Raw genomic sequence first — 61,345 nt, forward strand, 5'->3', positions numbered from 1 at the left:
TATATTTTATTTTTAGATTATAAAAACATTAGATTTAAATAGTTATGTATTATATTTAAAACATTATATATCGTGTTTAAAATATGATGGAAAATAATTTTCTTTATTAAGATCATCCTCTCTATATAGTTTATTAAATTATCTAAAGTAAATATATTCCAGTGAGAAAGAATATTTAAAATTGAAATGATTATATAATTTCATTATTAATTTTTCATGATTTGTACCCAAATTTTATGTTTAAATGATATATTAACAAAATTAACAAATAGATGAGTAACTTTTTATTTGTAGATGTATATTAATTATATCTCAAATTTAATAACAAATTAATATTTAAAAGGGGTGATTATTGCAAATAAAAGATAGTTTATATAAATATTTTAGTACAATAAAGGACGTCTCAACAAAATAATTATATGTATTATATTTTAATAATAAATATATAATTATAATCTAAATATAAAATATATTAATATTTAAAAATAAAACTTAATTACAAGGAATTAACGAGTATTTTAATAATTAAATTTAAATAGAGTGACTGCACTTAGTATATTAAGTAAATTTAAGAGATTTCAGATTCTATTCTTTTAATTTTTTTTTATTTTATAAAATAAAAAATTTAAATAGAGTGACTAATTTATTAACAAATAAAAATAATTATGAGTTTTCGAGCCTAACTTATAATTTATCCTTTTTGATAGTGCACGAGCTTCAGTACTGTAAGTGTATCCTCCATAGTCACATGGCTTTTCCTCTCTGATGAGCCTCTCACCTCTCACCTCTCACCTCAGGCAGCCAAATTCCAGCGTGAAAATTGCAATCTCTTGATAAAATCTTAGGTATTTCCCATTGGGATGTTATATATTATATTATATCATCACGATTTCATGTGTATTTCTCTATATAGAATAAAAAACCTGTAATAAAATGATAAATAAATAATACTGTGTTTCATAAAATTCAGTTATGTCTATTTTTCGATTAGTCATTCTATATAATTGTCTTACGTAGTTACTAACCGTTTCATTATAAAATTACTCAGAGGAAGATGAACGTTTCCATTGTTTGGGGTGAAGAATCTAAAAGATGCAAAGGTAGGAGAGAAAGCAAGTACACAGTTGGAAACTGATGTAGTTGCTTGGTGGGTAATGTACTTGCACAACCTGCAAGATTCCAAAATGGTAGTTGCCATGATTCTTTATTACAAGCGCATGCAAATATGCAAATGCAACCACATGAAGTGTCAGACATACAAGAGAAGTTTGAAGGAGTCAAAGACATGAGTCCATACAGTGATTTCTGATTTTGGATTTTTCTATTTTCCTGTAGGAAAGCATCTCTTGCTTGTCTAAACTAAATGGGGATAGGGATCCATCAATATAATTGCTGCCCTTACGTACATCTCAGCCATGCCCATAATAAAATATGTATATTACAGTCAATAATGTAGCAAGCACTCGTCTTGATGATTTGGTTTTGGTGTACAACACACCAAAACGACAGAGTAAGGAAGTTTCAGTGATAATACGTATACAGAGATACAGCTCATCTCTAAGATGTGCTGCTAATGAAGATGCTTCTGACTTGGCAGTTAATCATATGATCTTCTTGTTTCTTTCATAATCATCAAACACATGAAAATTCTGAGAAACCTAATTGTCTTACGTCTATCATTTGGAGACTCTTGGACATATGTCTGTTCTACTGTAAAATTTTTCCTTGTTGAATGTGCTTTAGTTAACAGATTATTTCACATGACCACTAACCTCCTTTTTGACTTGTGCAGAGCTGTTTGTAACCTCGTGGCATTTTCAGTTTCTTTTTATTCATACACATTTCTACTCTACCTTATGTTGGAGTGCCTTGTTATTTTTTATTTAAAGTGAAATTTAATTAAACTTTATTTTAAACGGAAAAGATGTGGAGGTATGGGTTTACATGGTTTATTTTGTTTTAACTTAGCAAAGAGTTAGAAAATTCTTTCTAATCTCAGTACTTTTCTTTATTGGGTTCTCAAAGCTAAATATTTTCTTATAGAGAATTTTTTCATTCAAAATTAGGATTTGATTCCCATTTTACTTGAAAAAAGTCTATTGCAGGCATAAGAGTTTTACGGTTAGGAGTTAGATGGCGAATGGAATGGATAGAAAGGTATGGAGAGATTCATGCTTAGACAGAGATTGAGTTAGGAGTTAGATGGCGAATGGGATGGATAGAAAGGCATGGAGAGATTCATGTTTAGACAGAGATGATAACTTTTTTGTGCAAACCCTCTGTGGTAGATTGTTTAAAGGATTTAAGTGTTTTTGGTTTATTTTAGAATGTGAGCCTTATTAATGAATTACTATTGTCCAATAATGCTGAGGTGATTGTTAGGACACCTTTTTCTGTATTCCACTGTGAAGATAAGAAAATCTACACTTTAATAGATATGGGAGGTATAAGATGAAATCATGATATCATGTTATTTTTTGCCATATTTGCAGGTCACCATTGAGTCCTATTTCACCTATATGAAAAAGTACATGGAAATTATAAGTTTCTCTAAAGTTAAAAGCTTTTTTTGTAGCATGGTCTATAGGTATTTTGCCTTGCAAAATAAATATGAGATACAAGAGGGTTCTCATGGATGTGACATGCAGCGTGTAGTGGAGAGGAGGATGAGTTTCATATTCTTTATGTATTTTATGGGTTTTATGGTTTTTTTGATAATATTCAATTTTTTCGATCTCAAAATCATACAACATTTAGTTTAATTAGGCATGCCAATTCTTTTTTAAGTAATGGGGAGAAAGCTCAAAAAGTCCCCTGAACAATTATGATTCAAGAGGTTAGACAGTTAAAAAAACCAAAGGGTGGCCGTTTAAAGTGTAATATGGATACTCTTATATTGCATAATGTGGGTAAAACTCCATATGAAACAGTTGTTCGAAATTTTCAAGGAGCTTTTGTGACAGGCCTAACTAATTATTTTGAGTACACGATAGATTCCACCTTCGCAAAAACCCTATGATTGCAGAAATATTAGGCTGAAAGATCAAGATTAAACTCTTGTTGATATTGAGATGGACTCTGAAATTTATATTTCTACATTGCAAAATTTGGATAAGTAATATGTGATTGCACACATGTTATTTTATTAAAATCATGTTGGAATCTGGGTTGAATTTGACGACAAACTAATATGGCTGCAGTTTTGTTAAGACAGCTGTATTATATGTTAGTCATTGGTTTTAGTATGAATTTTCAAGCTCTATATTTAATATAATTCAGTCTGAGGTTGTTTCAAGTTTTTTAACTTAACATTTTGGATTTAGAGTTTTGTGTTATGGAGACTGATTAGTTCGGAATGTAGTTTATTTGATGTGATAAATTTTTTATGGATATTTTAATAAAATATTATTTTAAAAAATATAATAAATTGAATGAGGTATAATATTGAAACTAAGCATCAAATGATTTAATGAGCATATCATAGATGACATCTAATCCTAATAGGATTTGAGTTGATTATTTTTGCACCACATTTTGAATAAAAAAAAAAATCTTCTAGGGAAAAAAGAAAAAAGGGAAGATAAGTCCTAAAATACATTTTTGTATTGAAATAAAATTGGGTCGATAAAATTATTTGACAGAAATAGCAACGCAATTTTATTACTATAAAGATGAAAGTAAAAAAGAAAAATAATAATAAAGAAAACATGTAGATGATGATTAGGCTTGTTGAAAGAAAAGAACACAAATTGATAATAGCGAAAACGATTGTTTCAATTGTTTGTTGAAAGGGATGCATCATTCAGAATATCAAATGTACGAATCTCATCATAAGAAACATCATAATTGATTACACTTTGTTCATATCTGGATGGATCCATTTCTGTTCTACATTTTGATTAATGTCAGATAGTTTTTTTTTTTTTTTTAAATTCCTGTTAAAGCTAGGTTACTATAGGGACCACTGATTTTGAAGTTGGGTATGAGAAATTCTTTTCAGAAAATAAAGAAAAAAAAAAACCAGTCTCGTGAAGATAGTACTCTCTCTTTTAAAGGGACAATCATAAAGAAATTCTTCTGGTTTATTTACTGTTACGATGTTGATTTTTCATTAAAGCTTTTTTGTTTTTCTGGCAGTAGTGGCTTATATTTTTAGTGCCATGTCCTTCTCCTTACAATTCCTACACTGCGCCAATTTCTGAAAAGAAAACTGATTTTTTCTTGTGATTCATAGCTGTTTCTTCCTTGGCTAAGAATTTTTCAAACCCCATTTTCTAAAATTAATCCTCTGTAAAACTCCGGTGAATAAAAAGAAAAGATTTTAATTTAGTGATCCCACTCATACTCTTCTAGGTTTTCCATTTCTAGGGTTGATGCATAATGGTAACAAACTTGGTGGTTAGGGATTTAGCAACATGAAAACATTAGTTGCATGGATGGGTCGACCATAGGTGGTGAATCGAACCCCACCATGTGGTTGCTGTGGCCATCCATGGTTGGTTGGTTTGTTGGTTGGACCATCCTTGTTGCTTGCCTGACCTGAATACTGCTCATCTTTCTCCAAATCTCTTGACTTGCTTCAGAAGATTTCTTAATCCTGAAAATTTAGCAACAACACTCTTAATTAGTTAAATAATTAGTGCTTATCAAGTTAATTAAGGAATAGCATTCAAGTCTATATATATATTTATTCATGCATACAATGTTTTATTTAAAAAATATTTTTCGTCCAATGAATTTAAAAATTTTATATTTATATATTAAAAGATATTCTGAATTATTTCAATTTCTAATAGATTTAATTTAATTTGACAACATGCATTGTGAGGTGGTGAGTTTCGACGAGTACAGATTTAAGTTGAAAGAATTGACTACTAAAGTTTATTGATTTTTCTTTCGAATGGTCAATTTCAATTCTGAAAGTTCATTGGCAAATGGCAATACAACAAATTTGACGTCCAATTTCACTTCTTTGAAAGTGTAAAAATGCTTAAATTGGTTGATATTGAATAAAATTATTTTATATAATTTGGTCATTAAGATTTGCTCTTCAGAAAAATAATGAAGAAATTACAATAGTTTAGTGGGCTTTAATGATAAAATAAATAAGAAAACAGTGAATGTACATGCACAAAACCACAAAAATGCCTTTGTAGAAAATCCCATCCCTAACACTCTCAGTGTTGCATGTGCAGCTTTCTCAAAACCCAAACATGAGGTTCTTACGCGCTCGCACCAACGTGGCTAACAAAAACATTCTTCCAGTCACAGATTTCAGCGGCTTTGAAATACTGACCATTAGATGACGGGAGTGTGAAGCACAAGTATTGAAGTCGAGAGTGAAACTGACATGCAAGATGACTATATATGGTCCAGCAATACAGTCTTTTACGGTCTGTGTAGTCGCCATTGAACCTTAAGAGATACGGACACTGAGCAAGCAGCCCATCATACTTCATGGACCTCTCTCTGAAACCACCCAAATAAATACTCCTCCACCTACATCTTCCTTTTCGTTTCTTTCGCTTTGATTGCTGCAGTCTTTTCCTTTGCTTTCTCGGCTGAAGAAAGGAAATCAAAATCATGGCAGGAACACTGGGGAGAAATCTTCATCTCTGCTTTACAAAGAGCAAGCGTCCGCTAGATCCCCAATCATCTTCTCCTCTCTTAGATTCACACGACCACAGTAATCCACTTGTCATAAAAAATTTTAACTCTCTCTTTGACTACACCTTTGACTCCGCCTCTAAATCACCGGCTCCATCCTCCTCCTCCTCCTCCACTGAACCTGACTTCGCCACCATATTCGCCTCCCAACGTTTCTTCTTCTCCTCCCCAGGCCGCTCCAACTCCATCGTTGAATCTACACCCTCCATCGCTACCCCTACAGATTCATCTGGCTCGTTGTTAGGACTAAAGTGTAATAATGCTGCGCCGCTTTCGGAAACCGGTACGATGAATAATGATCAATCCGATGAGTCGTCCTTAGAAGCGTTGAACTCTGACGCCGTTAAAGACAGTGTAGCGGTCCCTACGTACTCGCCGGACCCTTATTTGGACTTCAGGCGATCCATGCAGGAGATGGTTGAGGCACGCGATTTGGTGGACGTGAAGGCCAATTGGGATTACTTGCATGAGCTTCTGTTGTGTTATCTTGCGCTGAATCCTAAGAGTACCCACAAGTTTATTATTCGAGCTTTTGCTGACCTCCTTGTTAGTCTCTTGGCGTCGCAGCCAACAGTGGCAGCGGAGGGAGAGTAATCTGGACGCCGGAGTTGTAAGATTTTTGCGGCAATACATGTAAAATGTAACGTGGGTTGTCGGATAATGATTGGGTAATCTTCTTACATTTGATTTGGCAATATTATTTTTATGTGGGGAGCTAAAGTTGGCCCTTCTCTTTTTGTCTTCTATCTAACACCTCATCCCTTTAGTACACGCTCCTTGCTTTTCATCCTTGTATCTAAGTTGCTTCTAATTTTCTTTCTCAAATTTCTCATTGGGGAAGCACTCCTGAATCGCTATTGACTGACTTTTTGTTACTATGCAAATTGACATTTACATCATTTATAATAAAATAACACATGTTTTTCCGCCACAATAGAGGAACACTGTAGTCACATAGTACTATTATGCATAATCCTGTCCATATTATCTCTAACTATTAGCAGCGAGTGAAAATTGATTCAATCCTATCACATCATTATTAAATTTGATAAGAACACAAAACAGGTGATTAAGAGGGAGAATTAGCAAAAATATCTCACATAACCGTCTTGCTATTTTATAAAGCTTAATTGACTGCATTGAAGGAATCAATGCACCCTGGGGATAAGTTTCCAAATCAACTAAAACTGGAAATTACATGTTATGTGAGAAAGCCATATAAAAAAAAAAAGGAGGGTATGTGCTTATGAAATTATTTTTAATCAATTGACCAGAAGAGGACAATTAATTTAATCTAATTTAAATGCCAAGCCACATCGTCTTCTGCAGGAGCAATATAAAAATGAGGCCAAAGTTTGCATGTACAAAAACTTAACTGTTCTATCCTATCTTTGAATTGAGAAGAATCTGAGCATGAAGACAACTAATGGAAAAACAAGTGGCCAATTTGAACCAATATAAAAGTAGACAGGAAAAAAGAATCTCGGATTTGTCCTACTTAGTTTTTGGTCGTCAGTAGTTATTTTAAGGACAATGAGATAAGCCAGAAAAGATTCAGTGAAATGTGTAAAGATGCCACTGCTGAATGCTGATCATGGAGACTTGTTAATTTCCTTATAATCATTATAATTATTAAGTTAAACTTGAGAAACGCCAAGAAAAATCAATATGTTGATACAGAGCAGCTGCAAAAACACAAATGTATTGTGCATGTGGCTGTGTCTCCATTTAATGGCAAATTGAAATATCCATGATTCAATTTGTGGGTCTTACGGCCAGAACCTATGCCTACTCTGTTGTCATAGTTTCGTTCCTTTGTTTAGGGCATGGACTTTCTGTTTTCTACCCTCTGCTTTTGACGGCAGTGCTACCATGATTATGATTATGTAAGCTAAATACATAATCCAGATTTACTTCGATTTTGAAATTCACATTTCATTTTTTAATAGTAATCGTTTTAAATAATAATAATTAAAAGGTTTCCTTTTTATGCAAAGTGCAGTTCAGAGAAAAAGTTTTATCCTATTTTTTAAAAATTTTCCTAGCGATAATGCTTTATCCTCTCCAGAAAAGCCGGTGTGTGTGGAGGCGGCGGCGGCGTTATAAGGAGCCAGTTTCCTGTGGAACACCTACCCAATTAACTGAAAGCCCGTCCTGAACTCATTGCCGATAAGCAATACATATCTTAAATAGCCCATTGAAATGCCCAGGGCCCATGAAAATTTTGACACCGCCAGTGTCGTAGAATTTTTTGAATACATGAGTAATAAAGGTTCCAATATTTTAGATAACAAAAATGATAAAAATTAGATTGGGAAGATAAATAACTAAAATAAAATTAATATATTGTTCATTTGCTTTTTTCCCCACGAAATAGTATGGGCGTTGCTTGCCTTCGGCGGTCGAGGGTGTTTTTACTTTTTATCAATAATCCCACAAAAAATTTCCCAAGAAATTAACAGCCAACAGTCCTAAATAATTATTTCCCAAACTTATCGTTGGAGGATGGCAAAGAATCCGTAGTCCAAAGCTCCAGAGAAATTACCGTCGTAGGAAACCACACAATGTAAAGAAACTAAAAAACCACGATAAAATTTATCATTTTGACAGTTAATAAAATAAATTAACCGACGGTTTAGATATAACCGACCAAAGCTTGTACATTACAGACAGCAACGATATACGAAGCTAGGAAAGAGTTCCTAGCTTTCTAATCATTCATATAGACTCGAGTGCTAAACTACTACTCCACGCACATATATTGATATGACATTATGTGTTCTGATTAAGTCTAGCCGCCGAAGCCATGGATGCTGCAACCCCACCAGGCGTTGTTTTCATGTCAGGTTTGTTCCTTATCTCCGCTCCAGTCACACGTGCAGCATCATCAGGTGTAACCGGTTTGTCCCGAGGCAACTTGGTGGTCGCGTCCTGCCAAACCCACAACCCCAGTCAATATCAATGACTTGATTAAATTGTAAGAGGTTTAAATAAATATTAGTTACCGCAAGAACATCGGAGAGTGTGGTTTTATTTCCACCACGCATAAGCCTCGCATTATGATCAGCAGCTGACTGTGCATATGCGCCAATTCCAGAGGAAGGCGTGTCGTTACTCCCAAGAGCTCTAACCTCCGCTACGTTGATAGCGGCAGCATCGCTCTGATCGACCGGCTTTTCTCCTGCAGCAGTATAAGCAGTTGCCTCCAAAGCCTCCCCAATTGTAATATCGGTGGGGGAACCCCGATCAGCCGCTCGTACTGCAGGATCAACGTACTGTCCCACGACCTGTAACGCTTTTTGCTAATTAACACTGCGAATGATATATATATAAAATATACAGGAATCAAGGAAGACGGTGAAATTTTACAATTGGATTATCTAACCTGTCCACCAACGCTTTCAGTCACAAGGCGAGTGCCGTCGATGTTTTCTTCAGTTACTGTGACACCCTCTTCTCTAACCGCCTCACTCGATTCGTCAGGGTCGACAAGTCCACCTCTCACATTCGCGCTTGCCGCTGATTGCATGACTGCAGCTGGGCCACCTTTCTGGGTCTGGCCAAGTACTTGGCTCTCAGCAGACTGCATACTGGCTGCATCTACTGGTGCAACGGGCTCGGAGGCCAGATTGCCTCGGACATCAAACACGTCTCCGTATTTGACAGGGTCCTGGTCATATTGAGGTCTCCGTGGCTGCTCTAGGGTCATTTTCTATCTTGGGTGATTGATATACCTACTGGCCGTTCAATTCTGAGAGAAGAAACTAAAGTAGAATTTCTGAACAAACGGGACGTGCAGGGATCCATATAAATAGGTAGCTGTATAGAAGGGATCTCGACAGTAAAATTGCTAAGTTCTATACGTGTTAGCGAAGTAAGCCAATTTGTTCCACGTGGCGGCTTGCTTCACATATCTGAGCTATTAAGAGAAACTCCTTGTAACATCTGGCACAGAGCGCTGCGCGGTTGATTTCATAATCTGGGCACCTGTAACTGGGCGGAAGAAACAGATGGCTAGACCGACTCCTAATTCCAAGGCCAATCATCTGTGAACCTTAGAACGGATGTGGAAGGAACAAACACGAAACCTCAAACGGGAAGATAAGAAGATAAACATTTTTCTCTTACGCTGTCGGTTCAATAGAAGGCAATTGTCTTCCGCCACTCGCCAAGGGGTGATGTGGGACGAATTTCTGGCATATACAGCATAATCGCTTTAGTGCATTTATTTCATCATTAATCATAAAAATACAACTGTGACTCATGCATTGGACTGAACTCTCGTACTGGGTTTTTGCAATTTAATTATGAATCGGTTTGATGAGACATTAAATCACAGAAAAATGAGAAACTGACCATATTAATATCTGATCAATCACCGATTCACTGCGTTGGAATTAATCTGATAACAGTTTATCATGAGTCGAATTCATTAAACTCCTGCATGGGAAATATTCACGAGGAAGACACATCTCCATCGGTTCTAAAAGTGGTTTATTTTATTCAGAATCAACTCCTAACTGAAGTATCGATTAAATTACTTTAATCTTTAGTCAGTGATCTGGGTACTTAATTATTTATCTAATTGATTGGAATCTACTATGACCATCCTCAGTATATATATAATTATTATTATTTAAAAATTTTATATATTACTTTTTATTTTTTAAAATATTATTTAATATTTAAATATGTTATTTTAATAATTTTATGCTATAAATTTAATTTTTTTAAAAAAATATATTTAAATTTTTATTATTGATATATAACTCAAGATTTAAATTTTTTTTATTAATGTTAAATTAGTTTAAATAATAAAATAATATCTACTTAATTTATAATTCACTATAAATTGAAATTCCATTATAAAATTATCATCCACTTATAAATTTAAATATATACAAATTTCAAATTTTATTACCTTTAAATTAATTTAAATAACAAAATTATTATCTACTTAAATTTTAATTATATACTTAGATAAATATAAATTTTACATATTATATATTTCTAATTACAATTTGTGAATGTTAAAATTTATATTAAATTTAATAAACTTTTTATTATGATAAATAATTTAATACTCTTAAATTTAAAACTAATAACATTAAAAAGTAAGTTATATTTATATTATTTTAATTTATTCATAAAAAATAACTTTTAATTTTTATTATAAATTATAAGAAATCAGTCATTGTAATATGTATAAAAAATAACTTATAAATAACCACAACAACAATAAAGAATCATTGTTATAAAATCTTAATTATAAAGAATTGCCTCAATTTTTCTCAAATTGAGGCTGTCCTTGTTATTCTTTCTGTTCTTGTTATTCTTTCAATATATTATAGTTCAAAAATTAAAAAAAAAACATAAAAAAATAATAAATTTTAATAATTTTTTAAAGAACGTAAAGGACAAATCCTACTGCATTTAAATTATAATTTAAATAGTTACAACTTATTTTATTATTTTTTAAATTACTCATTATTATAATAAATTTTAATATTTTATTTAAATATTTTCAATTAGATCGTCGGATCATGACAATGCCATGCACCTGCTACTCGATCCTTCATTAGTTTTATTGCAAGCATACATCTTTTGGGACAATAGAAGTCTGATACTGTCCCACTTTGAAACTCCTATTTACATCCATCTCCTCATAACTACATATCATTATCATTTATTCCCATAAAACCTAGTTGCTGCTGCAAGAGACGCCGCCACCCCTCCAGGCGTTGCCTGCCTGTCTGGCTTGTTTCTGACCTCCGCTGCAATTACCCCTTCAGCATCTTCTCGCGTTACTGCCTTGTCTGCTGGCAACTTCGATGTGGCGTCCTGCCAAATATCAACAATTTTTTTGCCATAATCTGTATTTAATGTTTTAAACAGAAAACGTACGAGAAGTTAATTTTACTGTTACCCCTAGAACATCAGACAGCGTTATCTTATCTTCGTCGCGGATAGCCCTTAAATTGAGATTCGCTGCAGACTGAGCTTCTGCACCTATTCCTCCGGGTAATACCTCGTTAATTCCGGTTGCTCTCACCTCAGCAGCTTGTATAGCGGCTGCATCACTCTGGTCAACTGGTTTTTCACCCGCCGAAATAGCTGCTGCCTCTAGAGCCTCGCCGATTGTGACTACCTCAGGGTCAAGAGTTGACCCTGGAGTCGTCCTTTCCACCCTTGGTTCAATATCTTGCGCCACCACCTGTATCACAAATCCAAAAACTCTGAAGACATGAAGTAGACTAAACACAGAATCCTCGAAAGCTCTATATGATGTTAAACCTGTCCAGCTATTTTTTCAGTGATAATACGGTCATCACCAATATTTCTTTCTGCAACTTTCGTGCCAGGGTCTCTGGCGACGTCAGTAGCATCATCACCACCAATGAAACCTTCTCTCATGTTCACTCTTGCTGCGGATTGCACGGTGGAGGCAGGTCCACCCTTCCGAGTCTCTCCCAGGACGCGGCTTTCAGCAGCCTGCATGGTGGCTGCGTCTCTTGGTGCAATGGTTTTGGAGGCCAAATCTCCTTTCACATTGAAAACGTCACCGTATTTGATTGGATCTCTGTCGGATTGAGGAGGTCGTGCTTGTTCCTGGCTCATTTTCTTTGGTTGCTTCTGGAATCTAGGCTTAAGAATTGAAGGGTGCGCAACTGATTAAAAAGCTCTTTGGAATGTTGGTGAGACGAGTAATGGGAGGATGAGTGAATTTAAATATCCTGAGACAGAAACTGAAACGTGTTGGTGACGAGGAAGATAGTTTGACAAGTGGTGGCTGATTTCATGCGTCTATGCTTCTGGTGAGGCAGTTTCTGTGACATTTGGCAAGGAAGTAAGTGTATAATTTGGCACCTGTACCGGGGAAATGTTTAAAGTTTACTGCTTAGTACTTGTGTCACGAATAAACTCGCTGATTGCTTTATCAGTTTTAAAATAATTTTTTAAAAAGTCTTCTAAAAAAATGAGATGACGTACGCTAATTGCTTATTTTTTTAATTAAATATTTTGAATTTAAATTTTCAATATATAATATTTTTAAAATTTATGAGATAATATTTTTCATTTCACATCTATAATAGCAGTACTTGTAGCACTTGGCTTTCTTAGACGGGTCTCGTACAGAACTGTAAAATCTATTTTTCATTTTTTGACCTGATAACTTACCGCCAGTGCTAATTGAATTCCTGCAAGCAGGGCACGAGATTTGCCAGTGAATAGGGATGAACACCATTTTTGTTAACCTTACTGCAAGCGCTCCCCTGGTCAACTATGATGATGCGGCTATTATTAATGGATTAAATTTCTAAAAAAAATACTTAAATTTATCCACAAAATGTAAATATATAATTTTTTTTAAAAACTCTTATCATATATTTAGACTATAAATCTAGCAGAACTTGGGTCAGAAGCCCATTCTCAGTCCAACCAATCATTATAAGTTAAGAGGACACGTATTCTGGCGTAATTGCCAATAGATGAGATAACGCAAAAGGAACATTTTCCCAGGTAAGCACCACATCAACGATCATATCCCTATCCACTCATCATAAAGTAAAACTCCTCTTAACCAATTGTCATTGTCCACATCATAACGCTATTCTTTCATTCTTCCAAAACTAGCCTTCACCCATGATTCGAGATTACCAAAAGACCACCATATCCTTGTTTCTTTTTAACGTGAATTAATGATATTCCTTCCGAACAAAAAAAAAGAATTAATGATATTCGCTAAAGTCTGGCTCAGACCTCAATCAACTCAAAACCATGGCGTCGATGGCTTCAGTCCTCCGTCGAAAACTCAACCTCAAGCCCTTCCTCATCCAAGTAAGATTCCTCTCCGTATCTTCTCATGCCTTTGAAACGACACAGCGCATAGAGAAAATATTGGTTGCGAACCGGGGTGAAATTGCTTGTAGGATCATGAGGACAGCCAACCGGCTAGGGATTCGAACTGTTGCCGTTTACAGCGACGCTGACAGAGACTCTCTTCATGTTAAATCAGCTGACGAGGCGGTTCATATAGGTCCACCTCCGGCAAGGCTGAGTTATTTGAGTGGTCCTTCAATTGTTGAGGCTGCCATTCGTACTGGTGCTCAGGTGAGTATTACTACGCTATTTTGGGGGACCTAAGGAAATATTTTAAGTCAAATTTCTTGAAAGTCCGGACTATAAACAAGTTATGCTACTTTATTTTCTATTTCCCAGTAAGCAATGAGTTTCTTATTGATTGAATCGTTTTTTCTGTTGCTTACACAAGGTTATCGAATTCACCAATTACGTGTTAATTGCAGTTAGAATCCTAATGCACCAGAGAGATTATTCAACTTTTTATTTCCAGTGTCGATGATCACGTGTTTGATTGCATTTATATATGACATAGTAGGTTAAATGTTTCTCCTCTTCCCCGCCACAGCCATAGTGTGTTGGTGACATCCTTATTACGTTTAGTTATTCGCTTTATTTTTTTGCGTAACTGAATATGTAGTAAATTATTAACGGTAAACTTAATAAGAACTGCTACATGTGTTCTTTTTGTCTGCTCTGTTCTTCTATTTGTTAATATGATACAGGAATTCAAGTTCTTTTGTTATTCTATTGACATTTGATGTTTGATTGACATTCGGGCATAAGTTTCTAGAGGTAAGATATGAGTAGGAACGACAAATTTTATGCACGCGCTGTGGACATGAATATGAGACTTGAGATGGGCTTATTTCTTTTTCCCTCCTTTTGGCATGAATCATCTTGCAAGAAAAGAATTCAAATGAGTTCTTGCAAAATGTTAAAAGACTCAAATGAATTCTTGCAAAATCTGGCCAGATTTTAATTTCTTTTAAATGGAACAACTTTTAATTAAAAAAGAATTGAATTGTTTCATTCGAAACAATATAATTGTTATAAAACAAATTAATTCAATTAAATTCTTGCGAAATTCTTGATTTCAAATAGAGGGTTTGTGTTGACCCACTTATAACATGCCAATAATTGTATCATGTTGTGTTAACTCAGTTACCTGATTTGACACATTTGTGATACTCTTTATCATTTAGCTCACAAATTGATCCCAGACCCTCTCCCCATTTTGACTAACTAATCCACAAATGATACTGTTATAAAATGATAAACTAGTAAATATGCGCTTAATTATTTATTATATTAGAGAGTTGTTACTTTACAATTTTTTTAATTATTGATAAGCAAAATGTTGAAATCACTTGTTTGGTTAATATAAATTTTTTACTTTTAAATTATAAAATTTTTATAATGAAAATTAATATATAGACTTCATATAATATCATTTTATAAATAAATGTTAGTGTAAAGCATGTCAAATAGCCAAGCTTAGCATTGGCTATGTGAATGCCTGAATTGTCATTTTGGGCTAACATGAGGGTTTGATCATTTGAATGAGGGAATTAGACTTGTTTAAATTGACATGAGAATTGCATTTAGCGATATTTGAACTAGATTTCAATCTTCTATTGATTATAGAGCTACTTCCGATTGTTCATGGTCTTTGCTTGTCAAAAACATTGGAGGATCTATACTTTGAGTGGATTCATCAGCCTCAAGCCTCAATCCCGTCCTTAGATAATGTGCTTGATTATATACAAAAACTTAATCCTAGAAGAGATTATGGTATGCTGCAAAAGGAGCTCCTTATGATTTGAGAGGCATATTTGGGGGTCTTGGTTCTTTGTAAAAGTGGAAATAAATCCAATTAAGCCTCTTGTATTTTTGCTCAAGGGTCAACTCTGGAGATCCTAGAGCAATTCACTCTAAATATTTTTACCCGTACCTTCTAGTACCCTATTTTACTTTAAAAAACCTTACCTTTTATTAATCTTATTGGCTTGAAATATTTCCTTTCATGTAAGTACATATCTACGGTGCATGGTTGATTGCTTATTATTTTTCTCACATTAAAGGGGTATCCTTTTCAGCATGGCTATCTTATTTTGAATATAGGCTATCCATCCAGGATATGGTTTCTTATCTGAGAGTGCAGATTTTGCTAAACTTTGTGAAGATACGGGTCTTACATTTATTGGTCCTCCTGCTTCAGCAATTCGGGACATGGGAGATAAAAGGTACAAACTACTTTATTAATTGACTTCATCCTTTTTCCCCTTTGACATGTTTGTATATCCTGGTCTGCACTACATTGATATTGTCCTTGAGTTTTTTTTTTCCTCTAGGTCTGTGTGCAACCAGAGTTTTCTTCAATTGTTTTGATGTTGGTTATATATCTCTGGCAGTGCATCCAAGAGGATAATGGGTGCTGCAGGGGTGCCACTTGTCCCAGGATATCATGGCGATGAGCAAGATATTGAACTCATGAAGTCAGAAGCAGATAAAATTGGATACCCGATCTTGATAAAGCCAACTCATGGAGGTGGAGGAAAGGTACACCTACGATTTTTAAATTGTTGTTATACCATCAGTAGAAGGTATAGACTAAGCATGTATCATGGGATATCAATAAGTTTGCATATATGGCAATAAAATAATAAATGCATTTTATAGTTAGATCATACATCTATAGTTGAGCACATTTGGATGAAATATTCCTAGAATCAAGACTTTTGAGACCTTTTCTTTGTGTGTGTGTGTGTTTTATTCTTTTCAAATAAAGTTCTCACTCCATGCAGATTTTTAGGGTATGAGGATTGTACAAAGCCCAAATCAATTCGTTGACTCTTTCTTGGGAGCACAACGTGAGGCTGCAGCCTCTTTTGGTGTAAACACAATTTTGCTAGAGAAATACATCACACATCCAAGACATATAGAAGTCCAGGTAGGCATATTTCATTCTCTACTCTAGATCTGTTACCATTTACTTTCCGATCAATAAATATTGTTTTGCATTACTGGATAGTTGATGTTATACATTCACTGAATTGACTCATGGTCTTTCTCATTATTTTTGTGAACATTTATGGTTCAAATTCAAATAATTTGTGTGGTGTATGTTCATTTGATGGACTTGATTGTCAATTTGGTTTATGTATTAATCTTTAGATTCTCTTTTGGACTTTATAGATTTTTGGAGACAAATATGGAAATGTACTACATTTATATGAAAGGGATTGCAGCATACAGAGAAGACATCAGAAGATAATTGAAGAAGCTCCAGCTGTAATGTTTGTTCACTAGTTTCAGTTCAGGATTTTCACTGTATAAGATATCTACAAGAGTTGTAATTTGAGCTTCTATTGATGCAGCCAAATGTTATGAATGACTTCCGCTCCCACTTGGGTCAGGCTGCAGTATCTGCAGCAAAGGTAATGCTTTTGTAATTAAATTTTCTGAATAAAAATGGTATCGTAGCTGATTTACTAATTCAATATTCTTACATATGGAAAACAGGGACAAAGAAGGGCTCCCTTTGAAGCCTAGTATTTGTATAGAATATCTTTTTACATTTTATTTTGATGGAGCTATAGCATGCACCTAAAACTTATCTGTGACCCTTTCAAGTCAAGGGATTGAGGACAAGTGTAAATGACATGATTATCAGGGCAAATTATTAGGTAGACCTGGAGTACCATCTCATTATGCTGTGGTCGTACACCAATCCAATGACATTACTGCACATTGGTAAAAAAATAAAAACTTAATAAATTTTATTTTAACTAGTAGTGATGTGGGTTTAGGTTTTTTTTTAAAATAAATTTTTTTACTATCGTATTGTAATGTGATTGGTTCGGTGTACCACTTTCTCAATTATTAGCTGTTGTATTAGCCATTAGTATTGTTGTTACATATGGTCAATTTTTGGAGGTCAAACTTTAGTGGTGAAGGCTGGCTTATGTTTTTTACTTTCATTAACAGTTGGTTTTCATCTGTCAACCGTTTGAAGTTAGAAGTAGAGTCTTAATGATGGGCTCTAAATTTAATTTGAGTAAATTTTCAGGTAACAGCAATTTATTTGGATTTCCAGCCATACTATTAGTATATACTGTTTCAGCATAATGGAAACAACCTGCTACCTGATTTGTCTCAGTAAGAAAATAAGTGTGCCAATTTTGTTCATCCAATTATTTTGTTAGTCAAAAGACTCATGAAAATATTTTAATCAAAACTTTTTGTCCATATTAACCAAATTGATAAGACGTTTATCTTTAAAAATTATGCTTACAATACATAGGACCTTGAGCTTGTAAGGTCTTGTTGTCTACGAGAGAACAAAGTTTTTCATTTCCTCATCTCTGAAGATGAAAATCATGAGATTAAAGTGGAATCCATGAGAACTTTTAGCTAGCATGGTTGCAGTAAGAAATTTTATGTGTTATTAGTACTCTGCTCTCTTTTGTATCATAACTGTGCCAATAATTTGAGAACTATTGGCCCACAAGCATGCCGCCATTTTCGTTTATTTGGCTCTTCATATTTTCAAAGTTTCTTTATAATTATTGTTCAAGTATCCTTAGTTTGACTCCTTTTAATGTGACACTTACTAATGTTTAATCCCAAATATGTGAAAGCAGGCTGTTGGTTACCACAATGCTGGGACTGTGGAGTTTATAGTTGACAAAGTCTCCGGCCAATTTTATTTTATGGAGATGAACACACGTCTTCAGGTGCTTAACCTTTTATTTCGATGTCATGATATTGAATCCCATAAGTTTTAACAAAATCCTAATAGTCCATTCATATTTTTTTGTAGGTTGAGCATCCTGTGACAGAGATGATTGTTGGTCAAGATCTTGTAGAATGGCAAATTCGGGTTGCAAATGGAGAACCACTTCCCCTTAGTCAATCACAGGTGCCATTGTTGGGTAGGTTGCTTCTGAAATATGACCATTGTTGGTCATATTTTAAAATGATATTATTTTCTTGCATGGTTGAAAAGTCTGTTTGGTTAATAAACAAACAGTATGGTAGAGTAAGGAACAGTAAATCAAGATATAGGGACGAAAATGAAGGAAGGGGAACCATTGCTAACATTAATGGCTGTAGCCAAACAAGAAGACACTGATTACAAATAACCAGCCACTCTTACTAGAGTTTGCAAGGAAAGACTATCAACGACATGCCCTTCTCATTCTCAAATTCTTTATTTATAAACAACTCTCTCTCCCTAGGATTAGCTGTCCTCTCCCCAAAGATTCCTGCTGAGTCATTATTTTCTTTTACTCCCTTTGAGCTTTCTAGAATACACTCTAAATGGTTTAGGCTCCTTTGGATCAATAGCACCCGTAACACATTACTAGAAGTTGGACCTAAGTGTACGAGTCAAAAGGAACCTGGAGGGGCTGGGATGGTAAAGATGCAAAAGAAAAATGGAATTGTGTTTCTGGTAGAAAAACATTATTGGTTTGCTTTGTCAAATGGAAAACTTCCTTTGTATTTTTCTATTAAGTTATAAATATCTTTATCTTGTAGAGTCTTAGTACTTTACGTTTTTCTTTTGACAGGTCATGCATTTGAAACTCGAATATATGCTGAAAATGTTCCTAAAGGATTTCTTCCGGCAACTGGATTTCTTCATCATTATCGCCCTGTTGCAGTCTCGTCAGCAGGTGCAAAAGCCAAGTTGCTTACAAATACTTGATATTAGCTGCAGCATCCATTTTGTATGAATGTTATTCATCATGTGACTATTGGATGATTTGTAACTTACGTCTTGAAAAATTGTCTGGCAAAGGCTTTCACTAATCAAAATATTTTCCAGCCATTTTCACTTATAAAAGGAAGTGTGATATAAATACAAAGGATGCCCATAAGCCATTGTCATGATAAAGTCTACCAAGTCTTTTGGGTGAATTTTCCCTTTTGTTTCTCATTATTTAGGTGTGTTATCTTTTCAGTTTATCACTTATGTTTGATCTGTCTTCATAAGCAGTTCGCGTTGAGACTGGAGTTGAAGAGGGGGACACTGTTAGCATGCACTATGATCCTATGATTGCAAAGCTTGTAGTCTGGGGAGAAAACCGTGCTGCAGCATTGAGCAAACTGAAGGATTGCTTATCAAAATTTCAGGCATGCACTAACTACAATCATGTGTTGGTTGAAGTTATGCTTTTCACTGATAAGTTAAGCTTGGTGGAAAAAACTCTATGCATAAATCTGTGCTAAATTTATTTGCTTATATAGCATAGCTTTTAACAGTTTGGAAGGTAATTTATGATCAAATCATCTGAATGGTACGATGATATGTTGTATGCTAGGCTTAGCAGCTTCACTTAGAAACACTGTTACCTTTTTATGGCCCAAAAATAGTGGGATTGTAGGATAGAAAATTGAAGATAGTGCTATACTTCAGCATGTTTACATAACGAGACTAATCTTAATAATTGAACTTCCAGACTACTATTGCCCAAGCAGTGGCCATTGCTGTGGAGTCATTTTAGATGAAAAACATGACTTATATCTGGTGAATATATGTTGTTGTATGTCTTCTAGTCTTATATCGCACTGCTACATCCCTTCTTTGCTTCATATCATCTTCTTCAGCTAACTTCTGATTGACCTACATTTTGTCTTTAGAATCTGTTAACGTTAATAAGGTTATCGTTAAAAGGTTTATTGGTTGGCAGGTCGCAGGAGTGCCAACTAATATCAATTTTCTCCAAAAACTTGCTAACCATAGAGCTTTTGAAGATGGCGACGTGGAAACCCACTTTATTGAGAACCATAAAGATGATCTCTTCATTGATCCTAATAATTCATTGTTAGCCAAAGAGGCATATAGTAGTGCAAGATTCAGCGCAGGTCTGGCAGCTGCATGTCTTTGTGAAAAAGAACACTCTTTTTTGAAGGAAGGTTATGGTAGGTGAAAGGCTCAGTATTGCTTTGCACATTTGTAATGCAAGTCCCTTTTCTTTCTGATGATATCAATCCCTGTAACATGTTCAGGAGGAAGCAGCTTGCACCCCATATGGTATTCTCATCCTCCTTTCAGAGTCCACCATCTTGCTAGGCATACTATGGTATTGGAGTGGGACAATGAATTTGATGGCAGTGGCTCAAATCATCTGACAATGATGATTTCTGTAATTTACCAGCCAAATGGGAACTATCTGATTGAGGTATTTATCTATTTATAGCTGTAAGTTGAAGGTTTGAATGATCAGTTTTAGTTTATGAACTACAAGCCTTCAACATTCTTTTATGTGCACAGACTGGAGAAATTGGTTCCCCTGGTTTAGAAATCAAGGCAATGCACATGCATGACCATGATTTCAGGGTTGAGACTGATGGTTTAAGCATGAGTATTAGTTTGGCTGCTTATTCAAAGGTAATTATCTTTCTGTACAGTCATCTTTAAAAGCATGGGTATATTGATTTCTTGTTGTTGGATGCTGTTTCTTTCTATGATAACTATTTATGTAACATTTTAGGATAACCAGTCTTCTTTTCTGTTATCATTTGCCACCAAACTTTTATTATTGGTATTGAAATTAGATAGACAATATTTAGTAAATTATGATATTATAACTGGGTCCTGGTCGTCTGTTGCAGTGTTATTGTTAGTTGTTCTCATGGGTAAAATGGTCTTTCCACTTTCTGAAAGAACCAGTGGTGTTCTGAACCTGCCCTCTTTCATTCTCCTCCATGATATGGGTTTTTTTCGACAATTTTATTCTGGAAAGCATTTTATTCGCTAAGCTTGTGGGCTCATTATAGTGTTACTATTGCTGCTACTGCTTGGTGGATTTTATTTTTTTCTTTTTGTTAATAAAAGCTAGCATAATACTTGGTTAATTTAACATTGCTGATAATTAGTGGAAGAACATCTTTTTTTGTGGGTGTGAGTATTGTCCGTCTTCCTATCTATCTAATATCATTCTATGTTGCATATGGCATGCATCTGTTCTGTGGTTTTGACGTAAGACCTTCTACTTTGGTGTGGCAGGATGAGACACAGCACATTCATATATGGCATGGAACACACCACCACCATTTTAGACAAAAATTGGGGATTGATTTATGTGATGATGAAGAAACCCAACACAAGACCAATTTTGAGACTGCATCTCACCCCCCTGGAACTGTGGTGGCTCCCATGGCTGGTTTAGTGGTTAAGGTCCTTGTGAAGGATGAATCAAAAGTGGAGGAAGGGCAACCTATATTGGTGTTAGAAGCAATGAAAATGGAGGTCTGCTGTGATGCCTCTAACATTCTGGACAATTTATTTTCTTTGCTAATTTCTAATACTTTTTCCTGTAATTGAATAGCACGTTGTGAAGGCGCCATTTGCGGGGTATGTTCATGGGCTTCAAGTGACAGCTGGCCAACAAGTTTCAGATAGCAGTCTTCTCTTCATTATTAAGGTTAGTCAATGTTAATTGTTTGTGTTTAAGTGAGCTTTACGTTTAGTGAAGTGTTCCCATTATGAATATTAACGAGCTATTTTTCAAAATCGTGTACAAAACAAAAAAAAAAAATGAAAATCATGTTTGCCTCAAAAATATTTTCGGATTTAGGATATTTTTAACAAAATGAATTTTTGTTCAACAGTCATACCGTCGAAATTGGCATGTTCAACGCTACAAGTGTCGAAGTTGGCATGTTCGACACTATAAGTGTCCAATATGCCAACTTTACAAAAAATAAAAATAAATAATAAATTTTGGGCCAAAGTGTTGAACATGGCCACTTGCATGCAGGAATCAAGGTATTATTTATAAAAAATAATTAAAAATAGTTTTTTTTAAGTATATAAAAAAATAATTATTAATTAAAATTATTATTAATTATAGATAAGTCTCGTTGTTTCCTGATCTAAAATTATTATTTTAGACTCTGTTTCCTGATCTAGCAATTTCTAAATCCTGAATCTGAGAATATTTCTGGGGCAAACATGATTTTCATTTTTTTTTTTGTTTTGTGCATGATTTGAAAAAAAGTTCAATATTAACAGTAGGTCCTATAGTTACTAGATCAGACTCGTTGCACAATGTATAGAAATTTCTCAACACATTTTCTAGTTCCATTTCTGGTTTAATCTGGATGATTAAACAATAAACGTTGGGAATTCTGAATTTACTGAAATCAGATGAATCCAACCTCCTGGAGTTTGAATTTATGTTGCGTGTATTCTAGTTTTCCTGTGCCCATTGAGAACTGGAAATAGAGAAAATTCTGTGTATCATTCACATGATAAAAGTAAACTTTTTCACCATTGAGAAAAATCAGTGGGCGCTGTTCTCAGCAAGGAGTGCTGTTCTCTCCTAATAAATTTTTGTGAAGGCCAACAGAATGAATAACAGATTGTGAAATATTGAAGGCTTTAGGCTTATAACTTGCCATGGTAATTTGTTTGCTTCTTGAGCAGTAGTTGCTCATTGCTAACATATGGACACAACACACGACATAAAAAATTAAGGTTGATTGTGATGGTGTTGGCACCATCAAGGCTGATATTGCCAAAAGTTTACTGACCTTGCAGAGTTGGTCTTCTCAACTACTTGATGCGTATATGACTGAACAAATTATTATTGGATAGAATAGGTCGTTATGTTTGATTATTCAACTCGCATTTAGTTTGATCTGTTGGTTATGCTCTAATGTAAAAGTTTTTGAAGGAGAATCATCCAATATTATGCATTCCTTGATAGGACGCGTCTTGAAGCAAGTTATTTCCATGGCCAGGACGGATAGAATTTGGTCCCGAATTTTCGTTTTCATGGCTGCTTGAGCAAAACACAAGGGATTAATCAGATTAAGGATATTGCCTGGGATGGTAAGAAGCGTCCCATATTCATATTTATGCTTCACTACTGATGAGACGTGTAACAACAGAAAGCTGTTGTAAACTGTATATTTCATCTGGCAATAAAATGTATCTAACTTCTTCTGAAGTGCTTTCTCATTGCGAGGCAGTGGATTCTTTTAAGCGTATCTTGCTCCCTTCCACCATCTCTCATGCTCACGTACACGCTCGCTCCTGAGGAAGATGCTGTTGGTGCATAATAGGTAAAGGAGAGCGGAACAAACTAAACTTTTTTTTTTCCCTAATTGTTAGGGACTAGCAAACCAATAGTTTAAATGAAAATTTTCTTTGGAAGTTTAGGAAGCAATTATTTAAATAAAATTAAATAGTATCTTCGGATTGTCGCCATTACGGTGAGTCCCACAGATAAATTAAAATATTATTTTTGTAAATTATTTAAATTATATTATATTTAGTTAAGGATTAATGAAAAAAAATAAAAATTGACATGCTAGTTCTTCGATGATCCCAATGGATAGGTGGGTTTTTATCTTTGAATGCAAAAATCTTAAAAAGCAAAAAATCAATTCACTTCTACAACCCACCATGGTGGTCCATTATTTTTTTTTTCCCACTGCAATTTCAAAATACAAAAACTATAACACAGAGAAGAAGGGGAAGAAAGAGATGTCAAGAAGGAAAGGTTGCAATTGAGGTTCAAGAATTTTATATTATGATTGTCAATTTGCATCGATCAAGAAGTCCGGTACCAAGATGGTCTAAATGGTGTATGCAATCAAGCAGAGGTTGAGGTAGTGTTGTAACTGTATTGGCAAGTCCTGGGTGGAAGAGTGACTGCAGATGGGAGATGCGTCAAAGTTTCTAGCTCACCAAGTGATAGAGGCTACCAATAAGGAAAAGGAAAGTAGCCGTGCATGGAGGAGACCAGAAGCATATTGCGGACGAGCAATGGCATGCAAGGTCGCAAGGTAGCAAGGTCCAAGCGGTCACAGAGGCCAGAAGAGATGAGAGGTTGTGACATAGGTTAATGGTAGAAAGCAATCTGAGTAGGCGGCGAGACCGTGAGGGTGAAGGTTGAGACTGATAGGATGAGGGTGATGGTTGATGGGCTGTGAGGATTTACTCTACACACACACACACACACACACACACACGCATATATATGGGATTTATACAAAAAGCTAGTTTTGGGCCTACATATCTCTTCAAAAAGCTTTTCTTCTGAATGAACCAAATCTATCATTTCAAAGAAAAGGTATTTTATTTTCAAAAGCTTTCAAGAAAAGTGATGTAGGATGATGGTAACGGTTAGATGGAAAAAGATGCATGGGGAAGAGAATATACCATTAGTATTCTACTACAGCACTACTACTACTGTGTTTAAGCCAAAGTTTGGATATCATGGAAAGAATTAAATTCTAGGAGTTTTTTGAGTGCCCTAAATATGAAGTCAATTGTATTTTTGTTATGTGATTTTCTGTTTTGTATTTTTTATTTGATAAAAAAACATATAATCTATTGGTTTTGTTAGTGTTACATTTTTATTTGGCTAAATGTATAATTTATCTTTTCACTTTCTCATGAAAAGTTATTTTTTCTCTCAATTTCATTTTTATTTTATTTATTCGGTAATTTTTAAATCTTAAATAATTTAATTTCTATAAAATGAAAAAATATATATATCACTTTTTAAATTTTAATTATTGAATAATTTAATTCCTATAATATGATAGTGATGATTTGAGATTAAAAAAATAGGGTTTTACAAGGGTTCTCAAAGTTTAGTCCGAGAGGAAAATGCCCATCACCTTTTATTCTTTTTCTTCGTCTATCAGTGACGTGTAACTGTCTCACTGCCATTGGGCCACATGTCTCTGCTATATTGATACGGTTATAAAAAAGTATTAGATCTCTACTTCATGCGTAACGGCCATTTAATTCTCTCCTGACACGCATGCGGATGGACTTGCCAGGCGAACGGGCTGGCCAACTTCTTTCCTCCGGGCTGGGCAGGAAGAGGAGATCAGGACTGAGCCCATGGGAGATCTTATCTTAGGGCCGAAAGGACTGGACCGGCCTGATTGAGAGATCTAGATGGAGCTTAGTCTCAAGGATGAGCGGACTGGACCTAGTTCGTTCGGGAGGTTTAGAAGTTTTTAGATCATGGGCTGTCATCATGGACCTAGCCAGAACGGAGTGGAGAAATCCAACGGTTATGAGATAGTATTAAGTTATTTCACAATTTGAAAGTTGGAGACATAAATAGGATAAATTAAAATTGAGGAGTAAAATTGCTTTTCGGGCAAATTATACGTTTTAACCTTTTATTTTTTTATTTATAAAAAATATTTTTAAAATTAAAAAAATATTTTTTTAAATTAATAGTGAAATTAGTTAATAGATTTTTTAAAATTTTAAAAATATTCTAATTATATAGTAAATTTTCTATATCACATAAATTAATAGTAATTTTTATTTTTATAAAATATTTAATCATTAAAATTAATAAATAGATTAACTAGTAAAACTTTTAAAATATAAAGAAATGTATTTTTTAAAATTGAGAGACTAATTATTAAGTTTTTTAATATCACATAAATTAAATAATAATTTTACTTATTATAATATCATATGTTTATAAAAACAATTTATTATTTATTTTTATATATAACTATTTATAAAATTATTTATATTTTTATTTTATTATTAAATATCATATTTCAAAAAAAATATTTTAGTTTTTATTTATATATAAAAATTTATAAATTTATTTTTATACAAATAGGTTTTGGAAACCGTATTTAAGAAGTAATAAATAACAAAAATAAAAAAATTATTTCTAATTTTTAGAAAATAAAAAATACAAATCCTGCAGTATTACCGATCGCACTCTTAATTTCTTGTTTTTGGGTGGCTGATTGGGAAGGTAGATTTTATATATATATATATATAAATGCCATAACAAAGAATGTATAATGTTTGAATGGTTTGATTGTGAAGCAGCAGAGTGGACAAAGCAATACTAATTTGTGAACTAACGAAAGCAAAGGAGATGTTTTAGATTGAATATGTAGAATGAAAGAGAAGCTAAATGAATTAAAGAGGATGATAAATGAAACAGGTGGTGATGGAAGTCACTATAAAATCTAGATAAACTACAGTCAACTGTATAATCCCATATGAATGAATTTCTTCAACAGTTATCAGCATCACAGAGGTTAATGTATTTTCAATTAAGTATTTTAGTAGGAGAAAAACGCATGTTTTCTTACGTTTTTAGGGCTTAATTACTGTAACCCTATTCTTTGTCATACTTTATTATACAACAATTAGAGAGGGAAGCAAACATCATGAGAAGATGAGATGTGTCAATGGAGTCCATGGACTGGCAGATGGAATCATTAATTATTAGCGGTTCTGCTTTTGCCAATGTGGATTTGCAACATGTAATGATTGGTATGGTGGCTGTGTAGTTTCCTACTTGATCAAGTCACCGACTTCTTCATTTTCTATTAATCGCTTTTCAGTCCAAGTCATGTTTGAGAAATTTCCTCAATGATGGTCAAACTAGGCATTATTGTTGCCAGCCAACGTTACATAACCACCTTGATCATGTAAAATCCTCGTAAATGTCGACGTCTGATGTCTTCTTCTGTCTGGTTAATGTTATGGAGCTGTCTAGAATTGTATTGTTTTCCTTGAACTGGTTAAATCATTAGGGTAAATCATTTTTAATTGCTAGAATTTCTGAGGTTTTCAAGGAAAAAGTTTTGATTGATGTGCCAGGCAGATGCATTATATCACATTATTGTCAGTTTTTGCTCATTGTCATGCAGTGCACTTGGTCGAAATTGTGCAGTGTGCAGCGTGCGAGCTTCTTCTGATTGCATATGCAGAAACAGCAGCAGCAGGTGGCCGCATTGTAAGAAATTTCAATTCAGGGATTATGCTTAAATTTTCCAATTGCAGGCCCAATATTCTGAGAGGAAATTGATGGCCTGGTGGCTACAAAGAAAGGGATACTGATGTGATAGAAAAGTACTCGTTACTCCTAATTGCCTAAAGGTATCAGCTTGCTTGATCAACTTTTATTATCACTTTTTCCATTCATGAGATAAGTTTCTGATACTTTGATGTCACACTGACTAAGAGATCCAACATCCATGGAGCCCGAATTTCTTTAAATTATTTTTCTGAATTTTCCCATTTTAAATGCATTTCTCCAATGAAATTAAACGTCTTTCTTATGGTCTTGGATTAATACCCTAGTTTTAAGTAATTATACACTACTTCTATTATTGCATATAGAAAAAACTATAATAAACAGATACGTATAATTTTAAAATATTAAAAAATTTAAAATTTTCAGAAAATATAAAAATTGTATATATTTAGTTGCCCTTTCTTTTTAAATTTCTAAAAAATTAAAGGATTTTTTTTTATAAATCTAATTAAATTATTTATTGAAAATAAATAAAAATTTCAAAACGTTAACTCACTTAAATTAGCAAAATTTTTCGATAACCGTCGAACTTCTCTCACCATATCTCTCCATATCTCTCACTATAGGACGAGGTCGGATAAGGGCCCAAAACCCGTATGGCTACACGCAAGTAACTCAGCTCAACATCACGTGATCTAATTCTGCGACGTGATGAGATTGGATAAGGGCCCAAAATCCATATAGCCACACGCAAGTAATTCGGCTCAATATCGCGCGATCCAACCCTGCGATGTGAAGCGAACTGACTACGTACGCGCGCCTACCTAAGGAAAGCCCTGACGTGACAGAAGGTAAGGGAAGGGACGCACGCCTGGAGAAATTAAATGGCCGCCTAAAGTGAAAGGACACTCTAACTTCGTATATATGAGTTTGAGTGATAGGGACAGATGATACTGTAACAAGAGAAGCGGTTATACGTCACTAACAGATAAAAGACAAAAGGGAAAAAGGATAAAAGAGAAATGGGTGATCTTCCATAGACAAACTGACATATCTACGAAAAATCTTATTTTCTATTAAAGCGCCCCTCCATACCATGCGACTATTTAATTTCTCCTAACTCGAGTGTTGACAGGGTTGCGAGGTAACTGGACTCCCTTCCCTTATTTTCTGTCACGTCACCGGACTGGACTTTTCTCGGTTGGTCCGTGTACATAATCAGTCTGTTGAGTCGACTTACCGCGTGTGGCCATATGGGTTTTGAGTTTTTATTCTTCTCCAGGACCCGGTCTTGTCTCCCATAGTGAGAGAAGTCCGGCGATTTCAAGAATACATGAAAGAATCTAGGAATGGGACTTTGGTGTGAAAGATGTTCCAAATTCTGGCAAAAGAATATGCTATTGGATGCTTAGGAAGGTGCCAGGATTTGTAATATTACAGCAGGAGGGAATAGAACGAATATTACATATCAAGGAACTGGGGAGTTGGCTTTAGTATTTTTCCTTTAATTTGGCCCTTTCCGAGGCTTAAAAGTCGTTAGAAATTATCGAAATCAAAAAGTCGTTAAAGCAAGTCAAATACGAACTTAACAAAGCAGGCCAATTCAAAGTTATCGACGTTTCTCTTTCTCCTCTTTTAAATTAACATTCGTGCTTTTTAATTTAGTTTTTATATTTATATTTCTGAGTGTCCGAGGTTACCAGTTTGCCCCTACTATCGTTTCATATTTATTTATGTAGTTTAAATCAAGGAAAATTTTCGGTTTTTTATTTTATACCCTTGTGAGTTGATTAAAGAAAATTCACGCTTAGGACTATTTTTTTTTATTTTAGTTTTTTAAAAGAAAATTAATCTTAGAGATAAAATTTTATAGTTCCACAAAGATATTTTTAAAATATGATTTAAAAAGAATAAAATTCTTATTGTATTTATTTTTTGTCTATTTATACTACTCTATTAAAAATTAAATAATTTGTATTATTAAATTATTTTTAAATTAATTAAGATATATTAATCAATAAATAAAAATAATTTATAATTTGAGAGAATAAACAAAATATATAACAAAGGAAAACGGAAAAACGATAATTTGTAGTATTGTTTTTAAAATTTATTAAAATTTATAATTTAGTTCTTATTTTTTTTAAGAGTAAATAATTTAGATTCTAAATTCTTATTTTATTAATAAAATAATATTTTTTAAAATTTACTATTAATAAACTATAAATTAATAAAATCAATTCAAATTAAAGAGATTAAATTGTTATAAATATTAAAATTATTCTCTTAAATTTACTATTGATCTGCTATAAATTGATAAAATTAATTTAAATTAAAAAAATTAAATTATTATAAATATTAAAATTATAAAAACTAAATTATTACATATTATTAAAATTAAAAATATTAAATTATTATAAAAATTAAAATTCAAAAAATTATATTTTTATATTTTATTAATTAATTTTAATAAAATATTTATTTTTTAATAAAATAAAACTTTAAAAATTAAATTATTTCTAATTAAAATAGTAAAAATTAAATTATAGATTTTATTAAAACTCAACAACCATATTATAAATTAAAAAAATTAACACAGAGAATTTAGTCTATTTTGTTTCATCATTCAGAATTATCACTCACTTGATAAAATTAATTTTCAATTTTTATACCTTCAATCTCTTATTTAAAATTAATATAATTATATATGTAAAAGAGTTGAAACCTGTTTGATTTAGGACAGCTATTTTATTTATAGGCCACAATCCCCGCCAGCGCGCCTTTACCTTGTTTTCTCTCCGGAAAATATATATACTTTTCCCCACTCTCCCTTCTTTTCTTTCTTTTTCTCCTTCCATCTGATTGGTTCTCATCTTCTACTCTGCTTTTTTTCTCCTCCACAAACCCCCGTTTTGTTATTCCTTCCTCTGTTCTTCTATTGTATTCTTTTTTTTTTTAATTATTTGTGTGGGGTTCTGTTTGCTTGTTCCTTTTTTTTTTTTTTCAAAAAAGAAATTTTTTTTTTAAATTCATTTTCCTAAATTTTGTTCTAGCTTTGATTTTTGAAGTCCATGATTTTGAGTTTAGTTTGATAAAAAAAATTTCACTTCTCCTTTTAGCTTTTCTTATTGAATTGATTGACTGTTTGCTTTCCTGTTTTTTATTTATAGCTTCAAAAAGTATTTTGTTCATCACTAATTCTTCTTCGTCAGTTAGAGTTTTCAGCGATCATATAAAGAAGAGAAGAATAAAAATGGAATCAAACAATGGCCAGGGACTCGAACAAGGTTTAAAAACTGAGGAATTCAGTACCCATGAAGTAGATGCTACTTCAAACGCGGTTGAAAATAGCTTGAGTTCAAAGGTGAAGGATGTGGGCAGTATTAGCAATAGAGAAATGTATTTTAGAGCAGATAAAATTGATTTCAAGAGCTGGGATATTCAACTAGATAAGCACCTCAGCCGTGCTTGGTCGAGGGACAGAGAAGTGCAGAGGAGAAGGGAAGAGTGGGAGATTGATTTGATTAAACTGGATTTAAGGCATGTTATTGCTCAGGGAACTTATGGGATTGTGTATAGAGGCAATTATGACGGTCAAGATGTTGCTGGTAATGCTTTTATTCTACTGATTGTTTTCTGATTTACTAGTTGCTTTCCTTTTATGTTGAGTTCATTTCTTTTTACATGGATTTTCCAAGTTTCAATATTGCACTTTTGAAGATAGATGAAATGCTTATCTTTTAAGAGATTTCTTGCTTTCAGCTTTAAATAACGGAACTAAAGTGAAGTAAAGAAAACAACACTGTAAAATATGTATCTGTCAAATGAAATGCTGATGAGGAAATGGTCAGAAGTTTAGATACTGAAGTTTTGTATGTGACAAAGAGATTTAATGATGAATAGCCGAGTCCAAGAACTGATAACTTTCTTTTGACACTTTTATGGTGAAAAAGAATGAGAGTTCTCAGGACCGGCTTTTACATCATACACCTTGTGTGCATCTCACTCTGAGATATGTGCGTTTGGGGATTTAGAATTAGTGGGTGCATCCTAAAGTGAAAACCTTTTCTAGTATAAATTATTTATCATGGGAGATGGTGTACAGTATGTTGTTTCAATTATGGCTTAGAAAATTTTCAACTACAATCCCATGCTGTAAGTTTGATTGTTTACCATCTCTACTTTGTGTGGAGTTTTGGATAATCATAGCTATGATTCAATTTCAATCCCCTCTCCTCTTTATAGAAAATTATCCATAGTTATCTTAAAATCCTTCAAATCTGTCAAGTGTGTTTAATGGTAGTGTGGATACAACCTATTCTACTGGAATCCTCTCAAACATAAAATTTTTAGGTATTCACATATGATTGATTATTCCTTTCTTTGCTATTTCCTAATTGGTTATTGTTGTTAAAAATAACAGTGAAGATATTGAATTGGGGGGAGGATGGAATTGCCACTGCTGCTGAAATTGCTGCTGTGCGGTCATCATTTAGGCAAGAGGTTGCTGTTTGGCATAAACTCGACCATGCAAATGTTACAAAGGTAAAGGACGTATGCTATTTTGATAGCAGTTCAAGATTTGATGGTTTAAGCAGTTAACTATATATATAAGCCTTTGATTACAAATCTCTTGAGCCGTTCCTCAGACTCAATTTGTGGATTCTAACTAAAGTGTTGTAATACAGTTTGTTGGAGCTTCAATGGGTACTTCGGATCTTAAACTTCCTGCCAAAAGCCCCATGAATGGAAGTTATGATTCTCATCCTTCCACAGCATGCTGCGTTATTCTCGAGTACCTTCCAGGTGGGACGTTAAAGAAATTCTTAATCAGAAATAGGAGAAAGAAACTTGCCTTCAAGGTTGTGATTCAACTTGCTTTGGACCTTTCGAGGGGGTAAGTACAGATTTTGAATTTACTAGCCTGTGATTCAATATTAATGAATAGATTTTGTTTTGTTTGATCCCCTTGTGCAGTTTGAGCTATCTTCATTCTAAAAGGATTGTACATCGTGATGTTAAGACAGAAAATATGTTGTTAGATGTTCATAGAACTTTGAAAATAGCTGATTTTGGTGTTGCTCGAGTTGAAGCTCAGAACCCAAGGGACATGACTGGGGAAACTGGTACTCTTGGATACATGGCCCCAGAGGTATCCACCTCTTCTGTTCCTTTCATTCTTTGGCTATTAGTTTTCATCTGCAAGATGGAAAAGAGACTAACAAAATAACTTGTCTAGGTTCTTGATGGTAAGCCTTACAATCGCAAATGTGATGTTTACAGCTTTGGTATATGCTTATGGGAAATTTATTGCTGTGACATGCCTTATCCCGATCTTAGCTTTGCTGAAGTATCATCTCTAGTAGTTCGACAGGTTTGTCTTTTCATATATTTTTGTCGCCATTGTTGCATCCCAGGCATTACTGCTTAGTTTAGAGCTGTGCCTATCCGTTTCCAGTTCTAACATCACATGACGCCATGTTGTTGAAGATTCTAATGAAAATGGTTGTGACTTTTGGCAGAATCTGAGACCAGAAATCCCTAGATGTTGCCCAAGTTCATTTGCAGGCATCATGAGAAAATGTTGGGATGCAAATCCAGACAAACGTCCTGAGATGGACGAGGTAGTGAGGCTGCTAGAAGCAATAGACACAAGCAAAGGAGGTGGCATGATTCCTGAAGATCAAACAACTGGCTGTTTCTGTTTTAGTTCAGTTCGTGGACCGTGATTTCTTTTCACTTTCCACTCCTGATACATATGTATGGAGTACTGAAGTAGTTCATTGCCAGACTGCCGCTGGTATTTGAATAGCTAAATCAAGACTCTAGCTTGCTATAGCTCAGGAACACAGACTTGAAAAAGCAGTGGAATTACTGGTCCTAGTCAAAAGTTTAAGATTTGGTTGGTGTAATTAGTATTGCTGCACAAAACTATGGAATTGGAAGATTGGAATTCTATAATTATTATGATTTCGAACTTTCCATTCAAATAGTGATCTTGAAAATCAATTAGCAATTGTTTATGTATAGTAGCCGAAATTCGGAGGTTACAATGGTGGAAAGCAAAATATACTGCTTTTAAGCATCAGGAATGAAGTGTATCCTTGGCATATTTACTGTTTAAAGAAGTTTTTAGAGTTTGGAAACAAAATAGTTATGATAAATCCAGGCAGAAGCTTGAGCAGCCAGAAACTGATGCTAGTGTAGAACAGTTCAGGTGATGAGATAAGAACTGTACAGAATAAGACTTGTGGGTTTTGTCCAAGTTTTTGAGTGACCTTGTTGGATCAATTCAAGTCAATTGGATTGTCCTATGGAGGAAATATTAGGCATATTTTATTTGGATTATTATTAGCATAATCGTTACATGCCACACTATCATGGGGCTCAATTTTATGGAAGCTTTCATCTAAGGGCAAGTAACAGGGTTGCACCTATGTGTTAGGAGTCTAGAATTTCTGGGGACTAAAATGTAATTTTCTTAATATAAAATTTTTCTAAATAAATAAAAATTAATATAAAATAGTAGTATAAAAAAGATTATATGACATTTTTCATATATTTATTATCACATATTATATTACTGTAGAAGTTATTTTGTTACTAAAATTTTTTATCCGAGAATAACTAGTTTGGCCACCAATAAAAATTGAATTCAAATAGTTATGGAAGTCTATTGAGTCTCAACTCCATATGCGTGTTCCTTGTCCATAACGATATGAACTGTGTATCGATATTAAAATTTAATAAATTCTTTATATTCGCAATCTTTTAATTTAATTTTAATATTTTTTTAATAAGAATCAAATTGAAATTATTCATATTCATCGAATTAATTAAAATTCGATTTGTAGACATATTTTTCTATATTTTCTTAATATATTATATATTTTTATATATAATAATATTATAATTATTATATATATATATATTATAATTTATATTAATAATTAAATTTAAATTTATATAGTAATTTAAATATGGTTTTCATAGAATTGCAAAATTTTATTTTATAATACGAGGATGTAAAAGTAAAATTGATTTGAATAAATGTATCCAAATTTTGGTTGGAGACACCAAACTGGAACTGCACACAACTCTAGTAGCACCAGTGGCTATTCCTGTGCTGCGCTGCACTCGAACAGGATACGCTCGTGGAAATTTGCAAGCCTATTTTAAAAAGGATGGAACCTCTACTCAACTCGCTCGTCACCTTCATTGGTTAGGTAGATGAGCAATTTCAAAGTTAGCTCACAGTTTAATATCACACTTTGTTGTTGAATTTATAATTTTATAATCTAATGAGAGATACGTAATAATTAAAAAAAAATCTATTCTCATGTGGTGAATTTTAGTTATTTATTGACAGAAAAATAAAATGTGAATCCAACATACTCTAAGGATTATATTGTAAATTACCTTGACAAAGAGAATAATTGAGAACTTGGGCGTAAATGTCCCAAATGGAAAAGTTATTGGGGTGTTAATGGGTATATGGGAAACTTGGGGGGTCAATGTCCATAATCTCTGTACTTTTATAGATTGCAACTTCAAACAAGCGTTCTCGTCATCCGGCAACTACTTGTAGCTGTTTGTTCAGTAGGAACAGCGCCTAACAGGTTAACTGGCTAACAGCCAAATTGCCAAACGAGTCATAAAAAGAGAAAAGAAAAAAAAAGGGGAAGTCTCATCGGTTCTCCGTTGGAACAACTCGCAGATGGGACATCCCGCAGCCCAGACTTCGTCATTATTGACAGATTTCCTTCGTCAGCGTGGCGGCGTCGCCATCATTGACGGTGGTCTCGCCACAGAACTCGAACGGCACAGTGCTGACCTTAACGATCCCCTTTGGAGTGCCAAGTGTCTTCTCACTTCTCCTCACCTCATCCGTAATGTACTTACTCTCTCGATGTATCTGTACATATATATATGTGCATCTGAGATTTTATTCGGTTTTTATTGATTAGCTTTGATTTTGAAGCTTTCTGCTTTAAATTTTGATTTTCTCTTTTTCGTTTGTTTGAAATGAGGAACTAGTGACGTCTTTACCCTTTGGATCCATTCTTACTCGTCTTTGTTAAAATTTTCAGTGTTTAGAAAGATAAAACTTGTGATGTTATGACTTATCACACTTATTAATATTATCGTCAGAGGGAGAGAGAGAGAGAGAGTCAGAGTCGTATTTGGAATTATAAGTGTTATGACTGGCACCGGAAGCTTGCTCATATCTGACAGAGATGAGCAGTGATGTTTGATCGTGCAGATATGGACCGCCATGATATGTATTATTGTGATCCTGCTTTCTCTTGTTTTTTGTTCTCTTGTATTGACTGGATGAGGTTGTGTGTGGATCAAATTTAAACATTTGTTTGTATTACAATGTATAGATTTTTATAACATTTATATGGCTCATGTAAAGTTCGAATTGTTATTCATCAGTCTCTGAGCCCGCTTTCCTTGAATCAGTAATATTGTCTTGTGTTGACTAGAGTTTTGCATTGGCTTGGACTACTTATGTGGTAAGTATATGGATTTCAGTCACTGTGGTTTCTTTTTAGGCACATTTTTTATTTGATTAATGGTTTAGAAAGGGCATATGTGGTATCCCCCCCTGCCATTCTTCACTGTCCCTTATTTATTTATTTGTTTATCTTTTGAAGGGGGGATAATCCCAAAGTTTATCTTAAGCTGGTCTTTGTTTAGTAATGATAACTGTGGCCAATAAGCATACAAGGTCTTTTTTTGCTATTAAAAGTGCATCCTTTGAATGATCTAAGCCATACAACTTTATCAGAGTACAGATGAATGTTCATCTGATTTTTGTTTATTCAAAGCATATACAATTCTTAGTCATGTTAAAAAGCAGCATCACTCAAATTTGACGATTGAAGGATAAAGTTGGACAATTTTGCAACTCCATTATTATGACAACTGTCAGGAAAAGCTTATCTGTGATTTTTTTTTCCTTCCATGAGAGGGAAAAGAGGGGGGGAACAGGGTGGAGCGGACATATGAATGAAACAAATGAACAAGATAATGAACTTGCGCATGCACATGCACACATGGACACACATAGGGAATATATTTCCTTGTGTCATAAGATTATTTTTGGTTACTTCGATTGATGCCTTAAATTTTAAACCTCAAATGCAAATTATGAAGCAAATCATTTATTTGACATCATTTCAAAATTTTCCCTGAATCTATGGGGTAACATGTCCACTTAGTCCCCCCTTTTCCCCATAATCTGTCATGCTGAGACCATTAAAAATATATAGAGGACTCAATTTTGTTATTGTGTTGATTTAATAGAAAGTGATATTCTGTAAATTCAAATACAATTGATAGTACATTTCTCATATTATCAGTCATTGTGGGAATTGCAACCATAGTTTGTTATATGGTGGTGACAACTTTCAATTTCATTATGTAAAACCATTTGGATTTGGAGTGCTAGAAATATTATCTTTTTTCAATTTTCGCCAGGCAGTCTTGTCTTTTAATTTGTTGTGGGAGAAGTGGTTTCTAATATGTTAGCTTGGGACTTTTTAGTGTAATTGAAAATCTTTTAGCATGATTGGAAGCCATTCTCAATTTTTTTTTATAATAAAAAAATTGCACACTTTGTATTGTTAGCCGAGTTTGATAACTGCGCAGGTTCACCTTGACTATCTTGAAGCAGGTGCTGACATTATTATCACAGCATCTTATCAGGTATTAACAATGACCTAGCTTTCATTCTTATTCTCTCTCTGATACTGATATTCAGTTTACTTTAATTTGGGCAGGCCACCATTCAGGGTTTTGAAGCAAAAGGCTGTTCCGGTGAAGAAAGTGAAGCTTTGCTTAAAAAAAGTGTGGAAATTGCCTGTGAGGCAAGGGATATTTATTATGAGAGATGTCAAGCTGAAACTTCTGATGGTAATAATGACAATAGGGTTTTGAAACGGCGCCCCATTTTAGTTGCAGCTTCTGTTGGCAGCTATGGAGCATATTTGGCTGATGGATCTGAGTACAGGTGGGTATACCTGGCATTGGAAACATTGCACTATCTATGTTGCTTTGATTTCATTCAAGCGTCGTGGTTGCTTTATCATCAGAGCCTTGTTGTATGTAATAACATGATCATAGCCCTTGTTGTATGTAATAACATGATCATAGCCCTTGTTGAATATAATAACAAGATCATATTTTTGCCTCGAAGGATATATGTTATGGTTGGACTCCCTAAAAATCCTTATGTTTGTATTTCATATAACATCAAGAACATTTTTATTTTTTCTGTTTACCTTCCCTGTATTTATTACTGACCTTGTATTGCTATCACACAAGCAAACAACCCTATTATATTGGTTGCTTCAGACTGGTTAAATATGTCATTATAGTAGTGAAAATTTTCAGTTAGTCTATTTGTATCACTATTGCTGTTTCACCTTCTCAGTGGGAATTATGGTGATGAAATTACCTTGGAAACCTTGAAAGCTTTTCATCGCAGAAGGGTTCAGGTGTTGGCAGAATCAGGTGCTGACCTCATAGCATTTGAAACAGTTCCAAATAAGGTAGAAGCTCAGGTATTAACTTGCTCCTTTCAGTAGCATAGCATTTTTTTTCTTGGAAGTTAAAAGGACATTTATTCCTTGTATGAGAAAAAAAAATATAGGGACATAGAAATGGAGGTAAGTGCAAAATGGGAAATTTTATTTATTTATTTATTATTATTTCTTTCTTCTTTTTTTTTTTTGGGGGGGGGGGGGAGAGTGGATCAAAATTATCATTTTCTTGCTTGAATTTATGGAATTACAACTCTATCCTTGATCCAGTTAGAATAATACTTGTAGGCAGAATCACACCTATCTTAACAGAAAATGAATCAATCATTTCTTCACTTTTTGAGGTGAATCAGAGAAGTAAAGTCTATATTATGGTTTTGAAATTTGGAGGTGTAATGTGTGCTAAGAGTCCACTGGGAGTTAAATGTTGTGGCCACTGGGCTTATTGGTATGATCATGTGCATCTATTTGCATTCCTCTTTTTCCCCTGATTTGAAGAGGTGGGGTTTTGTGGGACTGGGTTGATTAGTTCATTGTGCAATTTCTAAAACCTCACTTTTTCTCCTCATGGTACCGAAATTAAATTACTCTCCAGGCCTTCACTTTTCACTACATAAGCCTGTTTATAGCCTGAAAAAAATTTTCAAATACAGAATTAGGTTATCCAGTATACTGGAATTATAGAATATGGAGTTATCAGAAAGGAGTTTCTTTAAAAAAAAAAAAAAAGAAAAGTGGCTCATGGTAAGATGATCATTATTATGTTTCAGTACAATCTTTCTCATTGACTACTGCTTTTTATGCAGGCTTTTGCTGAGCTCTTAGAGGAAGAAAACATAAAGATTCCTTCATGGTTCTCCTTCAACTCCAAGGATGGTGTCAATGTAGTTAGTGGTGATTCTTTGGTTGAATGTGCCTCAGTTGCTGAATCATGTGAGAAAGTAGCTGCTGTGGGAATCAACTGCACACCACCTAGGTTTATCCATGGACTAATATTATCTGTTAAGAAGGTGCGATGTTCAAGCTTTGTTATTCCTGAGTTGGTATTTTATATGTTCCTAACTTTGTTTCAAGAAGTTGAAAATCTTAAGCAATCATTTATGCTTTTACTGAACTCATTAAACTATGTCCTTTTATTGATGCAATCATTTGATCCTTGCTGGAAATATAAATAATTTGGAAATGGGATCAAGCTGAATTATAACTTATACAATCTAATTCTATAAAGTTTGATATAATTGCAGTTCATACTATTTTTTTTATGCCCACTTAGGATTGACAATGTTCTTGGTTAGTTGATTACCACTAGTCTATTTCCCACAATGTTCTTTGAACTTATGTTTATAACCAAAAAAAAAAAAGAATTATTTGCCAAAGATTGCTTAAATAGATCAGTTACAGTAAAAAATCCCTAAGAACTTCAGATTGACTGTTCTAGAAACTATGATGAACACTGCTAATGGCTTCATCTTGGTTTAGAATATCATCTTGAGATGCCTTTTAAAGAGTCATGATTTACTAGATGATTTGGGGTTTTTTTTTTTCCATGTTGACAATAATTATATTCCCTCTGACACCGATTACATATTATATGTCTGGTTTCTATGTTATGCCACAGTTCTCGCATTTTTATATTTGAAAAGTTCATAGGTTTATGTTTTGGCATGTTCATAGACACTGGGCAATAAGTCCTCTAATTGTTTTACAATTTTAGTTAGTATTGTATAAGACGTCTGCTGGTTCAGGAACTTATTTTCATAAATAATTTCTTCAGGTGACCTCCAAACCGATACTTATATATCCAAACAGTGGAGAGAGTTATGATGCTCATCGAAAGGAGTGGGTGGTAAGTTCATTTTGTTTGTCTTTTTGTGAAATACATGGAAATCCACCTTCAACTTCTTTTGGAAAAAAAAAAAAGCTACATATTTGCATTTGAAGTCTCAAATGAATCCGCATAACTCCAAGAAAAAAAAGTAACTAAGAAATAGCGTGCTTCTTTCAGATAGTCAGCAATTGTAACCTATTTAAGACTCAAAAAATCTTCTATTTGAATATTTAAAACAACAGAGGAAGGGAAAACACTATTTAGTTTTCTAAGAATTTGATGATTTGCTTTCCTTCTTTTTCATGTCAAATTAGCCTCACAGCTGGTCTTATTCTTTAATTTGTAAACACTTCTTCCATTTGCAGCAAAATACTGGTGTATCAGATGAAGATTTTGTGTCACATGTAAACAAATGGTGTGAGGTGGGGGCTTCCCTTGTTGGAGGCTGTTGTAGAACAACCCCAAACACTATAAGGGCTATATACAGGACTCTCTCCAATAGATCTGCTCTGCCATTATAGCGACCTCCCTGATTTCAACAGAAGTAGCAAAACAATCACAAATCTGAACGAGGCCATTGAATGGGCTTCCATGGTCTGGATATTTTTGTCATAGGTTGTGAAATGGAGAGGATGATCTGACAGCCTACATTCAAGGTCAGGTTTGAAACTTGTCCTAGCAGCTGAGATGCCTTCCATGAGCTACTCGTCGAGGGACCATCACTATTTATTGAGATCACGAATATGCTGGCAATATTAGTTGTAAGGATTGAAGGCGTTTGTTTATGTTAATCGGCCTTTTGCACTGGAAGATTGTACTCTTTGAGTTAAATAAGTGCCTCGTAATAATTGCTGAAAAACCTGTTACTGGAATGCTCTGTTGGTCTAATATTTTTCCATGATCTGCCAGTATTTCCCCAGATCAGAAGTTATATGTTGCATCTTACTGCACATCACCAGTGAACGTGCAACTGGGAAGGTGGCAACTTGAGCAAATTAATGCCGTGTATCCCCCTTTCGACTGGAAAGTTCAAGTTCGTGATTGGAATCTCAATATCATGTACTGGAATGGGAATGAGACAAGACGTTGAAAACTTTTGGCCAGTGGCGTAGGTAAGTTTCAATAGACATTTGTCCATGCAGTGCAAAACCTATTTTGGACTCGTCGAAAGTAATGCTCCTAAACTCAATACTCATCATAGAGGGAAGGGAAGCACAACATGGTTGGGCCAATATGCCACTAACGAGGCACCACCACCAATACTTGCGTATTGCTTGGCCACTCCGCAATTCTGGCCAGACAGAATAACAAGGAAAAGAGAAAGAAGAAGAAAGCAATACTAGACTACAGGCAACGCAATAGAAATATTATCTAAATAACAAGGTATTGCCTTGGCCACGCTTCACATCTCCTGCACAATAAGGAGCATTGCCATATAGCATTAGTAATCATGTATCAAAACTAGAGTAGATACCACTTTCCCTTAACAACCTCTTCTCTTCTTCAACATAATTCTTCCCCCGACTAGCCTGACCGAGATCTCTTTTCCTCTTCTCCTTCTGGGAGAAGGATAAATTTTTCTTGTCTTTGGCAGTTCGCGCATTCGTCAGTTGCTCACCGTCCATTATTGCAGCTCTGGTTTTTTGTCGTTCTTCATAAGATTCTTCAACTTCCTTGACCTCACGGTGTTCTTTGCCAGTAGACCAATTCCAGTCTTGTGGTGTATCATCTTTTGGTGGGGGCACATTCAGGACCGATAGTCCCCCTTTATAGCCGTGTCGCCTCAAAGCATCAAAATCCACAGCACCACTACGCCTTCCAGACTTGCCTACTTAAAACATATGCAGATTAAGAGAAACATAAATCAAAATTTAGCATCAACGGCAAGAAATGAAGAGGGGAATCCATAGATATTTGCAAAGCTAAAACATGATAAAGTCCAACATTTCAAAGTCATTCCTGAAACCATCTTGATCCAGGAATGTTGTCAAGGGAAAAAAAAAGTGGTACGCAAAACTCAGAAAATTTGAAATCTTTTACCCCAACTTTCTCGCCAATTCATTCACAATGATATTTCCCATGAATCATTAAAACAGCATCAAATTACTCATCCATCCACCTTAACGACTTGTGATCATACAGGCATGTCAATAATCTCATCCATGATTCTCTTACACAGGTTCAAACACTTTGTATGCATATTAAGCATGAAATTTCAAATTGGTGCTTTAACAGAATACCTTTAGGTTTCGTTTCCTTGGATTTTTGGCCTTTGTTAGCTTTCACCTCATCCGTTCCTTTCTTCTTATCACCATCACTACCTGAATGGGATGATGAAGATTCATCAGACAATGAATCCTCATCTTCCTCGCTCCATGGCATTGACCTCTTCATGGCACGGTTCAAATGTATAGCCTCGAAGCTACACAATATAACTCAATTAGATATTTGGACCAGAAACCCTTTAAATCAATATGACAATAAGAAAACAATCTGGAAACGTCCAATCAACACCAAACAATTCAAATACAGAGAGAGATAGAAAAAAGAGAACAGTACAGTACCAGGAAAATCGCGAGATGCCTCCTGAACCAGATCGACGGAGAAAGGGTTTAGGGTTTCTGCTTTGCAAGGCGATGCCGCGAGGATCGATGCAGGAGAGGTTGGATACTTCTTTGCGTTGCGTCTAAACGACGTCGATGTCTTATTTTCTGTCAATTTGCGCTGAAATTGGCGGCTAATTATAAATATACTATACTTGTACTAAAAAATTGGTGTATCTTATTCTTTTAATGTTTTAAAAAGTATACCTGCTTAATACATATATATATATATATACATATACATAGAGAGTATGAGTCTCATCCGTGCGTGAGAGTATAAATATACATTCTAGATGTATGAAACACATTTTTAAAATTGACAGAAAAAATAATTAAATTCAAAACCTTCATTGAAGATAATAATACAGACCAACCCTACATCAAAATTTAACAATGCTTTCTGCCACTGTAATATATTTAACTTGGTCATAATTATATTTCAATAAAATTAAGAGATCTTAAATTTTATTTTTTTAATTTTTAATTTTTATTTTATAAAAAGAATACTCTCTTTTATTTATTTAATTAAAATTATATAATTTTAAATTTATTATAATTATAATTAATCAAGCTATTTAAAAATTATTTGAGATCGAGTAAATAAAAACTTGTTTTGATATGAAAAAGATAAATTTGAGCTTATTAATTTTTAATTTTAATATAAAAAGAGTTCATCTTAAATAAGTTCAAAATATATATTCCAGCTTCCGCTCTTAATTTCTTGATAAAAAATAAAATTTATAAAATTAGACTAAAATAGTAATTTTACACTACCTTTTCTCTTTTTAATAAAAAATAAATTTACTTTTTTAAAATAAAATCGAAAATTAGTAGAATATAATTTTTTTAATAAAAAATAAATTTATTTATATTTTTTAAAAATAAAAATAAAAAATTAAAAGATTAAAATCTAAAATTTTTAAAATTTATTTAGATGTATTTTTTACTTGACTAAGTATTATTCTTCATTATAAATTTATTTTTCTCTAATATTTTATTTTTTATTATAAAAAAATAAAAAGAGAAGATAAAGAATAAAAATAAATAAAAAGAACTCTTTCCTTTATTTTTTTTTCCCTCTCCTAATTTATCCACGAAGTCTTAAAAGTTCGGATCTGCTCCGGTAGTTTCTTAACCCCAGCGAAAAGCCTATTCTCTAAGATGCCACGTCACGGCTTGCTGCCCCTAGTCTAAAGTTTTATTGTATAAAAACTCATCTAATCTAATTTAAAATAATTTATTACCCCCTAATAATTTTTATTTTAAAATTATTATTATTATTATATTATAGTTATATATAAATTAATTATTCAAATTTTATTTTATTTTAAAATTTCTTTTAAAATTTTTTAATATTTTTAAAATGAATATAATTAAAAAATTAATAAAAAAATTATCATTTCTAATATAAGTAAAAATAAAAAATAAATAAAATTATTTTTTAATATATACGAAAATAAAATATAAATAAAATTATTTAAAAATAAAAAATAACAAAAATTATGTGACTGATATATAATTTTTATTGTCCAAATATATAAATAGCTGATGTGAATTAAAAAATTTTGTAATGAAAAATTTATGGTTTTTTATGACTTTTCCCGTTTCTATTCGTTGTTCCCACTCTTCAGTTTTGGAAGTCTATTTCGATGAACACTCAGCCTGCTTAGTAAAAATCTCAAAATTTGCATCTCACGTCGCCATCCTCCTCATTATTCCACCCTTGCAGTGCGTTATTCTCGTCTCTTAGATTTTTATGATGATTAATCTTTTAATTAATTATTTTTATGTGCAATTTGCACTGCTCTCATGGTTATTGTTGAATATAGAGGTGTATAAGGGGTTGAGATTGTGTAATTGCAAATAATTTGTTATTGAAATTTGTATGTTTTGTTGTGTGAATTTAACTTTAGAATGTGTGGATGAGAATTGTTGTGATTATAATTCATAGAGGAGTAGACAAATTTTCTCTGGTTATTGGTTTGGTTTGATTTGTCATTCCACCAGACAATTGTTGGTATCGATATACAATTATATGGAGATCGATTCAGAACTCAGAGATGGCTCCTGCATTCTGATAAAGAAAGACGCTGAAGTGGTGAGTTTAGCTATATAGCCAATTTTGGAAATAAAAAATTATTGCCTTTCAATTTTATGGTTCTTTTGGCTTGCTTCATTTTGCAGTTGTATTTCAGCTGCTTAGAAGTGGAGTATGTTATGCTGCTTGTAATTTCTTGTTCTGATAATGATATTTCTGTTTCAGAGAGTTTTTTGAGTCTAATTTTGTTGGAAGGAGGTCTATTGTCAAGGAACGCTTCTCCAAGAAGTATAGGCAACCATCTTTAGATTCTAAACTTACACTCAAGCGCTTAAATGTGGTGAGTATTCATCATAAAGGCTTATCTTCCTTGCTTTTCTTTACAAATTAACGAGGGATTTAATTGTCTGACCTTTTCCACAAGTCAAAATTTGGAGCAGGAAGCAAGATGCATGACAAAGGCAAGACGACTTGGAGTTTCTACTCCAGTGCTCTTTGCCGTTGATACTTTAATTCATACACTCACATGAGTTAGTGGAGGGTTATTCTGTGAAAGGTATTTTTCTTGAACTTGGGTTACATGGTGTTGTGGAAGAACGATTGGATAATATTGCAACACAGATTGGTGATGCAATCGGGAAACTACATGATGGTGGCCTCATTCATGGTGACTTGACCACATCAAACATGTTAATCCATAATGTAACAAATCAGCTGGTGAGTAATTTAGGAGGAAGAGGGTAATTTTTCTCTCTTTGATTTTATGTTTAATCGTTACTTTGTGTTAGTATCACAGCTACAGATATCTTCTCACAGGTCTTCATTGATTTTGGCCTAAGCTTCATATCAGCCCTTCCTGAAGACAAGGCTGTTGATTTGTATGCAATGGAATGAGCCTTGCTTTCTATGCATTCTTCATGTGGGAATGTGGTAAGTTAGGAATTTCCAATCCTACTGATTCAACTTTCACTTCTGCGCTGTTAGATTGCTGATAGATATATGGAAAATAAAATTTGAAAAAGAAGGATGGAAAGAAAACAAGTCTTTTCCCATTAAAAGAAGTTTTTTTTTTATTATTATCTTATCAATTGACTTTGATTTGAAATATCGAAAAGATAACTAGTTGCTCTGTCCCTTTTATCGGATATATAGCCTATAGTTGAACATATTCATTGGTTTCCAAATAAAAACTACATAAATTTCTTCATGTTAGTACTTTAAAAGAGCTCTTCCCATGACCTTATGGAATCAAGTGTTAGAAACTAGATCCCAGGCATGCTTTTAGTTTCTCTCATTGTACATCTTACAATGTAAGTTAAGGTTTATGAGCTGAATTACATAGAACCTTGCATTGCAGAACTGGTCTTCTCATAACCTGCATTCTTGTGCAGATGGATCGCATAATTGCTGCATATAAGAAGTCCTCAAAACAATGGTCATCAATGATGAATAAGCTAGCCCAAGGTGCAACCTATTTCTCCTATTTCCACTTTTCTATTGATTAGGGTTTCATTTTCATTTATTTTTGTGTGTGTGTGTGTGTGTTATGCTAGTCTTCTTGCTGAATTTTCTCACAACCTATTACAGTTCGCCAAAGGGGTCGAAAGCGCACCATGATCGGATAGGCCTTTTCTGACAATTGTTATGCACAAGGGAAAGAGGTAGAGACATATGTTGATGTTGTATGTTGAATTACTTGATGTTAGAATGGCATGTGTATCTATCCACTGATTGTAACTGTATATATCTATGATCCAGTGATTCTGTAGAATCAAAGTTAAAAGAGTTGGGGTATTCCAAATGAAATGTTAATGGTAGGAAAAGTGAAACCAAGTTGATGATTTGCAGTATAGTCATATTTACATACTGGGTGCAGGAGTGCAGGACTGAACAGGAAAGTGATTTTGAGTTTTGAACAGCTCTTATGGGCCTTATACAGTTCAATGGTTGTCTTCTACTTCCACAAACTGTCTTATCTTGTTAATATGACCTGCTGGAGCCTAAACCAAGGAGCCTGACATTTCTGTTTTGGAAAACCCAGAAGATTCAAATAAGAGATGGAAGGGAGAAAAGAATTTAACTGGTGAAGCTTTTTTAGTTTCATCGGAAGGCATTTTCTGTTATCTTTTCTAGATATTGTGTATGAATATTTTCTTAAAAAAGTAAATATTTCCCTAAGGTTTCATGTTTGGGTTTGAACTAAGGATATTTTCATTACATTGATAAGTCAAGAAAACTATCAATAATATGGAATTTTCCATAAGTATTTCACTTAAAGATATTTGTTGTACTTTGCAACTTTATATGAAGTTTTCCCTATGAAGAAGTTCATATGAAATTTTAGAAAAGTCAACTTTTACTTTTTTTCTAAAAATAATGTATTAAACTTTTCCTACTATTGTATCTTGTAAGCTTACATTAGCATTGAATATTTTTGGCCAAATGAAATATTGTGTAATGGTGGTGGTGGATAAAAATTCCACAACAGACATGTAACATCTATCCTTCTATCTCCTCTCACACTCGGACACTGTCCCTCTCGTCCTCGAACCCAGTCTCCTTTGCTCACTCAAATAGGTGTAGCCACTGGTCCAGTCTGAGCCAATTCTTGGCCGAACCAGCAGTGTAGGGCATGGCTAGGGAATGAGCTAAAACTGGATCAGTTGGCCATGATTCTAGCCATTTTATGATTTGGTTCCAGTTCTGAGCTGGTCCCACTCTAGTTTGAAAATGTTTGAGTCCACAAGGCATCCTTTAAAGCAGCCATTTGTTTTTTAATATATGGTTTTTGGGACAGAATCGGCAGTTCAAACTGCCTATTCTGGTTCAAGGATTGTAGAGGGAGATTCAAATTGACTCCCTATAGCTGGTCTAGTTTTGGTTCAGGCTTTTGAATTGTTGACTTGGGCTGATCTCGGTACAAATCTAGGGCTTGAAGCAGCCTCTGGCCAGGTCTACGCTCATGCAAGCACATTTCACACTTTGAAATCCTCAGCATCGTAACGTCCTGTGAGCACAAACAAAACAAGTTCCTCTAATTCACAATTGACCAATGCACCAGTTGTATTACTATTAGTTGCATTCTTTGGCTCAAAACACACCTCTTCTGTCATTGAAACAGTGTAGATGTTCAATTAATCGTGGACATGGCACTCATTTTGCCTCTAAGATCAAGATTGGGGTTTGTGGCTAGGGTGCACTGGAGGATCACATGTTGTAGGGGTGCTGCTCAAATTTTTGTGTCCTATGTTGTGATCGAGAGAGATCCAATGCAGAGATCTTCCACTGGTTAAATTGCATTGAGCTCACTTGCAACTCCTACAATGTCACTCCTCCAAGTAACGTTGATGTTTTGGAAGTTTATTTGTTCTATTTTTTCTTCTCACTTTGGTTTTGTTCCTATTAAGGAGGTGATGTTACTGTATACAGATGGTGATGGATGATAAAATTTTACCCTTGCATGCTCCTGCTAAAATTTGATTAGCCAATTGTGGAAATGGAATATTCGGTATATGGCCCTGATTTCTTTTGATTTCTGTGTTGTGACTTTTAAGCTCTATGGTTGATGGGCCCATTGATAGTGAAGGCAGTTTTTGAAACATGTTACTGGTGTGGAGAAACAGTTTATGAAAGCGGATGCTAACCTACTTATGTGGAGTAATCTGTTAGATATTTATGAACCTGAAAGCTACAAAAGCAAGTGTGACAAAATAGTAGGTAGTGTTGATTGAAAGAATTTAAAGTTCTGCCATGGGAGCCATAACAATAGAACATCATCCTCCTTTGTTGCCCACTCAAAGATTTTTGCATTTATAGCCTACATTGAATTATTCAGTACATCAACCACAACCATTGAATTAGAGTTGAACTTAAAAGTCTTTCCCCGTAGTGGATATTCACAGCCATTTATTCCAGGGTTCCATAAGTAGCATTTACTTGCAGATAGAAAGATATCTGCTTTACTTGGCGTCCTTGTTTTGGTAAGATACTTGGTATCTTTTAATGATGGAGCCGATAAGGCAAATCCATGGCCAATTAGATACAGAATCACTGAAACCATCAGCATGCCAGTGAACTGCGGGCATAAGTCTAGTCCAGCTTAAGTTTGAGGCATGAGGAAAGTATTAGGGTCATATATATTTTTTCATTTCAGTAAGAGTATGGAAGTGGAATTACTACAAAATCTTATTGTTTACTTTGAGTTGGGTGTGGTGGATGTTGTTGTGGCCAGCCGAACAGTTTCTTATTGGTCTCCTGAATGAATTTTGGGAAGAGTCTTTAGCGAATTCTTCGCTTGACAACATTTAGTAACCTCTTACTGTATTGCTTTTGAAGGACATGCTATCAGATGCTACATACCATTAAGACCAAAGCAAACTGTTGCAGATTGTTGAAGGTTTCTTTTCAACTTTATGATTTGTTGTTAAATTTGACAGTTCTTAATCTAATATACCTGGCACTCTTTTCAACTATGTTGATATGGTAACAACTGATTATGACCCTGCTTTTCTTTTGCCGTTAATGTTGTTGATAAAGTTGACTCATCACATTTGATTTGTTTTAAGTGACTGCCTTTTGGGAAGTGATTGTCTGTGCAGACTAGTATTTATCTTTTCCTTTGAAGACTTGGGATTTGCTGTAGCCATACTTCTCCTTGCTGTTTTAGGATTTATGCTGTATGCTCACTGATATTCTTCAATTGTTGTGATGGAAAGTAGCTAGGAACTCCAGTTAAGAAACCAATTTTGACAATAAGATGGTATTTTCATCACATTTTGGTCTGCTTGAGATGGTTTATAGAAGCCAATTAACAAAAAAAAAAAAAAAATGGTTGCATTTGGTTGAAGGGAATGATTAATATTTGTGTTGTTTTATGTATGGAGTTGTCAAAAATTGATGCGAGTCTCTGTTTTCTCTTTGGCAGTGGTGGTGGCGGGTGGAGGTACGAGGCAGAGATCAAAACATAAGGTAGTGTTACCTAAGTTAATTCATGACTTGGGATGGGGCATTTAATGCTGATAACAGGGTGGGGGTGTTTGGACTTGGTGCATTACTAGCTAGGTGAAAAAGGCTGGTGTTATGGGATGGAAAGAAAATGATAAAAGATAAATGGATTAGACATGGGCTTCATGATATGATGGGCAAGTCAAGGAAGATGAGGGATGGGAAACCGAATGAGGACAAGCAAGCCGGTGACAAGATATTTGCCCAGGTCAGTGAAATGAATAAAAATGGAATCAAGTTTTAAGGTGAAAGTCATCCTCTATTTCTACCAAAAGTGAAAAACTTCACATCAGAGTGAAAAACGGGTCAATGCATTATGTTGCTCTTGAAAGTGTGGGAATACAAGAGCCACAATTTTTTACGTAGCTTCAACTGGGGGAATGGGTCCGTTACTGCCCCTGAATGGAGGTATTTTTAGGCATATGAAAAGCGGTTTGAAGAAAAAAAGAAAAGAAATCTTATGAATTGTTATTATAGAGATGTGAGGAAAGTGGAAGAAATAAATAATTGGGAGGAGAAATGGATTCAGCTGTACCCTGATGATTTGGGAGGGGAAGGGAATTCAGCTGTACCCTGATGATGAATGAAGCAGTCAAATCCAAATCTCTCTTAGGCCAACATTAAATCCCTGTGACCCTTTTAATGGCCCATTCTCAAAAGCTTCTTTTAATAGATAGAATAAATTCGTAGGTTAGCACACAATATTGATTGGCGAACCTAATTCTGGGCCATGTGGCTTCACCATCACTAATGTAATCCGCAAAGATGCGTCCAATAATATTCTAATTATTTAGCATACATACGAGGGGACTGCCCGGGGCTAATAATAATTTTATTTATATATTTCTAATTTAATAGTTGAAAATAAAATAATATCTTGAGTTTATTATTAAATGCTCTATGTTTTATGTCTATTTTTTTTATGTAGGCTAAAATTTTTATCTCTTAATTTTTTTAAAAGAAGAATTCATTATAAAAATAACAAAAAAACATAAATACATGTTAATTAAACATATAAAATAATGAGTTTGATCAAATTATATGATCAATTTCATGACTTTGAAATATCAAAAAATTATATGCTTTAGAAATATGTTCAAATATTATTTTTATGTAGTAATATTACTATTATTTTAAAATAATATTAATTATCTGAAATTCACAAATGTGCAGCAAGAAGAAAAATACAAATAAAATTATATGTTATAGATATTGAAATAAATATGTATATATGTAATAATTTACCTAATAATTTTATTTTCTAGCAAGCTATAAGTTTTCTTAATAAGGTATGTAACTGCAAATGAATATTGAATGCTTAGCTCTATATATATAATATGGGAGAATATTTCATTTTCATCCTTCATTTTATTATTACAAAATTTCTGAACTTCCAAAACGTTACAGTAAAATTTCTGGCATTAGAATTCTGTCAATTCTCTAATAACATTAGGGCCACTATATAAAAAATTAAAATAAAAAAGAATCAAGAAAGCTACTTATGATTTAAAATACTCACTTTCCCCACTCACTTCGTCTTTTGTTTTTTCCCTCATTTCTCCCGTATACAAGTACTTTACATTATATATTGCTTTAATAATATATATTTTTTTATAAGTATTCCCAGAAAACTGATCGGATTTTAGCACAAGAGATGTTATACCTACGTTTTAGAAATTTTAAAATTTTGTCGTAATAAATTTAAGATAAGGGTGAAAGTAATATGCTCTAAAGTTGAGGGACATACATTCTATTGGCCTAATGAAATGCTACAGTAAACAATTCCATCTACATAGAAGTGAATAACATGACATCGAGACAAGCCCTTTCTATATCCTATCCCTAAATCCCAAATTGGCAGACTTCTACAACGATGGGTTGGCTTAAGATTGGGATTTTAAAAGCTGAAAAAAAGCAAAAGATGGAGAAAGAAAATTGAATTCTCTCTAATTGGAGATACTTTGTGCAAAGTATAAAATCCAACTTCATCCTTTGACTGCCTCGTTAGTCTTTCTATTACTATTCCTCACCTAATTTGGACAACATCCTCATTTTGGACATTGACTCACAATTACTTTTAACTATTTTCACAAACAAGATCATTAATTTTCTCAAACTTGAGATGATGGACCATAAACCCATTCTTGGCTAAAACACAACCAAACCATAGACCTAATTGAGACATGAAGATAGAGGGAGAACAGGAATAAGAAGAAGCCAATTTTGAGAATAATCTGACGGCCAGCAGAGCACCAGATCCCACATGGTAATTTTGGTAGGAGATAAGGTACAAATTGAAGCCATAAAAGAGAGACAGATGGTGGGAAAGGATCATAAATTGATGAATCCAAGTATGTATATATATAAATGTGGAGTCCTCTATGGAAATGGGGTATTTGTCAAATACTGAAAAACAGTTTCTCACAGAGAAAATGAAAGATGTAGAAGCTGTGGGGAAGAATCCCATCTTTCCCTCTTAGATAAAAGCATTTAATCTCGGGGGGACCCATTCCTCTTTAATTCTCTCTACTACTTCTACTATATATATATATATAGTACCTCTCTACACTACAGTGAGGAGAAGGTGGTACTCTGCAATTGCAATGGAGACCCCAGCACCTGTCTTATTTAATGGTCCTACAACGTTCACCTTGATTGTGCTATGTTGTCTTCTGAATCGGACTACATTGTTTTTTTTTTTTTCTCTTATTTTTATTAATTAGATTTTATATTTTTAACTTTTTGATAAATTATAAGATAAATGGTTGATTATTGAGTTTACAATTCGATCTTATTTTTCATGATTTTATGTGTCAAATATAGAAAATGAGATGATAAAAATTAGTATTAATGTGATTAGTAATTAAGTGATTGAATACATTTCTCTATGATTTTTATGGTGAAAAAAAAAGTTGGTTTAAATCTCTGGTAAAGCTAATCTATATTTGTTGCTTTTAGTTATTCTTTGGACATCTTCATAGGGAAAGCAAACAAAAAAATGTCGTTAGTGAGTTAATGCAATGGAAAAAGAAAAGCATATTTAGTATCTAATCTCAATTGTTTTGCTTAATTACTTATCTTATCATGAACAGAAACAGAAGCTCCCATGATAGTGGGTTGCCACGTTGGGTAGAAAAAGATAGAGAGTTTGTCTGGACAACTGTGAACTGTTCAAGTTTTGACGACCTATAATTGGAACCCAAATGGCTAAAAATGCTATAGTGGAAGCTTCACTATAGGGTATGGTGGGGTTGCATTGTAAGGAGTAGTAGTAGTAGTTAAAGGATTCCCAATTTGGAGATGAAGCTTAGCTAGGGCTGCTCTCTGTTCTTCTCCTTGGACTTATTCGCCGTCACATTTATTAGTTTAATTCTACAACTCATAAACTAGTGGCCTAATTTATTGCTAATAGCCTTGAAAGATGAAATGATTAAAGACTAATTAAGCTATGAGAAGAGAGTAAGCCTGACACGGTCTCCCACATGTGGCATGTGTAGAAAATATATATATTATTCCAGGACGAGAGCTTATTAAATCAAGAAAATTTTCATTGTTCTTCTGGCTGGCTAGGTGTTTAACAGTTGACAGAAGTTTGCACCAAACCCTAGGACATGGCGTGAGCTGTGGGATACCTTGGGCTAGGAGTTGGGGACCCTTGGTACCCTAACAAGATCCTATATCCATGTAAACAAATGCATTCCCATGAGGATGAGGGTGTCTCCCCAAAGCACCATTTTTGTTTTGTTTTACTTTGCTTTGATCCATGCATGAAACAAGTTTATACTTGATGAAAACATCAAAACACTCGAGATAAAAAGCTTAATATTGGTAAATTTGCCTTGTTTCTCTTGGATATTAGTCTTGATTGAGTCAAAAAGAGATCAAAATTGTGTTAGCAGACCAGCACATGGACACACTACTAAAAAGCAACAAAGAAGGTTTTGAGGAGGAGATGCATTGCATTGCTTGTAAAGTTTAATACCCATTTCCATATATAACATAAATTTCATATAATTAACCACAAAATTGCATATTTTTACTACAAATTACAATTGAGAAACGAGCAAAATCTTCTTCGTAGCTGTAGGCCTATGCTATGTTCATATCTTAATTGACGGAACAGTCCCACCAACACACTGCCTTGCAAATAGGCGAACACCCAACTTTTGTCCTTGCAAGTGAGATATTATAAAGAAGAGAAGGCCTAGAGAGGGAAACCCACTATTAAACAGCCTTTCCAAGTATCCATACATGATACATATGCATTGTCTTTATGCCCTTTTGGTTCTTCTTTAAATGCGTTTTTCACCATCTCTATGAAGACCAAATGGAAGAATAGTAGAATAGAATAGATAAAAAACCTGGCTTTGCTGACCACGGGCAGTTTGTGTGATAGTTTGAGAAGGGGAAGGCGTTTTATTGGATTGTGCGTGTGACTTTTTCTTGTGAGCCGGTGAGCCGAGTTAGTACCCATTTGGCTTCTTCTCTTCAAGTCCCTAAACAAAACCGTAGGTTGAAAAAGCCTTGGAGAGTTGGCCTTGAATTTGGAGTAAAAAACTAAAGTTAAAGAGAGAGAGAGAGAGAGAGAGAGAGAGTTTATTTGTGTGCGTGTGGGAGTTCTTGCACTTGCACTTTATTCTCTTCTTCAAATTCGATACTTTGCTCTGTCCAGAACGAGGTTTTTTGTCACATTGGAAGCTCTCTCTCCTTCTTTCTCTTTTTATATCTCCTACATTGTATTGTTCTACTTTCAGAATCTCATAATCTTATTTCAACGCATCAGCTCTCTCTGTGTGTTTCTTGTTTTGATTGCCTCTCTTTCAGTTTCTCATCTTTTCCTCATTTTCCCTGTTTTTCTCTGAACTGACTCAAAAGGGGATAGAAGGAAGAAACATTGAATCAGACAGCTGGGTTTCTTGGATTTCACTTTGTTTATAAAATGCCTGGAACTGGGACTTTCTTTGTTGTCTCATTTGTTTTCTCTTAATTATTTCAGGAAGCAGAGCATTACCCATTTCATCTCTTCTTCTCACTCGCTTTAATCATTGAATTCTCCCCCCGTTGGTTTTAGCATAAAACCAGAGTGTTCGTAGAAAAACTTATTCTTGGCTCTTTCTAAAAAACTGCGTTTGCGGGATTCTTTCTATCTCTGACCTTCACATTCTATACCGAGCAAAACCTAGAAGATACCGAGTGAGAGTTTAATAAAGAGGAACCGAAGTCTGCCATTATTGTCATAAAATTGGGAAAGCTTTATGAATTTGTGAAAAATGAGAGATGGGAACTCGAAGAAAAGCAAGGTTTGTGAGGTGCCTTAAAGAGAAAAACTTGGTTTTTATGCATAGATGTTCTAATCATTGCTGACTCTGTTTCTGCGTTATTGGTGAAGCTTTCATGGCCCAAGACACTGGTCAAGAAGTGGTTCAATTTCAAGAACAAAACTGAGGAATTTCAAGCAGACGATGTCGTTTATGGAGGTAATTGTTGATCTTATCTCATTCTAGATTTAGGAATCTTGCCCACTTATGCCTAGAACAAAAATGGGATTTTTCTCTACAATTTGGTAGCTTTGTTTTTGGATTCTTATGGACCTGCACACTTTAGCATTATTCAGCATCCGCAAGAATGTTCGTTTTGTACAATACAAATGTGTGTTTGGATTTTAATGGGGTTCTGCTACTTCCATTTTCAGCTAGAGATCTGTTAATTTGTTCTTTTCCGCATCTGAATTTGAATTATTTTGTTTTTCTTCTTGTCTAAAAAAATCTCTCTTTTTCTATTTTTTTGGTTTTATTCAAATTTGTTGGGCTGATGCATTGGCAATGGAAAGAACATATCTTTAACAACTTTATTGTGCTTCTTTTTCAGGTGATGATGAAGATTGGAGGAGCAACTTCTCAAAGAGAGAGGCATGCACCATCAAGAAAAGCAAAACAGGTTCAGTATCAGACGCCCCAAGCATCGCTTTGGACCACACCTGCACACACATTCCTTTAAAACCTTAAAAATCTTGATAAAGGGAATACATACTTTGTATTTTGCTGTTTCATTTCCTTGCCTGAATGGTTTTTCTAGTCTCTAAACTTCTGCTTTAATGCACAGAGCGATTGAATAAAAGGAACTCTGATCGAGTCCGTAGAAGTAAGATTGACATTGATGCTGCACAAGTCACTGATGTTCACAATTATAGGTATGTGTGATCATCGTGCTACGTTTATTTGTTTCCTGCTGAAAGCTGGGTTTTTGTTGTGTTTTAATTACTATGTGACTGCAGAATTTTTGTAGCAACATGGAATGTGGCTGGAAAATCTCCTCCAAGTTACTTGAACCTTGAAGATTGGCTTCATACTTCTCCTCCTGCTGACATTTATGTTCTTGGGTATTGTCCAGTTAACTAAATTGTTTGTGTTTCATTTGCTTTAACATATCAAGTTTGGTAATACTAAGGCAAACCCCTTTGATCATATTGACATCAGGTTTCAAGAAATTGTTCCTCTGAATGCTGGCAATGTATTGGGTACAGAAGACAATGGCCCAGCCAGAAAATGGTTAGCTCTTATTAGGAAGACTCTAAATAGTCTTCCTGGTACAAGTGGCAGTTACCATACGCCTTCCCCCATCCCAGATCCAATTGTAGAATTGGATGCAGACTTTGAGGGATCAACAAGGCAAAAGGCCTCATCTTTCTTCCACCGGCGCTCCTTTCAATCATTGAGCCGCAGCATGAGAATGGATAGTGACATGACAATGCCACAACCTAGACTTGATCGACGTTTCAGCATCTGCGACAGGGTTATCTTTGGGCATAGACCAAGTGATTATGACCCTAATTTCAAATGGGGTTCGTCGGATGATGAGAATGGTCCTGGGGATTCACCTGTAGCCACTCATTATTCACCAAATGACTATAGTGGATCTTTCTCATTGGAGGACAGAGACAGGCAAATGGGGCAATCAAGGTACTGTTTGGTTGCCAGTAAGCAAATGGTTGGAATATTTCTAACAGTATGGGTAAAGAGTGATCTCAGAGATGATGTTCGCAACATGAAAGTGTCTTGTGTGGGTAGAGGATTGATGGGTTATCTTGGAAATAAGGTACATTTTTTCGCTTAATGAAAAAAAAATTGCTTGAATCAGAACCAAAGTATGATGAACTAAGAAAGAAGAAAATAACATCCTTATTCTGTTGGGTTTTCCAGGGTTCAATTTCAATTAGCATGTCATTGCACCAAACGAGCTTTTGCTTCATCTGTAGTCATCTAACATCTGGGCAGAAGGAAGGAGATGAGCTTCGAAGAAACTCTGATGTGATGGAGATCCTTAGGAAAACAAGGTTTCCCAGAGTCCATGGTTTGGGAGATGAGAATTCCCCTCAAACAATTCTAGAACACGAGTAAGGCTTTGATTATAGCCCTCTTACCATTGTTCTCAACTTGTTTGTTTGTGTGTGTGTATGTGTTGGACTGACACAACTTATGGTATCTAAAACTGCATTGTTCTGATGCAGTCGTATTATTTGGCTTGGGGATTTAAACTATCGAATTGCATTGTCTTATCGTACTGCAAAGGCTCTTGTAGAGATGTGCAACTGGAGAGCATTGTTAGAGAATGACCAGGTATGTAGCCTATTTTAGCTGTTTTTGTGATTTATAAGCAATTTGGTGATCTTCCAATTTTCTATATGGCTTCATTTCTTTTCTTTACCAGGAAATGCTCATTCTCAACTCTCTGATGGTTCTTATTTTCAGCTTCGGATAGAGCAGAGGTGGGGGCGAGTCTTTGAGGGATGGAATGAAGGGAGCATTTACTTTCCTCCCACATACAAGTATTCCAATAATTCAGACCGATATGCTGGGGATGAGAGGTACCCAAAGGAGAAGCGAAGAACCCCTGCATGGTAATTTCCCATTTTCATGATATCTTTTCAGAAAAATTTGAAAAATTCTTCATGCTACTAAACGTCAATTAAATTCAGCTAAAATCCCATGCATATGCCTTTGTGGGGCCATGTTAGTCCAATGTTGTTTGATTTATGAAAACAGAACAACTGATTAGTCTAAACACATGCTTGTAGGTGCGACCGCATATTGTGGTATGGAAGAGGCCTCTATCAGTTGTCTTACGTACGTGGGGAATCAAGGTTCTCTGATCATAGACCAGTTTATAGCATATTTCTAGCAGAGGTTGAGTCCATAAATCGCAGCCGAATCAAGAAAAGCATGAGTTGTTCTAGTTCCAGAATTGAGGTAGAGGAGCTACTGCCACAGGCACTTGGATACACTGAGCTCAATTTCTTTTAAGATATGGCTTTTGATTCATGCAAACAAGTCAATACAACTGAAAGATGAACTTCACTACAGCCAAAGTAACTTTGCACATGAATTTCTTGTTTTGCTAGAGTATCCTTTTGATTTCACCACACATTTAAATCACATGTCTATGTTCCATTTGCAGGATTCATTAAATACAAGTTCTTTAGTCCTGAATGCATTTGCTCAAGAATTTCAACATTTTTGTTGGTTTCCTCAGTATGCCAAGTAAGTACTTATCATAGTTGCTTCTCGTAATCGTCTTATATCATTTTGTGTATGAGAAATATTAGTAGCCAAATTGGTGAACAAATGCAACTTGCCTGATGTACCTTCCAAGTGATGCAAGGTAGTATCACCGGTCAGATGAATGTGGAGCTTTTCTCGTCGCTTAAAAAAAGTACTGAGTACTTAATTCCAGTGAAAAAGAAAAGATTATTACTGTGCATAGTTTCTTGTTGTAAATCATGTCTTCTTTCCAAATAAAGTTTTAGGTTGAAAATATCCCTTTCATGTTTGTAACTAGCATTTGGTCCCCTGAGCAGGTGGGCACTGTTGATAAGAACTGCTGCCTTGGTGATGGAGACATTCATTTGCCAACAATCCGGTAAAGGTTGGTCCTCCATTTTCTTTCCATTTCTCAGCTTGGCTTTGGTTATTTCTCTCAATTTATTATTCTAATCTCTCCAAACCTTTGTACTCATCACCATACATGCAGATTTTGTATATCTTGTGACAACTGCTGGCTAGAAAAGATTGCAACTCAGTGTTTCTCTCAATACAAACAGAGCGCTAACGGAGCTAACGGAACAAAGTACGTGCTGACATAGCGTTAAAGGTAATAAAAGCTAACCTGTTATTTGTGTAGCATCTCTCTATAACTCCCAATTTATGAATTCACAAAACAGAGAGTCTCCCAATTGCTTAATTATCCTTTTTCTTGTGGTAGATTTTGCAGGACATAAGTTGCCAAGTTGAGAAGCTGCTGTTTACAAGTGTAATTTGCTGAATAAATCAGAGAAACATATCCCACCAAAAGAGATGGGAGAATCAATATTTTTTTCCTTTGTACTTCTCTGGAAAAGATATAGTAAAAGAAGTGGGGATGTGATAGCTACTCATCACAAATTTAAAGAGTTGAAGTTCTTATAGATGTGAAGCTTCTTTTTTCTGTGGCTACTAATGATTTACTGAAAAAGAAAAGTTAAATCACTTGATCATCTCTGTTGTCATTTTATCTTTTGTTCTGAATTCAAGCTGAAAATTAAATGGGACATGAAAAGAAGTAAAGAGGGAGAAAAGAGAGAAAAGGAGGCACACAAGCTTGTGCTTTCTCTATATTTGTTTAGATCGTTCTAAATTTTAATTTTAATTTTTTTTGTGGACAAATTTACCCCTAGTAGATGGATCTTTTGCAAGCATCAAATGAAAACCAAAGGCTACTTGGAGAATTTTTGGGAGTTCAACCTTACAAGCCACCTGCTCTTGTACAATCAAGTTTTCTTACCAAATTACTTATTGCTTACCAACCTGCTCTGTGTTTGTCAGAAGCAGGAAATTTATGAAAGTGACGGGTATAAAAACTCTCCTTTTCCCACAACACCCTTCACATTAATGGCATTAAACATCACCTTTGCTCAACAAAAGCCTCAGGAGTAAGGTGCAATTATGTTTGCTCCTATTAGTGACAGCACTCTCTGATCCACCACAGTAAGGCCAAGCCAATACCCAAGTTTCTCTCTTTTTTTTTCTTTCAATCTTTGCTTGAGTGCCTTCAGCTCAATTCATTTCACCCTTTTGGCTCACTTGCCCAAAAGTTGGCTACTCCATTAGAGAAGCAAAATAAACAAAATAGTTAAGAAATTAGCACTATTTATAAAAATAAAAAGATAACTTTTTATAGAATTATTTTAACCTTAAAATTATAAAGAATTATTTTAATCTATAAAAAGATAAAGAAGGTAAAAAATAATAATAGAATTTATCAATTAAATTATAAAAAAAGTGATTGGTAAAATAAATGACTCATCGTTTAATTTTTTAAAATATTTACGGTATATTACGAAATATTATGGAGGTGTGATAGCTATATTTTTATTTTTTTATAGTGATTTTTTTATGGTAATTTAGTTGATTTTACTATAATATAATTGATTAGAAAAATCACAATTAAAACGATTAATAAATAAGAAAAAAACTTAAATTATTATCCATTGAGACTAAGAAAAATAATATAAAGTAAGGTGAAATACAAAAGTTGAGGAGGGTAAATGGGAGTGCAGAATCAATTCAATCATAGATTTAAAACGACATGCTTGGAAGTTTACAGGTTTAGCGTTTAAAAGAATCTCCTAAAGCCTGCAACTCGACAGACGTGACCTTTGCCATTTACCAATTACCAAGCTCTTCTCTGCATGGGGACCCGGAAATTCCCATGCTCTTTTTTTCCCCTTTTTTTAAAATTTTTTTTCCGCTAGTTTATTTTATTTTTTTTTATTTTTACGAGATTTTTAAAAATGACGGTGCAAGTTTCCTCTTTGGCATCGGCCTGTCACTGTTTAAAATAGTTCCCATACTACACAATTCATCTGCTTCAGCAGTGGGATCTACGGTGGAAGCATTAAATATTTAATTAATTGATTGATTATATCAATTATATTATATAAATTTATTCTGAAAATCATTCAGAATCCAGAAGCCAACAAAAGGATTGTGACAAAACCCATTTGGCTATGACATACAGCAAATCCTTTTTCTATTGTCCAGGTTAACCAAATCTAGGATTAAGATTTTATGTTTTCTTCAAATTAAAAGGTTGTTGCAATGGTCTCTTTCAACGGAACATCAACCCATGCTTTCTCAATCAACAAGTCAGCCATTGTTTTATATGGAACACAGCTACATAATGCAAATTTTGGAATGGAACCCAAAATAAATACGTTGAAATTGAGTTTCTTTATTAGCTTTGTTTAAGATAACACAAGTGAAAGAGAGGGGACAGAAAATCCAAGTGGGGATGAGAGAGGTACCCACTTTGGTTTCTGATTTCTGAAGCAAACAATCTTACCTTTAGACAAAAACAAAGATTCAACAATCGAAACAGATGTGAAGAAGCCAAAAAGGAAAGCTGGAAGGAGAAACACAGGCTCGTCTTCCCAAAATCTATCAACTATAATTAAAATTATTTGACCGTTGCCATATGCATGATCTTATTTTTCAACACCTGGACCATGCCACCTTTGCATGGCTTTGAAATATTTACTTAGGGTGAATCTTCTTTTTCTTCACCTGATTAAAATTCTTCGCATGGTGGCTTATATTCTGCATTTCTTTTTGCGACCCTGTAGCTCATATTCAGCTGAGATTATGCTTTTCTTGCTTCCCTTTTCTATTTCCACCTGATGATAGCTTCCCAAGCTGACAACGATAAAGACACCATTTTTGAAATTATTATCAGTGCTCATCACATGCATTTGTAGTGTAGGAGACCAAAAATTCTGCTGGGAATGAGACAAAACGCATCCATTACCACCTAATCGCCTAATCCTTACAAAGGTTATCCAGTTTAAATAATTGCAGTTTATTGTCTGATTATTGTTTTATAAAAACTACAATTATTGATGGCTTTAATACTAATGCTGCCATCTTTCAGGCCCTGACAACCTCGGGACCATCCACGTGTCAGGTGATTATCGAATAGGGGCA

At 34.3% G+C, this 61,345-nt stretch overlaps 8 protein-coding genes and 1 pseudogene across 15 annotated transcripts; 6 read left to right on the forward strand and 3 right to left on the reverse strand.

The window, feature by feature from the left end:
* Window positions 1-5,079: 5,079 nt before the first annotated feature.
* LOC110616137 (transcription repressor OFP12) lies at window positions 5,080-6,398 on the forward strand. Its single transcript, XM_021758463.2, has one exon. The coding sequence runs from the start codon at window positions 5,584-5,586 to the stop codon at window positions 6,259-6,261; it is 678 nt and encodes a 225-aa protein (XP_021614155.1). The 5' UTR covers window positions 5,080-5,583; the 3' UTR covers window positions 6,262-6,398.
* A 1,870-nt stretch (window positions 6,399-8,268) lies between these two features.
* On the reverse strand, window positions 8,269-9,703 carry LOC110616309 (late embryogenesis abundant protein D-34). The gene is made up of 3 exons (XM_021758696.2): window positions 9,053-9,703; window positions 8,673-8,954; window positions 8,269-8,598 (listed from the first exon to the last, which is right to left on the reverse strand). Exons 1-3 carry the CDS (start codon window positions 9,374-9,376, stop codon window positions 8,440-8,442), a joined length of 765 nt encoding a protein of 254 aa, XP_021614388.1. The 5' UTR covers window positions 9,377-9,703; the 3' UTR covers window positions 8,269-8,439.
* A 1,523-nt stretch (window positions 9,704-11,226) lies between these two features.
* On the reverse strand, window positions 11,227-12,539 carry LOC110616360 (late embryogenesis abundant protein D-34). The gene is made up of 3 exons (XM_021758762.2): window positions 11,962-12,539; window positions 11,594-11,881; window positions 11,227-11,508 (listed from the first exon to the last, which is right to left on the reverse strand). The coding sequence occupies exons 1-3, from the start codon at window positions 12,283-12,285 to the stop codon at window positions 11,350-11,352; spliced, it is 771 nt and encodes a 256-aa protein (XP_021614454.1). The 5' UTR covers window positions 12,286-12,539; the 3' UTR covers window positions 11,227-11,349.
* Window positions 12,540-13,374: 835 nt separating this feature from the next.
* Window positions 13,375-23,492, forward strand: LOC110615247 (methylcrotonoyl-CoA carboxylase subunit alpha, mitochondrial). Of its 4 annotated transcripts, XM_043956692.1 has the most exons (17): window positions 13,376-13,506; window positions 13,599-13,779; window positions 15,652-15,773; window positions 15,942-16,089; window positions 16,343-16,480; window positions 16,726-16,821; window positions 16,908-16,967; window positions 18,174-18,266; window positions 18,353-18,464; window positions 19,104-19,208; window positions 19,532-19,668; window positions 20,226-20,457; window positions 20,545-20,717; window positions 20,810-20,926; window positions 21,545-21,787; window positions 21,867-21,962; window positions 23,217-23,492. In XM_043956692.1, exons 2-17 carry the CDS (start codon window positions 13,603-13,605, stop codon window positions 23,244-23,246), a joined length of 2,079 nt encoding a protein of 692 aa, XP_043812627.1. In that variant the 5' UTR covers window positions 13,376-13,506; window positions 13,599-13,602; the 3' UTR covers window positions 23,247-23,492. The 4 variants fall into 4 exon arrangements, with proteins under 4 accessions (XP_021612728.1, XP_043812626.1, XP_043812627.1 ...); XM_021757036.2 differs by having other exon boundaries at window positions 13,375-13,779; XM_043956691.1 differs by having other exon boundaries at window positions 13,375-13,779; window positions 23,284-23,492.
* A 6,660-nt stretch (window positions 23,493-30,152) lies between these two features.
* LOC110616183 (serine/threonine-protein kinase STY13) lies at window positions 30,153-33,317 on the forward strand. Its single transcript, XM_021758529.2, has 6 exons — window positions 30,153-30,916; window positions 31,732-31,853; window positions 31,997-32,205; window positions 32,286-32,460; window positions 32,548-32,682; window positions 32,831-33,317. Exons 1-6 carry the CDS (start codon window positions 30,562-30,564, stop codon window positions 33,035-33,037), a joined length of 1,203 nt encoding a protein of 400 aa, XP_021614221.1. The 5' UTR covers window positions 30,153-30,561; the 3' UTR covers window positions 33,038-33,317.
* A 1,549-nt stretch (window positions 33,318-34,866) lies between these two features.
* On the forward strand, window positions 34,867-40,558 carry LOC110615622 (homocysteine S-methyltransferase 2). Of its 2 annotated transcripts, none has more exons than XM_021757600.2 (7): window positions 34,867-35,202; window positions 36,966-37,022; window positions 37,097-37,326; window positions 37,750-37,867; window positions 38,665-38,868; window positions 39,633-39,704; window positions 40,052-40,558. In XM_021757600.2, the coding sequence occupies exons 1-7, from the start codon at window positions 35,026-35,028 to the stop codon at window positions 40,205-40,207; spliced, it is 1,014 nt and encodes a 337-aa protein (XP_021613292.1). In that variant the 5' UTR covers window positions 34,867-35,025; the 3' UTR covers window positions 40,208-40,558. The 2 variants fall into 2 exon arrangements, with proteins under 2 accessions (XP_021613292.1, XP_021613291.1); XM_021757599.2 differs by having other exon boundaries at window positions 34,868-35,202; window positions 37,750-37,879.
* Window positions 40,559-41,000: 442 nt separating this feature from the next.
* On the reverse strand, window positions 41,001-42,413 carry LOC110615623. Of its 2 annotated transcripts, none has more exons than XM_021757601.2 (3): window positions 42,251-42,413; window positions 41,927-42,108; window positions 41,001-41,517 (listed from the first exon to the last, which is right to left on the reverse strand). In XM_021757601.2, exons 2-3 carry the CDS (start codon window positions 42,078-42,080, stop codon window positions 41,135-41,137), a joined length of 537 nt encoding a protein of 178 aa, XP_021613293.1. In that variant the 5' UTR covers window positions 42,081-42,108; window positions 42,251-42,413; the 3' UTR covers window positions 41,001-41,134. The 2 variants fall into 2 exon arrangements, with proteins under 2 accessions (XP_021613293.1, XP_021613294.1); XM_021757602.2 differs by having other exon boundaries at window positions 41,001-41,514; window positions 42,251-42,411.
* A 1,433-nt stretch (window positions 42,414-43,846) lies between these two features.
* On the forward strand, window positions 43,847-50,212 carry LOC110615827 (annotated as a pseudogene).
* A 3,292-nt stretch (window positions 50,213-53,504) lies between these two features.
* Window positions 53,505-58,860, forward strand: LOC110615826 (type I inositol polyphosphate 5-phosphatase 4). 3 transcript variants are annotated; one of them, XM_043956417.1, is made up of 15 exons: window positions 53,992-54,009; window positions 54,328-54,631; window positions 54,721-54,808; window positions 55,200-55,268; window positions 55,434-55,521; window positions 55,606-55,710; window positions 55,808-56,426; window positions 56,531-56,724; window positions 56,839-56,947; window positions 57,080-57,228; window positions 57,406-57,696; window positions 57,786-57,868; window positions 58,186-58,253; window positions 58,359-58,478; window positions 58,590-58,860. In XM_043956417.1, exons 2-11 carry the CDS (start codon window positions 54,602-54,604, stop codon window positions 57,629-57,631), a joined length of 1,677 nt encoding a protein of 558 aa, XP_043812352.1. In that variant the 5' UTR covers window positions 53,992-54,009; window positions 54,328-54,601; the 3' UTR covers window positions 57,632-57,696; window positions 57,786-57,868; window positions 58,186-58,253; window positions 58,359-58,478; window positions 58,590-58,860. The 3 variants fall into 3 exon arrangements, with proteins under 3 accessions (XP_043812353.1, XP_021613672.1, XP_043812352.1); XM_021757980.2 differs by having other exon boundaries at window positions 53,530-54,631; XM_043956418.1 differs by lacking the exons at window positions 57,406-57,696; window positions 57,786-57,868; window positions 58,186-58,253; window positions 58,359-58,478; window positions 58,590-58,860 and having other exon boundaries at window positions 53,505-54,631; window positions 57,039-57,222.
* The last annotated feature ends 2,485 nt before the right edge of the window (window positions 58,861-61,345 follow it).

This window comes from Manihot esculenta, chromosome 5, assembly GCF_001659605.2.
Source record: "Manihot esculenta cultivar AM560-2 chromosome 5, M.esculenta_v8, whole genome shotgun sequence".
Lineage (NCBI taxonomy): Eukaryota > Viridiplantae > Streptophyta > Magnoliopsida > Malpighiales > Euphorbiaceae > Manihot > Manihot esculenta.

Coding starts and splice junctions, on each gene's coding strand:
- LOC110616137 (XM_021758463.2), top strand. CDS start 5,584: ATGGCAGGAACACTGGGGAGAAATCTTCATCTCTGCTTTACAAAGAGC.
- LOC110616183 (XM_021758529.2), top strand. CDS start 30,562: ATGGAATCAAACAATGGCCAGGGACTCGAACAAGGTTTAAAAACTGAG. Junction 32,461..32,547: donor TTGGATACATGGCCCCAGAG/GTATCCACCTCT, acceptor TAACTTGTCTAG/GTTCTTGATGGTAAGCCTTA. Junction 32,683..32,830: donor CATCTCTAGTAGTTCGACAG/GTTTGTCTTTTC, acceptor GACTTTTGGCAG/AATCTGAGACCAGAAATCCC.
- LOC110616309 (XM_021758696.2), bottom strand. CDS start 9,376: ATGACCCTAGAGCAGCCACGGAGACCTCAATATGACCAGGACCCTGTC. Junction 8,955..9,052: donor CTGAAAGCGTTGGTGGACAG/GTTAGATAATCC, acceptor AAAGCGTTACAG/GTCGTGGGACAGTACGTTGA. Junction 8,599..8,672: donor CACTCTCCGATGTTCTTGCG/GTAACTAATATT, acceptor TGGGTTTGGCAG/GACGCGACCACCAAGTTGCC.
- LOC110616360 (XM_021758762.2), bottom strand. CDS start 12,285: ATGAGCCAGGAACAAGCACGACCTCCTCAATCCGACAGAGATCCAATC. Junction 11,882..11,961: donor CTGAAAAAATAGCTGGACAG/GTTTAACATCAT, acceptor TTTGTGATACAG/GTGGTGGCGCAAGATATTGA. Junction 11,509..11,593: donor CGCTGTCTGATGTTCTAGGG/GTAACAGTAAAA, acceptor GATATTTGGCAG/GACGCCACATCGAAGTTGCC.
- LOC110615622 (XM_021757599.2), top strand. CDS start 35,026: ATGGGACATCCCGCAGCCCAGACTTCGTCATTATTGACAGATTTCCTT. Junction 35,203..36,965: donor CTCCTCACCTCATCCGTAAT/GTACTTACTCTC, acceptor ATAACTGCGCAG/GTTCACCTTGACTATCTTGA. Junction 37,023..37,096: donor TTATCACAGCATCTTATCAG/GTATTAACAATG, acceptor TAATTTGGGCAG/GCCACCATTCAGGGTTTTGA.
- LOC110615247 (XM_021757036.2), top strand. CDS start 13,447: ATGGCGTCGATGGCTTCAGTCCTCCGTCGAAAACTCAACCTCAAGCCC. Junction 15,774..15,941: donor CGGGACATGGGAGATAAAAG/GTACAAACTACT, acceptor TATCTCTGGCAG/TGCATCCAAGAGGATAATGG. Junction 16,822..16,907: donor TAATTGAAGAAGCTCCAGCT/GTAATGTTTGTT, acceptor CTATTGATGCAG/CCAAATGTTATGAATGACTT.
- LOC110615623 (XM_021757601.2), bottom strand. CDS start 42,080: ATGAAGAGGTCAATGCCATGGAGCGAGGAAGATGAGGATTCATTGTCT. Junction 41,518..41,926: donor CAAGGAAACGAAACCTAAAG/GTATTCTGTTAA, acceptor ATATGTTTTAAG/TAGGCAAGTCTGGAAGGCGT.
- LOC110615826 (XM_021757980.2), top strand. CDS start 54,602: ATGAGAGATGGGAACTCGAAGAAAAGCAAG. Junction 54,809..55,199: donor AGACGATGTCGTTTATGGAG/GTAATTGTTGAT, acceptor CTTCTTTTTCAG/GTGATGATGAAGATTGGAGG. Junction 55,269..55,433: donor CATCAAGAAAAGCAAAACAG/GTTCAGTATCAG, acceptor TTTAATGCACAG/AGCGATTGAATAAAAGGAAC.